Source organism: Camelus ferus, chromosome 14 (assembly GCF_009834535.1).
Source record: "Camelus ferus isolate YT-003-E chromosome 14, BCGSAC_Cfer_1.0, whole genome shotgun sequence".
NCBI lineage: Eukaryota > Metazoa > Chordata > Mammalia > Artiodactyla > Camelidae > Camelus > Camelus ferus.
The window spans coordinates 66,341,879-66,413,967 of NC_045709.1; the positions used below are offsets into that span (position 1 = coordinate 66,341,879).

A 72,089-nucleotide genomic window follows, 5' to 3' on the forward strand; every position below is an offset into this window, starting at 1 on the left:
CCTCTGTGAACTTTAGCACAGATAAAATATATCTCAGTAAACATATGTTGATGCTACTTACTTCCTCTTTCCATTGATTAGTTTATTTTCAAAACATGTAAATAAAAACTGTGATCACAGTGGGAAAAATTGTGAAGATAATAATTCTTTCCCCTCAAAAGTTCTAAACAAGAAAAAAACAATAATAAAAGTAATGTGCATTGTGCACTGGCTACATCAGGCACGGCATGCTGACTGATTTATATATACTGTCTCATTTAATAAACACAGTAAGTGTATGAGGTAGGCAGTGTTAGGATTCCCATTTCACAGATGGAGACCTGATGCTTATTGTGATTAAGATAACCATGTGACAGTAGTCAAAGAGGAGAGGATATGTTATCTTGAAATGTGATCTGTTTTGAAACTGAATTTTAACAACATGCTTGTTCTGCTGTCTTTCAGGCATCAGCATTAAAGATAATACTGCAGCTGCGAGAAAAACGTTGCAACTGCGATGTTCTAGTGTAACAGAAAAGAACAATCCTGACTCCATGTTAGATCTGTTCCTTTGGCTTTAAGTCTGTGCCCTGCTTTCTAGGCTTAGTCTTGCTGGTTCTGCACCTTTGTATAAGAATGTTGCCTTTAGCCTGAAATACACAGGACAGCCTATTATCAAGGCTCTGACCTTTAAGGGTATAACACTTTCCCATTCATTAGAGGTTAAAAATTGCAGAATAGAAAATAACATTTGTTTTGCTAGAGGTTTTATAAGGGGCACCATGACCTGACCCACTGGACAGCTACAAGAACAAAGAATTCCTACTCCAACAAGTTTGCAGCAACCAACCACACCTCCTCCCCTTTTTAGTATAAAAGGAGCCTGAATTCTGACTTGAGTAAGATGGTTCTCCAAGATATTAGTCTGCTATCTTCTCGGTTTGCTGGATTTCCGAATAAAGTCACTATTCCTTACCCCAACACCTCATCTCCCGATTTACTGGCCTGTGGTGTGGCAAGCAGAATGAGTCTGGACTTGGTAACACCAGTGTAGGAACAGATGAGTTGATTAGAATTGCTGATGATGGGTTAAAGGAGCAGATTTGTGTCACAATTTTTTTGCTCACTACATTAGCCATTCAGTATATAGAATGTCTGCCTCCCGCAGTATTTACACATCTTTCATGTTAAGGTGCTCAAGATGAGAAAAATAATACCATTGACAAGGATAGGAAAAAGTTAATTTCACTGTGGCTCTCTTCTTTGTAGTGCAAGTTCCTTGATTTAAGATCTGAGGCACTTCAAAAGCATTGTGAATTTGAAGAAGTAATACATCAGCTAAAATCTGGAGGCTTAAGGCTTGCGCTCCATCACCCCATCAGGCTTTATGTGATATGTAACAGAAAATGTCTTTTCATTAGTGGAGTTGATAAAGTTAAAACTTTTCTTGATTAATATTCTCTTGCGAAAATCAGTTACTGCCATGGATTTACACCACAGATTTGCCATAGCAGTTCTAATTTCTTTTGTACTAAAGATTCAGCTGATCCAGATTTTATTTAATAAGAGTAATTGTTGTTGAAGGACTGAGTTGGTTAATATTCCTGAGGTATCTCTACTTGCAGATCTAAAAACGAGTTAGAAATCTCTGCTACTTGACAATGACCTTCAGTGATATTATGGGGATTTTTACAAGACTCATTCAGGGAGATGGTGCAGGGAACAGACTGTTGCATTGTTTAAGGCAATGCAGTGTGTAGCAAAGGTACATGCCAGATAACTGAATTAAATCCTGAAAAAGAACAGGAAAGTTTCTGCTATTCCACATAATTTTTTGTATTGGCACTGTGTAATAGTATGTTAGTGAATGTATTTAATTTCATACATAAATCAAATTTACCTATTTTTACATTCTCATATAAAGTATTTTTTGGAAGTAACTTTCTCATCCCTGTAAGGTAGGTTAACCCTATCAAGGTGTCATTCGTTGCAACGGGACAGCTAATTCACAGGTGCTCCAAGACACTGGATTCATTTCCCATGACTGAGCACTGGCTTTTCCTTTTCTCTTCATCGTCCTGTCCCATCTCTCGTCTTCTCTCTCACTCTCTAATTGTGATCATTTCTTTCCATAGCTGGATCTGAAGAAAAATGTGTTGTTCCGAAAGACAGATTTATAAAATGAAGAATGATAAATTGTTCAAAGGGAGGTTTATTTTAAGAGGAGTTCTTTATAACAGTTTGAAGAATATCTAAAACTTGTGATCAATTATCTTAAGTCCGTAGATACGTAACAATCAGGCCAGAAAAACGTGTGCATTAGGCATGAGATGGTGACCCTTTCCTGGCTAATTCAATCCAAATTAGATTTGTTCTCATTTTATGGAATCAAATATTACTATTGTGTTTTCCAAGGAGGGTCAAATACACTCTTTTTGGGAGGAGAAAGTCTTGCATGCTTCCCAATTTTTCATTTTAATTGACAGTTGAGATTCGTTAAAGGAAGAAACTTTTCTTTGGCACGTGGTATTTGAGGGGAAGTTCTTGAAGAGGTGTTTTCTGTATTATTTCAAAAGCTAGCATCACTCCTGTGTTTGTAGAGGCTGCCTTCTCCTTCCTATCAGAGCACCCAGGTTGTAAGTTCCTAATAGGCATATCGTCTTTTCCCACTGAACTTCTTGAAGCATTTTCCCTCAAAAGCAGAAGATGTACATTAACTATCTAACAGTTATCTTACCAAGCCAAGAAGCTCCTCATGTTGATAATCAATTCATTTTTGAGTCAACCTCTTTTGAGCCCCCGAAACCTGATGAAAGCAATGGACTCTTTCTTGAGTTCAAGCATATAGAATATTTACATTTTTGAATACTATTTCAGTGAGTTCATGAACTCTTTGGAGGCTTTCTTTGGACTTCAATGAAGATTTTCCATTTTAAGACTTTATTCGGTCTAGAATGTCCTAGGATCCCTATTTTGGAATATTATGGAGAGAGAATGAAGAGGAATTGAGAGGGAGGGTATCCATTATTTGTTGAATGATGCCTTGTCAAATGATGATAGCTACCATTTACTGAACCATTACTAATGCCAGCTACCATTGCCTGGCATGTATGTGCCAGACATACTTGCTTTACACACATTTTCTTTTTCATTCCACTCAACAATTCATGCAAGTTGCCAGCATTGCTCACGTTTAAAAGTTGTGAAAATGGAGTTTCAAAGACAAAAAGATACTTTTTGCAGGCATGCAGTGAGAATGTCTTCAGCTGCAAGAAAGGCAGCATCTAACTGAAGCATGCAGAGGAACAGAGTACCCTTTATCTCTCGTGGCAAGAAGTCTGTGCACAGGGAAATTCTGGCTTTGCACAGATGCTGCACAACACTGAGGCTCTGGACCAGCAGGCCAGCTATGCTTTTGACTTTTCTCTCATGCTGAAAAAAATGGCAGCCTTGGGTCCAAGCAAGCGACTGATCAAGCCAGAAAAAAGGGAGGCTTTCCTAAGGGAAGATGGTCATTTCCAGAATTTTTCCATCATATTTTCCATCTATCTCATTGAGTAACACTGGATCATCTGTTCATCCCCAAACTAGGAGGAATATACTGGAAGAGTTAACACATGTCTTACCTTCAGTGGTTCTAAACCAAGAGCAATTCTATCCTTCAGGGAATATTTGGTAATGTCTGGGGACATTTTCGCTTTTCACAACTTTGGGGGCGAAGGTGATATTGGTAAGTATTGGATAAGATTTCACAATATTATGTGTTATATTTTTGTATTTTCTCTTCCAGTGTCTCACTTGAGTAATCAGTCTTCCTTCTAACAGTTTCCCTTTTTAGTTAGTACTGAATATCTGCTTGAAAATTTCTTTGGCATCTTGTAGAAAATGTGAAGCCATGTTACAACTTGGGGCTTGCTGCCTAAGTAGAAATTTTCCTGCCGTATTGAAAATATTGTGTTATTAAAAGTACATACATGAGGTTCACTATATTCAGACTAAGTTTAATTAATTTCTATTAAACAAGGGAAAATATGCAGAATATATATTTTCTACCATGTACAAAGCTCACAAAAAATAGGATACAGGTTTTATTTGATAACTCTTTCATTTTAAGTATATTATTTGTAAAACTTTGTCTATGGGTTCAGGGATTAGTTTTCCTGAGACAACTGTGGTAAGCCTCACTAAAGTGAAAATAGAAAAAAAATGAATGATCAGGAGCACAGAAGATTTTTTAGCAGAATGAAACTACTATGTATGGTACTATAATGGTATATACATGTTGTTATAAATCTGTACAAACCCACAGAACATGCAACATTGAGACTAATGTAACCTCTGAACTTCCAGTGATAAACACGTATCAGTGTAAGTTCATCAGTTGTTACAAATGTGCTGCTGGGGAGGGGGTGTTGATCACGGGGGAAGCTATGCATGTGTGAGACAGAGGGTGTTTCAGAAATCTCTACCCTTCTGCTACTCAATTTTGCTCTAAAAATGGAAGTCTATTAAAAAATGAAGGATCAATAATAGGTCAGCTAGTAGAATATATAAATGGGGATGTGTGCATAGAGACTTCTTCCATGTTATTTAATCATGAGTTTCAGAAAGGATGGCCCATTGTCTTAAGGTGTGACTGAGAATCAGCTACAGATAATGAAAACTAGTACATAGTAGAAGATGCGTGACCTACTGATCTCATTATGTCACTAGAAAGAAACAATTGCTGGTCAGAAAAAAATGTGTGTGTGTTTATTTAAATTGTACATTATTCAGATATTCCTGGTTCCCTTGGATTTGATCAATTATGCTAAGTTCTTTGTTAATAACATTAAAATGTTACACTTTTTATTTCTGTTTTTCCGATTCTCAGACACTTTAGTTGACTCTCACTGCTTTTGGCCATGAGGAAATGAGACCGTAAAACATGGGGAAAAGCTGAAACGTTTGAGTCTCTGCGGTTGTGGGTAGATGTGCCTGTTGGAAAAGTAAATGAATGGATGCTTTAATTGATCGTATTGATGGATTGATTTAAGTGACATTTTAATTTAGGGATTTAAAAAGACTCGTCTCTCTCCTTTCTGGGCCATCATAAAAATCAAGCAAAGGAAAGATAAGGAAAAAAAAATCCAAAACTAAAAGGCAATGCTGGGAAACAAACCCAAATCTTCTGACAGCATCAGCCTTCCATGCCAAACTGTTGCTTCCTCTTGTAAATCACGTCTTCCTGTGTTTTTTTTTTTGTGTCAGAATGTGTCAGGATAACGGAGTGTTTTCTGAGCGCCCCTTTGCAGCAGGTGGATCTGTGAGGATTCATTTACAGTTTACAGCGATCTGAGAAGGCAGGCACAATTAGTCACCCCGTAACACCGATGCGATCACAGAAGCAGGAAAAGGAACTTGCCTAAGGTTTTAGTTGGCAATTAACCGAGGGAGCTAGGATTTGAAAGAGGGCAAGTTCTTCAGTTAGACCTTTTCTTAATCAGTGTGGTATGAAAATGAAATGTTTGCAAAGTTATCTTGGGCTTTCTCCTCGTTCTTATCCCCCCCCTACCCCGCAGCTGGTCAATCAACAAATCCTGCTAATTTGAGTTTTGAAAAGTTTCACTTCTCCTTCCTTTAATCCCTTGCTAGAGTTTCAATGTGTCTCTTTCTTTCCATCTGCTGCTTTCTCAGATCCATCATGCTCACTGATACAGATCCTGAAGTATAGCTCAGATCCCGTCACAATTACCCATGGTGCTGAGTAGTTCTCAGTAGCTTTCAGTAGCTCTCCCCCAACCTCCAGATCCTAACCTGGGCTTTGCCTGCCCCCAACCATCTGCTGCAAATGAACTTTCCAGCCCTATGTTCTGTGATTCTTCCTCTGATTCCCGAGATACACTCCTCTGATTTCTTGAAGATGCTCTTTCCGTTCTGACTCTGCTTATGTTTTTTGTTTGTTTGTTTTTCACCATCATATACCTTTTTCTTTCCAAACACAAGTGTTTGAAATACAAAAGGTACTCAACAAATATTTGCTTGCTGAGGAAATAAAAATTGAGCTTATATGCCTTGTCCTTCACAAAGTGTCTCCTGAAACTGTCTCTCTGACCCCACTTAACATATTTTCTCCCCTCTGTTAATTCCCCTTCGTTAATTCTATGGACTCACCATTTTCAAAATGTTATTTCCTTTAGAAGGCAAAGAGGAATAAAATAAGATTGTTAGTAATCACTAGAGCATCCCCAAATTATACTTGACTATTTTTAGTAGCTGTGGTATAAAGATAAAGTTGCTGGACTTGTACTCAGATAGCTTTAAAAAATTTGAGCCCTGGTTGGGTCACTAACTCTGAGAGTTTCCCAAAGCTTCAATTTTTTATTATTGATAAAATATATCCAATAATATTTTTACCTGGAGGCTATCGTGATGACTGAAAGAGATGGTTAAATAAAACATTTTATAAGTTGTAAAGGGCTGCATGCTTTCAAAGCACTGTTGGTATTCTCCAATTCAAAATGTTTCTAACATTCTTGAAGGCCTGCTCCAGGCCAGGTACTTCCCACATTTGATCTCATTTTATCCTCCCAAGAGCTTCATATTACTATGCCTGTATTACAAATATGTACTGTAAAATCAACTGACTAACTCACAAGCACAAGGAAATTAAAGCACTTACATTAAAATCAGTCTCCTTATTTTACATCCTGCATTCTTTCTACCACCCATAGTGATGCTTTCACTTAGAAAACATTTTTATTGAGAGAGAGATCTCACAGAAAGGAGAGAGAAGGGAGGAGGAAGGAGCACAGGGGAGAAAACTAAGCAAAGACAAGCTGTCAGCAGGAGACTAGTTTCAGCCTGATCCCATTGGGTGTCGTGAACCACAGATTACACCACAGAATTGACCCTACCTTGGGAGCAGGGTGGCCTTCCTGGGTCGATCAGTCACTGGCTGCAGCTTGCCCCAGGGAGGTAGCAGTGCATTAACTCCCAGGCTCAGTGGCTTCCTTTCTAAAGAGGGCACATTTTCAGAGAATAGTCAGCTTTAAGCAGTTTGCAGCTGATGCATATGGCAGCTAGGTGTTGGGTGCACCATGCCACTGATGCAGTTCTGGGCAGCACACTGACCGAACTCACTGCAACATTCAAAGTACTTACCACTGTGTCTGGCTTATTGTGAGCTGCCAATGGAAGTTAGCTTTCATTGCATTATTTTGGTTGTAAGTCTCACATTGTTTCATATGTTCAGGTTTGGCTTTCTAACCAGAATGTAAGTTCCTTAAGGTCAAGGACCGATTCTAATTCTACCTACGGTGCCATTCACCTGCAGCTATAAATCGATGCATTGTGACGGCCGCCTAGCAGCTCTGATTTATGTCCAGCGCTGAGGGTTCAACCTTAGCCTACTTTCTTTTTTTCTACTCAAATGCTTGCTTTTTTATTTTAAAAAAGTGTAACAATAAATTAGAAATTCATTACTAAATTTGATTTGGGGGGGAAATCTCCCATTTTGGAGTTATGTGCAAAAGACTATATTTATATATTTTATCTGTACCAGACACATTTTCTGCTAACTTTGTGCTCAGTACAATTCCTCAAAATTTGTTGTGTTATTTGTGAGCTGAGTTTGTCAATATTTAAAGTGGAAGTTATTAGACAAGGCAGGCATACTCTTATTTTGGCCAGTGCAGACTTGTTCTGGAATAATTACTTTTTAATATCTAAAGCAATTCAGCTGATCAGAATATCGATTCTGTTCTCATTTTTGATCATTGTGCCATTGATTTAACATTATCACTGCCTTACCAAGTAGGGTAGAATACGAGGTGTCTTGTGCATTCATCTTTGTTAAAAGATAAATGCATGAGACAGGCTTTAAAAGCTTTTTAAAGTGCAAGATGCTGGAACCACATTTTCAATCTGCATTCTCTCCTGCTGTTTTATGGAATTTATTGAAAATGTGCCTCTTAGAGGTCAGATCATTTCTTTCTTCAAGTGGGAAAAAAGATATAAGTAATATATTAAAAGACCTCTAGGATAATATCAAGAAATTAGAACAACCTCATTCTGTATTCAGACACCCCTCCTCTTGAACATTATGACTCATCAGAAATAAGAATCACAATTCATCTGTTTCCAGCTAACTTCAGACTTTTGCATTCTTAAGTCTTATTGGAACCAGCACACAGAATACTTATTTTTTTTTTCCTTTTTTCTTTGAGTTTTTTTTCCCTTTGGTCAGTCTCCTCCCATTAGATAATTTTGACAGCCGCATTCTGAATTTAAAAGGCCTGAGAAACTCTCACGGTCTTATCTAATTTGAAATCTATCAATTGATTATAATGTTTCTCAATTCTTCAGTTTTCCTGAATACTTTAATACGTTATCCTTTGTTAGTAAAACATTCTTCGTATGGACAATATTATAAATGGATCATTTCTATGGTGCTTTGCAATTAGTGTAATGTACAAATAGTTGGTGTCTAAAAAAATTTTTTTGGTATTAAAAAAAAATGACAGTGTTTTATAGATAAGAAAGTATCTAGCCTAAATTATTTATTCTTCTAGTTTTCTAATCTACAGATATGCCACATAGGCCTTTTCTTTTTATGACTAAGATAATGTATACATATCTAATAATTTATTCAGGGCTGAGTGCTGTTCATTATTTGCGCTTCTAATCTGCAGAGAACTTCTTAATCATTTCTGGTCACAGTTTGATGAAAATATTTCCACCTTTTTTGATTGCCTATCTTACAGTTTGAAGTACTTCAGTAAGTCCTCCCTAAACATGAACAGTTTGCTTTCAACTATGCAGGGAGATTCCCCTTTCATTTACTCTAATTAATTGTTAATAGATTGTTCTCTCTTAGTTATTAAAAAGTAATGGTAATGATTCAAGAGCCACTTGGGAAAGGATCCTGTTTTTAAGTATTACAGATGAGCAGCGCATGAAAAAGTCCGTAGACCGAATAAGAGCAGCAGAAGTCCTCCATGGGCAGTGGGGCCCAATGGGAGTTTTTAAGCCAGGAGGGCTTTATAAAGCAGTACTTGAGGGCGATCCACCTGGTTGATGGGGAGAAAATCGTAGACAGAAGAGTTTCGCGGAGAATAGACTCAGGCAGGGTAGGTACCAGGATGGTAAAGTGAAGCTCTTTCTGTTTCACTTTGGGCATAAGGTCCTAAGACTGAAAACAATGATGCCAAGTGTCTATATGACTTGCTTATGGCACTCGTCAAGCGATTACCCACCAGCTGCCTTGTGAGGCTCGTCGCCTCTCCCCTGGATGGACGAAGCAGGGCTGGGCACTGGTCAGGAGGGCAGTGGAGCTGGATCCTTTGGAGGCATTGTTGGAACTCTGGAGCATTTCCTCTTTCCTCTGAGATGTTTCCATTCACCATAAACCCAGCACGAGGAGCTTCCAGGGGACACTTTGAAGAGCCTGATATTTGTCATCTGGGGCTTAAGGGATACAAGGGAATGTTTTTTACATATCTGAGAAATCATAAGTTGCGCAGTGGTGGCTATCAACATAAGGTAGCAGAGATCTGAGGCGGGGGAGGAGGAGAAGGGAAATGGAGCTGTTACTGTGGGGAGGGGAAAGAGACCTCGGTTCTTTTTCTTGCCCAAGAAAAAGAATTTAAATGGGAGACTGAAAGCACGATATAAACAGAAAATTCACCCCCACCCAGTAGGTTTACGGATTTGAAGTCCTATCAGGCTGGTGGTGGGAGAGGTACCAGATTATAGAATTTTAATAGACCATAAGTTAGTAAAGTATAGGGGACCTCTGAGACTTGAAAGCGGGCCAAATCAAGAGAGGAAAATGGAGGTACACCTTTGTTTTTCTCCTGTTTTATATCCTGGCTTAGAGGTGTTTTTTGTGATTGATTGATGGCTCACACCCCTTGAGTGCTGAGGCATGCCATCTGTTTTGTGCATGCTCTTACCCGTGAAACACACAGAAAAAACCACGGGAGGGGTTCAAACTGCAACGCCAGCTACATTAGAAGGAACAATGGGTCATGTTCAGTTGGATCCTTCTCTCCACTGCTCACATGCAGTGTTCGATTCTAACTGGCTTCTCTGTTGACACTCATTTAGAGAAAGTAAAACTCTGAAACCCCTTATCCTGACCGCAGGCATACTGTTATCTTCTGGATTGTTCCCTCCCCCTACCTTTCTCCCTGCCCTGTGCTCGTTTGTATCTAATGCCTAACAAAGCTACAGAGAGAAAGAGACAGAGACAGAGAGACAGAGATTGATGCTGATATCATTTGGAAGGGAGCTCAAAGTAGTGGTGTGGGGAAAGGATGTTGGTGTTTCCCCAGAACCAAGTGGATCCGTGGGAGGGTATTGGCCTGAGGCCTTGAGAGTGCCTGAGATCAGGGTAGGAAGGAGGCAGTGGCCCAGCAGAGCAATGATGCTGCCTGAGGCCCAAAGACTGAAGGAGAGAGTTCTGGATGACCGCCCAGGGGAGCCATTCACATCAAAGTTACTGCAGAAGTACTGAAAGGCCCACGAAGAGAAAGTGTTAGGTTTGAACGTCCTCTTTCAAGCCAGAGGAACCAAACATAGGCCACCACAATCCCAGCCCCTCGATCCTTCTTCCCTGGGGCCTCACCCTAGGAGGGGCAACAATAACAACTTCTAGGCTGGGGGAGGAGCTGGCCGATTACAGAACAGTGAAGTCCACCAACCTTCTCCCCCACCCAGCAGGTTTACGGATTTGAAGTCCTATCAGGCTGGTGGTGGGAGAGATTCCAGATTATAGAAGAGCTTGGACTTCTGATTATCACATTGACATGAGTTAGTGAAGTGTTCTTGTAAATCAAGGTACCTGAAAATCTATTCACCCTGACTGAAATGTATTGAGGGGCAAGGACAGAACTGATCTACAGAGTAAGTATGAAGAGACAGTGAGAAAAAGGAATCAAGTGACTTTGTGAGCTTGCCTGGAGTTCAGTTCCTTCAATAAAATGACTATATAGACATGAAAGACTTAAATTCAGAACCAGGATTAAGATAGTGGAATAGAGGGGAAGATATAGCTCAGTTGAAGAGTGCAGTGCTTAGCACGCACGAGGTCCTGGGTTCAAGCCCTGGTACCTCCACTAAAAAATAATAATAATAATAAATGAATGAATAAATAAGCCTAATTACCTTCCCCCAAAAAAACAAAAGAAAGAAAAAAGGAGACAGGAAAGGCTTGCTGATTTCTAAAGATGATAAAGAGACTCACCAATCAGAGTGAAGGGCTTGGCTTGTCTGTTATAAGCAATAAAGGAGAATGATGTTGGTTAAAGTGAAACGCAAAATTATGAGGCCTTAACAACCATGCCAAGATAGTGGGAATGAAAAAATGAAAACAGACAACACAAAAATTATGAGTAACAATAGATGACATGTGATCAATTCTTGATAAGGTACAGGAAATCATCTCATTTATTTTTTACAACAACTCTGTGTTGTAGGAACCATTGTCCCCATCTCAAAGAGAGGGAAACTGAGACACTGAAAGAACCTGCCTACAGCTGCACAGGTAAGTGACATCATCATCATCATCATCATCATCATCATTATTATTATTATTATTATTACTACTACTACTACTACTATTATAACCTAGACTTTTTTGCTAACTACTACCTGGTTCTATACTTGTTTTAAAAAAGGAATCAGCAGAATTTGGTTAAACTGCACATGTCAAGAGGGAGGCAGAGAGACAAGTCCACAACAACTCAGGTGTTCAGAGCTGGTCTGGAAAAATAAACATTGGTGTTATTGCCATGAGATAGAAAGTAAAGAGGGGAAGTAAGCATAGGTATGAGAATGAAAAGCTTGCTTTTAAACATAATTTCTTCAAAGGTGTTGAGGGGCAGGTATCCAGAAAGAGGAAGAAAGGTAAACCTGTAGCTAAATGTGGATGGACCTGGAGATGATCATACTAAGTAAAATAAGTCAGACAGAGAAAGACAGATATCATATATATCACTTGTATGTTGGATCTTTAAAAATAGCATAAATGAACTTATGTACAAAACAGAAATAGACTCACAGGCATAGAAAACAAACTTATGGTTACCAGGGGTAAAGGATGGGGGAGGGATAAATTAGGAGTTTGGGATTAACAGATACAAACTACTACATATATAATAGATAAACAACAAGGTCTCATTGTATTGCACAGGGAGCTACATTCAGTATTTTGTAATAACTTATAATGCTAAAGAATATGAAAAGTATATATAAATATAATTGAACCACTATGCTGTACAACAAAAGCTAACACAACATTGTAAATCAACTATACTTCAATTAAAAAAAAAAGAAGAAAAAAAAAAAAAAAAAGGTGGACCTAACTTGCACAGTGGCAGAGATGGAGACTCACAAGGGCGAGACATCCTTGTGAAAGTGGCATCCTCATTTCTTCCACGGAGCCCGCTCTGGCCTTGGGCTGCATTCCCCTCACCCATCTTTTAGATGATCCCAAAGCCGTGCACAGCTCTCTCCATGTCTCCATGTACTTGGTACTCTGTTTTAGAGCAGACGTCTCTGTTATGTGCTCTTTCCTAAGAGGCCCTGAGTTCTTTGAGGGTAGGGCATGTATCTTATTCACCTTTTTTAATCACCAGGTCCTAGCAGAGTGCCCACTACCTAGTAGGCAGTCAATGAATACGTGTTGGATAAATGAGGGAGTAGACAAACAAGTGAATGTGAAACAGTGAGGGAGGTGATTTCATTGGGGAAGAGACTGAAGAGAAAAGAGCAGCCTGAAGACAGAATTTTAGGAGCTAACACCCGAGATGAAGTAATAAAGAATACAGAAGCAGAAAACAGATCAAGTGAAGGAAAAGAGGAAGAGTTCCGGAAAAGGAATACAAGAAGAGCTTCCGGAAGATTATTCACTACACCATATGCTTCAGAGAAGTCAAGGAAAATGTGGGTCCCAAAGACCACGGGACTTTTGTTTTTTAATTTTTTTATTTAACATTTTTCATAGTTTATTTGGATATTATCTTATAAAAGAACACATTGCAGAGGCGTTGGAACCCCTCCGTGCACCTCTTCCTGGTCCCGTCGTCCCTTCTTTTTTCCCTAGAGTTGACCACTATCCTGATTTTGATGTCTGTCATTCCCGTGCATAGTTTCATATTTCGGCCTCCTGTGGATTCATCCATAAACAACGTGAGCGGTCGGAGTGCATTTTTCATGCTGTCTACGTGGTTTCCTGTTGCACATTTCATCTTGCAAATTGCTTTGCTGGCTCCGCACGGTGCTCGGAGATTCATCCGTGGTGATCACGTAGCTCTGTCAGTCGATCTCGCTGCTCTGGAGTGTGCTGGTGAATGAAGTCTCCCCCCGATTTAGTTATCAGCTCTCCTGTAGATGAACATTGGTGTTTCAGAGTTTTTGCTGCAACATGCATGGCAGGAATGGGCTGTCCCACTTGGGCGTGGAAGTTCCTTTCGGTTGCGTAAGCAGACGTGTCCTCCTGGCTGAAGGGTCGCATGCACTGGGTTGCAGTAGAGACTGGTGGTGTTCTCAGGAGTGGAAAAGACCACAGAACGTAATGAAGAGTTGGTTGTTTGGGACTTTTAGGAGCGTAGCTACCATGGAATGGTGGCCACAGGAGTCAAGGAGCTCTTAGAGAGACGGACATAAAAACAGCAACAGTGGAGTTAAAAAATAAATACAATTGGTGAAAGAGATATAGAGAATAGCAGAAAATCAGTCATATGAAGGAGTATTTACTAATTTCCATGTTAATTGATTGAAAAGGGAGAAATCAGCATGTTTAAAGATAGAAGGAAAGAGCCACTGTAACAGGGTGCAGGGAAGATGCTTCTGAGAAAACAGTGTTCGTATCAGTGGGGATTATTCTTCGTAGAGGTGTTTTGGTCCCCACATAACACCTTTGAGAGGGTTATCTGTCGTAAAACTGGGCAGAACTAAGGCTTGTGAGAGCAGTGTTCTGTGAGGTGAGCTCCATAGCGGGTATTTGTCATGTTCTGTCACTTAGCATCTTTCAATCACACTCTATGTTTTATTAATTCCCTACATCAGAAGACAGTCCTCGTCTTTTCTGCCTCCGTGGCAGCCTGGATGAAGGCTTATGATCTAGATTCAATGACTCAGATTCACCTGAGCTCAGACACACCTAAGCATCAAGAAGTGCTGTGTGTTCTCAGATTAGAATTTTCTCTGGATATATGCCCAGAAGTGGGATTGCTGAGTCACAGAGTAAGTCTATTTTCAGTTTGTTGAGGAATCTCCGTACTGTTTTCCATGGTGGCTGCACCAAACTGCACTCCCACCAGCAGTGTGGGAGGGTTCCCTTTTCTTCACACCCTATCCAGCATTTATCATTTTTTTAATGATGGCCATCCTGACTGGTGTGAGCTGATACCTCAGTGAAGTTTTTGATTTGCATTTCTCTGATAATTAGTGATATTGAACATCGTTTCATGTGAATCTGAAAAAAATGATACAAATGAACTTATTTACAAAAGAGAAAGAGATTCACAGACATAAAAAACAAATTTATGGTTGCCAAAGGGATAAGGCGGGGAGGGATAAATTAGGAGTTTGAAATTAGCAGGTACTAATTACTATATATAAATTAGATAAATAACAAGGTCCTACTGTATAGCACAGGGAACTACATTCAATATCTTGTAATAACCTACAATGATAAAGAATATGAATATATATATATATAACTGAATCGCTCTGCTGTACCCCAGAAACTAACACAACATTGTAAATTAACTATACTTCAATAAAAGAAGGAGAAGTGGGGGGAGGAGGAGGAGGAGAAGAAGGAGAGGAAGAAGGAGAGGGAGGAGAAGGAGAAGAAAGAGGAAGAGCTGCATATGATCTGCACTGCTGCCGTCCTTAAACGAGCGAAGGTGGAAGAGATGTCTGGTTTCTGCTGTAGCAGGGGGATGGTTGTCGGGCTCATGCTCTGGATTCAGGAGCTATGGAGCAAGATATACTCCCTTTGTCAAAAGGCAGTGGAAACATACCTGCCTGCAATTCTGCAGTGCGGCTTCCATATTGGTTCCAGCCAATTCTTGGCCTCTTGAGAGCTCATCTACCCCATCCTCTATGGCCCTTCATTCCTTTTCTGGTTAACTAGAGTGCAACCAATGTGTGCATGATGCTCCTCATCTTAAGCTCCAGAATCTTGAAATATCCGGGCAATATTCACCCAGACCAGACAATTAGTTATTAGTAGTCAATAATTCTTTCCCAAACCTCTATTCCAACTACTGATGATGGGAATTGAGGAATTTAAAACATTAGGGGGGATTTAGGGCCAAGAGGATAGTATGTGTAATTTTTATTTTATGAAAAAAATATTTTACTTAATAAGGAATTGAAATATATATTAATAGCTATTGTATAATTTTTGTTGCTTACTATTCCTCATTTGCTAGAAGCATTTCAAGATCTTCCTCCTCCATATGGATGAGATGCTTATAATTTATTTCTCTTTCTTATACAGTCTAAAATCCTGTTTGTTTTTGTTACTGGCTCCACATCAAAATGTCTCCAGTATTCTTTTTTTTTTTTTTTTTTTCTTATATGGAAGCATTAACTTCTGTTTCCTGGGCCTTGCCTCTTAGGACCAGCCTCCGGGAATCCCCGTTTCTAGCAATAAGGTGTAGTTTGGATGCTTGAGCTACAAAGGGCTTTGGATAATACTTATTTACCATACTTGCATATTCCAAATCGAGATTTTACAAGTCCTTCTCCATTGTGCAGCGCTGTCCTATTTCAGCATCGCTTAGAGGGCCTCTCCAGCCAGGTGCTGTCATTCCTTATACACATGGCAATGACTGCATCATCTTTAACAAGGGTGGGTGTACACATCTAGGCTCAATTTTTTCTCACATTTTATTTTTTTTCTTTCAGAGTTTTATTGCAATAACCTCTTATTTTCCTCTACCATCCACTTTATCTCATAGTTCTTCTTACATCCTCCAGTTAGTTCTCTCTTAAAAATAATTCCCAAGAGGAACAGAAGAGTGACTTTTGATGGACTATGGCATATGTATTTTCCTTTTAAAGCAGAGCTTTCATTATATTTTTCTATATGTCCATCTCTCTAGAGAGCTATGAACCTTTAATATAACATAAAATAGTATAACATAACATAGCCTAAGAATGCCATAAAAATTCCCCAAGGTATCTTTCACTGGCTAATTTTATCCAGCATATCTGGATTTTTTTTTTTTTTGGTTGAAATCTTGAAGATTCTTAATACACAAAACAAAAAACTAACTTCCTTACATCTCTCCTCTCTTTCCCTCCCATTATTAGATATTCTGATGGAGAAGGAAACAGCTGGGAATACCTATTTGGTAAAAAGCATCAATACTATAAACTAAAAGCTTGCGTTTCTAGCCAGTTGCCTTTCTTTTCTGCCCTTGTACCTTCTACCCTTGTGCAGTAAGAATGATGGCATTATTCTTCCCTTTCAATTGCAAGGGTATCTATTAACTGGGGTCTGAGCAGAAAATAGATCACCCATGGGGAGCAATATAGTTTTTGTACTTCTTGTGTATGTATCTATTCAAAGTACTTCCAAGTTTCAATGGTTAAGAAAGTTATTTTTCTGAATATTTCTATGCCCAATATGTGCAGATTTATGTTTGTAATATTATTTTTATAATTTTCTATTTTTATTACTATATTCAGTATAGTATTCAAACAGACCTCCCAAACTGTATAAGGAAAATCAAAACTTGGTGATGACTTACTATGGTTTAAATGCTGAGTTAGATGTCTTACATGCAGAGTTTTATTCACTATTTCTAATATTCCTATGATGTGGCTATTATTTACCTCATTTTACAAATGAAGTAACGCCTTCAGAGTCAAAATTATTGTCTTGTGTGACATTTCTGAATATCTGAAATATTTGAAAACTACACTGAGTTGGGTTTTTTCATTAAATTATTTTTTTGAACACAGTCTCATTTAAACATGAAAGCCAGCAAAAAGATAACCACTGAACCCTCTTTATGTTTTCCAGAATTAGTAATTAGCTGAAATTTAATATGTGGTAACATAATCATGAAAAATAAGAACCTTTATGGGTGATGGTTTAATTTGAACTCAGTCATTAATTATTCCAAGGTAAAAGATCACTGATTAATTAATTTTAAGTTTTCTTTTTTTTTCCTCTAGTTTTTGTCTTGCACTGCAGAGTGTTGCAATGATGCTACTCAAATTTCAATCCTTTTTCTGTGCTAAGGCTGTCTAAGGTTTTCAATGGACTCACATGCATTCCTTATCCTATTAGGAAGAGAAGAGCAGATGGGGGACGGTATTACAGGAAAGGGCATGTGAAGAATGAAGCTGTGAATGGCATTCTGCCTTTGCTTTAGATAGTGTTGGTGGCATCAGAAAGAGCAAGAATAGTGGTGACTAATTTTACCTCCTAGTTCATAGTTTCATCACATACCTTTTTGTTTGGTACTCTGCGACATCAGTGAATTATATTTCTGTACGTTTCCCAAGGTAATTACAGAGTAAATGCAAGTTAGATTATGAGAGCTACTATAATCTTGTCAGTATGTTTGGCTAAAGTCTTTTTATTTAATGCTTTTTGTGTGTGTGTACATGAAGCCTTTTCAAAGAACTGCATCTTTTAAATATTGTTATTCTTCATTGTTATTCTTCATTGACCTAATAATGTGGAAAAACATGAAAAATTAGACTATTTAGAAAGTTAAAAATTTTTTGAGATAAAAAAGTTACCACAAGACTTCATTGAGTAGTTCCTTTTATAATTTCAAAAAGATTTATGACATCTTTCCTTGTTTACAATGTAAAATTGTAGGAAATTGTCCACATGCAGATACCTAAGTGCATTTGAGGAACTCACAACAAAACTGACTGACAATTGTTACTCAAATGGTTTCAAAGAGCATCAAACATATTTTAAGCTGAGCATCTCAGGCAATAACATAGACTATAAAGTTCCTCAGCTCAAAAAAGAACCTACACTTATTAATATCATATATAGCAGCAAACACTGTAATAGGTCCTGAGTGGGGAGAGGAACTCGGCACCTTTTCAAGAGGAGTCTAAGATATACTAAGGACACAACAGATACAGAGGAAATCAGTTTAGGCCAATTTAGTGGGTGATGAAATAGAGTAATGAATTTCAAATAGAGATCCTCACAGCCCTCTCCAAGTTGCAGCATATTACTGCTTTGCTCTTTCTCCCCTACTTGGCTTCCATCTATGCGATGAGTTATCTGATGTCATCTGTTTTATGTATTGGGTTTACTTTATGTAGTGCATCAGCTGAGTAGAACTTTGAATCTGAAATGTCATGACTAAACCTCTGATTAGAGAATGAAGCATTAGGGAAGGTTTTGAGTTTGCAAAAGAGAATCTCAAAATTCTTGTTTGTTTTCCTTCTTTTTTTTAAATTGAAATATAGTCAGTTATAATGTGTCAATTTCTGGTGTACAGCATAATGTTCTAGTCATGTGTGTACATATATATATACACACACACACACATATATTCATTTTCATTAAAGCTTATTATAAGATATTGAATATAGTTCCCTTTGCTATACAGAAGAAATTTGGTTTTTTATCTATCTATCTATCATGGTTAACATTTGCAAATCTCAAACTCTCAAATTCATTCCTTCCCATCCCTTAGCTGTAGCCATAAGATTATTTACTATGTCTGTGAGTCTTTCTGTTTTGTTAGCTGAGTTTATTAGTGGCCTCTTTTTTCTTACTTTCTTTCTCTTTCTTTCTTTTCTTTTCTTTTTTTTTTTTTTTTCAGATTCCACATATGAGTGATATACTATGGTATTTTTCTTTCTCTTTCTGGCTTACTTCACTAAGAATGATGATCTCCTGTTCTGTGATGAACCCCTTTGGCTTATCTATCCTTACCTACTGATTTTGTATTTATATGAGACGAATCTCAGGAATTGGATTGTTGGAATGAAGGACATGTACATTTTGAGTTTTAGGAGATGTTGTAAGATTACTTTCCAAACTTGCTGCCACAGTGTATGAGAGTACCTTTTTCATTCTGATTCTTTTTGGCATTAAAAGTACTATCTTTTTAACTTAATTCATATTTTCCTGACATCTAAAAGACTGAGTATGTTTTCATGTTTATAAACCACTTGGATTTGCTCTTCTGTGAATTGTCTACTTGTATCTTTTTCATTTGTATCTTTTAGGTGGTTAAGCTCTTTATAACCATTTTACAAAATTTCTTTATGCTTTCCAGATATTTCGTCTTTTATCTGCCATTTGCATTGCATTTTTTCTAAATTGGTATATGTCTAGCAAACTAAGTATATCTTACATAAAACATTTTTATAATATCTGTATTCTATTTCTTGGTTTGGAAAGATCTTTTCAGTCTCTAAGTTATAAATAGAGTCTTCTAAACTTTTCTTTTAAGAATTTTTATTGGGTCTATATATGTTGGATATTTAAATAGTCTCCATTTTGTTTGCTTTTGTAAATAGTGATGTGTTGTAAAGTAAATTACATGATAATTAATCCCAGACCACTAACATGGCTAGTTATTGAGCCAACTAACCAACCAACCAACCAACCAACCAACCAACAAAACTTCAATCATAACAACTTCTCACATTAACATATTTAAACATTTTTAAGAGTCTATCCTGATCAAGTCAATGCTAGAAGACTCTCTAGTCATTTTTGCATAAATAAAATACTTAGATTTCTTGAAAGATTTATCTCAAGTGGGAATGTGTTACTGAACTTGAAGAAAGATAAGCAATAGAGTAATACTTACAAGATAGGGACAAGAGATATACCTTCTTTTTTGTGCTCCTATAGCACTCCTGTAATTTATCTTATCACATTGTGTCAGAATAATTGTTTTATGACTTCCTGCCTGTAAAGAGCTAGGTTAGAGCTGTATACTCTTTACATGCTTAGTGCACAGAATATCTGAAGTACAGTAAGAACATAGTGGATACTTGTTGACTAAATTAATAAATAAGTTAAAATTTATTCAGTGATAAGATTTGATACCAATAATAGTAGACTAACTTGTATCTGACTAAGGCTCTTAAAGACAACAATTATAAACTCTGAATAAATTAAGGACAGCAAGTGTTTTCAGGCACTGAGAGTTAAACAGGCAAAAATTGGAGGGGAGTTTAAACTTAAGGGAATTACATGGGTAAAATTTGAAATTATATACATTTTCATCTAATAGAGGCTAGAAATGAAGCAAAAGCTGCAATCTTCATGGCTTTTACAAGGAGTCTGAGGTTTCCAGGGCAGCTGAAAAGTAAGGAAGAAAATGCTAGAAAAGAGAGACCCATAGAAAGGATAGCTCCAAAATGTGTCTATAACGCCCACCTAAATTCACTCAAACCCTAAACTTTCTGGCAAAAAGCAACAATTAGAATGCTTGAAAGAAATGGCCAAAGATTTCAACTGCTGCCGCTTGAAGTTTGAGTACATTCAGTTTAACTGACCAGCAGAAAAGGAACAACACTTTTATACTATCACGAAGTTCGGTATACAGTCAAACATCACTAGACATGGGAAGAACTGAGAAAATGTCACTTATAGTCAAGAAAAAAAGCAGTGAATAGAAACCAATCATAAATGATCCAGATGTTGAAATTAGCAGGAAAGAATTTTAAAATAGCCATTATGAATATAAATTCAAGGACTTAGAAGAAAATATACTCATAATGTTAGAATATATGGGAAAATTAAGCAGAGAAATAAAATTTATAAAAGAGAATCCAGTGGAAAAACTAGAGTTTAGAAGTACCAAACTGATAATGAAAAATTCACAGGATGACCTTGCATGTATATTGGAGACAGCAGAATAGAAGATCAGTGAACTTGAAAATGGATCAAAATACAATGTCAAACCTGACAAACAGAGTAATTGTTAGAAAATCCAGGCAAAATAGCAGTAGTGGTATAGAAGTGAGCAAACCTTCAACCACATTGACCTCAATTATATTTATAATACCTGATATCCCAAATATCTATAATGTACATATTTATTCAGTATAAAAGGAACTATTACCAAGGTAGACCATATTTTGGGCTCTAAAAATAGTCTCAGTATCTTTCAAAAGATTGAAATCTTACACATGTATGACCAAAACCAAAATATATATCAATTATAAGGTATTTGGAACTATTTTAATGTTACAGAGTAAACAACATACTTATAAATAACACATGAATCAAAAAAAAAAGAAAATTAAAAAATGTTTCAAACTGAATGATAAAGAAAATGCAATATTATCACAATATGCGAGGAGTTACTAAAGCAGTATTTATAAGGAAATCGATGGCATTTAATTAAGTTTAAAATGCATTATCTAAATTTTCAACTTAATCTAGAAAGAGAAGAGCAAATTAAGCTTTAAATAAGCAGAAAGAATAACAATGATGAGAGGAAAAAAACAGTGAAATCAATGCTAGTGGGAGTTTAAAACAGTACAAACCATATGGGAAATAATTTGGTAGTTTATTATAAAGAGAAACATATACATACCTTAGGACTCAGTAAATAAATTTCTAGGTATAGTCAGTTCTGCTCTAATGCTTATTTTTTAAAATGCAAATTTGATTCAATGCAATTGATATATTAGGGAACAATTTAAACATAAGACACATACTTTATCTATAATTTTTCCATGAGAAACACTGAGTGCAGAAAACACTAAGTTCAGCTGAAATGAGCCACATAGAAATATGTAAATACACATATGCACACATCTCCAACATCTGCCAGTTACTTCACAATTCATCCATGTGTTATGAGCCACACCCATCCACGTTTGGTATCATAGCTTTTCTTTTTATTTCAGATAATCCACAAAATAACTTTGCAACCCTTTGAATGCCCTTTTTTACAAGCCAACTTCATCTTTGTCATGATAAAGTTTACTTATTACGTAAGTACTTATTACAGTTTTTTGTCTTTTTAGTCATTAAATGTGTATAAAACAGTATAACTGTTTTCATAAGGTTTGCTTTTTGTTATGTTTTATTGACAAAAGTACTGAGTGTTGTGTTCCTAATCTCATTTTCCACCTACACTTTGTCTTTTTTCACTGCCCAATTTTTCATAGCATGGTAATTCTTAAGAATACATATGTGACATTATAGCAGAAAGGACTGTATTTATCTAATATAAATGACAATAAGGCCACAAAGAGATTGTTCAAGAATGTTCACAGAAACTTTATGCATAATATTAAAAAATTAAATATCTAAAATGTTTATCAACAGGACAATGGATAAAAGAGACTGTGGTATATTTATACAGAGAGAAATACTGCCCAGGAATAAAATTAAACTACTAATTAAGTACAATGACATGCATGAATCTTGTAGATGTTATGATGAGCTAAAAATGCTAGACACAAAGTAGTACCTAATGTATGATTCTATGTATGTGAATTTTCATAGCAGACTAAACTGACTTACACTGCCTACTGGGAGGCAAGAATTGTATAGGAAGGGTGCTAAGGAACTTCTTGGAGTAATGGACATACATGTTCTATACCTTGTGAGGGTAAGGCATTTACATGGGAATGTGTATTTGTCAAAACTCACTAAGTTATAGATTTAAGATGTGCATTTTTCTGAATGTATGTTACTCCCCCACCTCCCAAAAAAGGGACTATAATAAATTTTGGACTCTAGTTAGCAGGTTAGGTTTTTGCAGGGATATGGATTAACAACACTGAAACTGCTCTCTGTGTCTCCTAGGCTTGAGAAAATGAGTAATTATTTTGAGAATGATGAGGGTCAATTTTCTCTATGAGAAGGGAGTTGAGAAAATGAAAAAGTGAAGAAAAGAATGAAAGCTGTGTTTTGGATCGGATTTGTATTTATTAGTATGAACTACATATACTATATACACATATACATAATACAGATATATATCATACACAGATATACAGTTATAGAGATATACATAGATTGAGAAGTAATTATAGAAATATATGTATATGTATGACTTAGCATATATATCCTCACTGTCTGCTGGGGTAGCCTAGAAATAAGGACATACCAGTAACTAAGCTCACCTAATGACCAGATTTTAGTTTCTAAAGTACCGTTTACCAATAAAAGTCCCAGGGCTTCTTGATCAAAAAGCTAATTCCAGGGCTGGAATGGGGAATATACAAGCTAATTCTGGAACATTATCTTGCACAAGAAAGAAAGACAGGGAGTTCGAGATTTGCAGAGACTAACTATTACGTATAAAATAGATAAATAACAAGTTTCTTCTGTATAGCACAGAGAACTATATTCAACATTTTGAAACTTGTGGTGAAAAGGAATATGAAAAAGAATATATGTATGTTCATGTGTGACTGAATATTGTGCTGTACACCAGAAATTGACACAACATTGTCAACTAACTATACTACGAAAAAAAAAAAAAAAAGGAAGGAAGGAAAGAAGGAAGGAAAGAAGGAAGGAAGGAAGGAAGGAAGGAAGAAAGAAAGAAAGAAGAAAGAAAGAAAAAGAAAGGCAAGAAAGAAGAAGACAGAAAGAAAGAAAGAAAGAAAGAAAGAAAGAAAGAAAGGAAGAAGGAAGGAAGGAAGGAAGGAAGGAAGGAAGAAAGAAAGAAAGAAAGAAAGAAAGGAAGGAAGACAGTAACATATCAGAGGGACACTGGAGTTAACCCCAAAGGCTCTCACTAACCAGAGGAAATTAAGCACGAAAATCACTAATGATAGCAATGAGAGTATCAGTGGAAGTATCAACAATGATAATGAGTTAAATAATTAAATGAGAAATACATTAATAAAGTGATAGAATCAGTAATGATAATAATAATGAAAATAAGAATGCAAGAGCTCCTATTGACATAGTAAATAAATGAGAAAAATGAATGAAAGAATGAACAAGTGTGAAAGGAAAGCTATTTTTTATCTTGGGAAGCCCAACTAATAAGTATGAAAAATACAGAGTTTGAAAATCAATGAATGCTATGGTAAGTGGGTAAAAATTTGAGAAGAAAACAGGATATTTCCTTTGTATCAAAGCATGGCCCACACTAAAATTAGTTACTGATTATGAAAGGAAAACTAGTAATGTTTCAGTAGAAAAATTTTATGGACACTGCCTCAACCAGACAATCAAAATTAATATCACTAATATTGGAAAAAGCAAACATCAGGTGTTCCTAATATGGTGCACCATGGTATTTCTTTTAGGAATGCGTGAACTGAAGAATCTAGACTTGAGGAGACATCAGACAAAAACAAATTGAGAGACATTCTGTAAAATTGCTGGCCTGTGTTCGTTCTTTCTTTCTTTCTTTCTTTCTTTCTTTCTTTCTTTCTTTCTCTCTCTCTCCTTTCTTTCTTTCTCTCTCTCTCTCTTCTTTCTTTCTTTCTCTCTCTCTCTTTCTTTCTTTTTTACTTTTATTTTTGTGTCTGTTTTTATTTTTTTATTTTTTTAAACTTTTTAAATTGAATAATAGTCATTTTACAATGTTGTGTCAAATTCCAGTGTAGAGCATAATTTTTCAGTTATACACGAATATACATATATTCATTGTCATATTTTTTTTCACTGTGAGCTACCACAAGATCTTGTATATATTTCCCTGTGTTATACAGTATAATCCTATTTATCTGTTCTACATTTTGAAATCCCAGTCTGTCCCTTCCTAACCACCACCCCCTTGGCAACCACAAGTTTGTATTTTATGTCTATGAGTCTGTTTCTGTTTTGTATTTATTTATTTATTTATTTATTTATTTATTTATTTATTTATTTATTTATTTAGATTCCACATATGAGCAATCTCATATGGTATTTTTCTTTCTCTTTCCGGCTTACTTCACTTAGAATGACATTCCCCAGAAACATCCCTGTTGCTACAAAATGGCGTTATGTTGTCAGTTTTTATGGCTGAATAGTTGGACTGTGTTCTTTAAAAGTACCAAAGTCAAGAAAGATAGAAGCCAAGAAATTCCTTTAATTTAAAACCCAAAAGAATATGGCAACTAAACACGATGCATGATCTGAATTGGGTCATTGACAAATTTGAATACAGACTTTAGTTTAGGTGACAGTATTTCCTCAGTTTGATAGTGGTACTATGGTTATGGAAGAGAGTGTCTTGTTTTTGGAAAATTCATGCTGAAGTTTTTGGGAATAGAGGAGATGGATACTTCCAGTGAACTCCCGAATGGTACAGGAAAATAAAAGTGTGTGTGTGTGTGTATGTGTGTGTGTGTGTGTGTGTGTGTGTGTGTGTGTGTGTGTTATGTTGTTTATGTCTCTGTATAAAGAACATGACAGAGCAAGAAGTGGAGTAAATTGTAGAGTTGTCGAACCTGAGTAAAAGCTACATGGGACTTGCATTATTCAACATAATTTCTGGAAGTGTGAATTATATCAAAGTAAAAAGTTATAAAAATAAAGCCAGGGACCATAGACAAAAATAAATGTATTAATTTCTTTTAGAAAGCCAGTGACCTGTCGCCAGAAGCCATTGAGTTTCAAATAGTAATTATTGGCTGGAAAAGTTGAACATGATATCAAGTGGCAAGTAAAAGCGGATTAATGATGTGAGGTGAAAGTGTTTCTCTGAATGGCCGTGAAAAATCAGTGATGGGGCTATATGAAAGAGCTCTTTTATTTTCCAGCTGTGGATTCTCTTTCCTGAATAAAACCATTTGTTTTTCAATAGGTTTTTATTAATTTTTTTTATTCAAAACACAATCTCACTCTTCATTAAACTGAATAAAAGAGAATATACCTAAAATTCAGCTTATAAGGGTGGTCTGATCCTAGCAGAGGATTTTGATTCAGTGGCTGCATTTTGACTGCAGTCTGGTTTGATTTGGACTCATAGACTCTCTGGGTTGAAAGTGACCTTAGAGGTTATCTTGTTACGTTCCCTTTTTGGTGCTTAAATTTCCTGTTCACCTTCCTTGCCAAGCAGAATATGTTAATATTTCTCTAAATATATTATTTTAAAAAGTAAGAGTATGTTAGATTAGTGAGAATTCTGTTTTTATTAGACACAAACCACACCCTTTCCCAAGAAGTAATAAAATATGTTCCTTTAAAAAAGTCTGTCCCACTTCCCGAAGAAAATGAAAATATATCAGTAGGGTGATACTTAGGTGAATCATTTATAAGATCCTGTAACACTGCATTATGACTATCACAATTTTTCTTTGAATAGTCTAGCTTGGACAGAATTTCTCGTTGTTTAATATAAAGAGAAAACTTGGACTTAATTATTTCTTGGTTTAGTTTGTGTTGCATTTACATTTAACGTCATACTTTTACAACATTTGTTATGGAGACTGAGATGCTTGGATCTGTTATTCCTGGGATATTTTAAATCCATAATATTTACTTGTTTGTCAAATTTAGAGTCTAAATTGTTTGAAAATATTCATCAGGAATTAAGAATGTACTAAATGGCAGTGAAGAACTGGGCATCAGAGTCCTACTGAAGTCTATTACAACATCAGTGTTTATATCACTATTCTTCCTTATGTCTTCCTTTTTTTTGTCTTAAGCATGCAAATCCAAATTCTTATTTTTATATTTTGAAATATTAAAAGTAGCTAATGAGTTCCACACCCTTTTCTTCCTTTAACTGCATTCATATTCCTTCTCTTGATATGTTAATGAAGAAGACCTGCCCCTCGTGTTAACTTACAATTCATGCTTTAGGTATTTCTGTCAAGTACATGAGCTTCTTTTTGGTATATGGGGACTTTGAATTCTCCCTCCTTTTTTTTTAAGATGTTCTCTTTTAAGTTTTCCCAGTGTCTTCCTTTTCCTAAGAAAGGAACCAAAAATCATTCATTTTAAAATATAATTAACAATTACTTAAAGTGCTGTATACCTTAGGGCGTTATACATTTTAATGAGATCAAAAGTTTAAACTAAAAGCAGATATTCTTTCAGCCATGAGTTAAGAGGTGGAGTAAATACTTTCGGTGTCTCCCCTTTCTTTCTGAATTTATAGATTACCCCGTTCTCTGCTTTTGTAAAACAAGAACAACAAAACTAACCAGGAAAAATTGTACGATCAAGCTAATTAACATAATTGTTAAATTACTAAATTACTAAAATAGTTGCCTCTTGGAGATGTCTAACTTAGGACTTTGTCAGATAATCCTTCCAAAAATGTATTTTGATTTTTAAACACAGAATACATGAAAATACTTTTATTGAAAGATCAAACATTTTGGAAATATATGGAATAAAACAGCTAAGTTTTATTCAAATCTTCCTACTCTTCTCTCCTCCCTAGATAATTTGATATTCAAATTTGAGTACATTTCCAATGTATTTACTTGCATGAATTCTTTTACATATGTAATTATTTTTAAAATATGAATTGGAACACGCTTTCCATATAGCTCTGCAACTTGCCTTTTCATATAAAAATATGTCTTGGAGATCTGTCCCTGCTATTAAAATTGCAGAGTATTCCATATTAAGGATGTGCATAGATCTTTTTAATAACTTGTCTGAGACAGGTGTTAAAATCCAACAACCAAAGACCACCGGAAAGACAACTGTAGTCCAAAAATAAGTAGGTTTACTGAGCTTGCTGCAGTGCACCTCAGAGCATCTGCAGGTCTTTTTTTTTTTTCTTTTTGAAATAAAAGGCTAGGCTTTTGGGTTTTTTTCTGATGCTTATATTTTGAAAACTAGAAGAACTTGCTATTTTTCAAATTTTGAAAGTCAATTCTTTTAACTTAATTAACTTTTTGTATCTTTTGAAATGATTGTATATTGTCCTGCTTTCAGAATATAGAATAGATATATACATACACACATATATATTCATACAAACATATGTATGTTGCCTTTTATGTTATTAATTCTCCTAAGTCTTTTTTTGCCCACTTGATTATTGTGTTTTATTTTTACTTTATTTTTTTTCTCCTATAGGTAACTTGCTTATTTAATATATTAAATCCAGTAACATTGTTGGACTGTGTCATCGTGATGCTTGTTGGGCATACATATTTCCAAGAGATGCTGTTTTCTTGGTGTGAACATTATATTTTTCCTTTATTTCGGGAAATATTTTTTCTCTTCAGTTTTAGAAATTTTTTTGTTCCAATTTTTCTGTTATTCTAATTTGCAGTTCACAGATTATCTGTGAATCTGTTTATTCTTTTGTGAGTGTTTTTGCTTTTTAATTTACCTGAGTTGATTATAAATAGTAAAGGCTAGGGCTCTTTATTTTTGATAAGCATGTTGATAATTTATTTTTCAAGTTTCATTATGCTTTCTAAAACTGTTCTTAAAATAGTGAATGATGGCATTGATAAGCCCAATTTTAACAGGATTACTTCTTATTTCTTTTAGGTTATAATATTTTCCTTATACATTTCTAAAGATAAATTATAGACAGCCTGATCTATCTGATCCTGCTTACTTTTCTTTCATTTTAATATCAGAAATTGATGTGCCTTTATTTTTCTTTGTTTATTTTTCTCCATCAGGCAGCTAATGTCAAAAATTTTATCAATGGATTTCCTAGGATAACCTTCCATATTTTCTGGGTTACTATATTGATCTAGTATATTATACTTTTAAATATACTTACATTTAATTTATTAATATTTTTATTTTGGTTTGTATTTGTGTGATTAGTCAACTGTTTTTTTTGGGGAGGGGGATATATTTAGCAGCTTTTAGAACTGGATTTATGTTAGTCCCTTGTGACAGGCTTGGGATGTGCCTGTCTTTTCTATTCTGAATGTATTCATAAATAGAGGAATTAGCTGTTCCTTTTAAGCTCAGTAAAACCCATTTGTAACCCTATGTGGGCCGGTTTCTTTATAAAGCAAAGACCTTTCTACTTTCTTAAGTGGTTATACAGCTATTCATCTTTTCATTCTTTTTGGAAGTTAGATGTTAGTAATTTTTCCCTCTTTTGTTTTGAACTCCAGAAGTCTTCCCAGTGTGTGGCTCCGTATTGATGATCTCAGATCAACTTTTTCTGAGACACAATGTAATGTTCCAGTCTGTATATTCAGGTCATCTTTTATTTTTGGAAATTTTCAGAATAACATTTTAAAAACTATGTTATAATGTTACAAAGTCCCATTTGTTCCATGTTCAGCTATCACTGTCTTCTGAGTCCTTGTTTGGACTTTTTATTACCTCTCTTTTCCCGAGTTCTCACTGTGATCCCAACTGTGTGGGTGCACATTCACGGGTTAATAAGTTGTAGGGCGGCAATGCAGAAAACTGCTGCTCTTTGTCTTGCTGAAAAGGCAAGACACACCTTACTCATCTAAGGTATAGGTTGTTAGTTGTTGAACTGCTGCTGCTTCTTGGAAAACCATTACTTCTTGCCCTTGCTGAAAACAGCAGGGCATTGTTCGCCTATCTAGTTAGATCTTGATCTTTATGCCTGCCTGGCTTCCATTATCGATTGTATATTCCCTAAACACAACATTGTAAACTTCTCCCTAAACATATATATTAAGACTTATGTTTCCATTTTTCACAGAACTGCTAACCTGCATACCTGCATGTCCACCATGCCCCTTACACATTCATGTGATGTGTTTTACCTTAATCCTTTGTTTGACTATTCTCAATAAATAGAAGAGTTCTGTAGGGTCTCAAGGAGTTGGAGTTGGTCTCCATTCCCTCTCACTCTTTTGACTTGATAAAGTCTCAAGTAGTTCATTCTTCCATGGTGGATCTTTGCCGGATAAAGCCTACAAAACTGTGTCTTTTTTTAAACAATGGGAGCTTATTGCCTTAAAGTTCTAGAAGATAGATGTCTGAAATCAAGATGTCATCAGGAGCATGTTCTCTCTCAGACTGTGGTAGAATCCTCCCCTGACTCCTAGTTTTGTTGGTGGTAGGAAACCATTGGCATTCCTTGGCTTGTGGCTGCCTCAGTCCGGTTTCTGCCTCTTTCTTCACATGGAGTTCTTCCTGTGTGTCTTCATATCATCTTACCTCTGTGAATGCCCATCTGTGTGTCCAAATTTCCCCTTTTTCTAAGGACATCAGATATATTACATTAGGGCCCAACTTTACCTCATTTTAAACTTGACTACCTTTTACAGCCCCTATTTCCTAATGAGGTCACAGTGTGAGGTGCTGGGGATTAGGAGTTCAACAGATCTTTTTAGGGGGAACACAATTCAACCCATCAGCATGGCATAGTTGACCTTTAAAAAGTAACATTACCCAGATGGGCCTAATCTAATCCCAGAAGCCCTTAAAAGCAGAGAATTTTCTCTGTCTGGTGGCAAAAGAGAAAGTCAGAGAGATTCAAAGCATGGGTAGAATTTGATGCTATGTCGCTAGCTTGAAGATGAGGAAGGCCATGAGTCAAGGGATGTGGGCAGCCCCTAGGGCCTGAGGGTGGACTCTGGTTGGCAGCCAGCAAGGAAAGGGACCTCAGAATGACAGCTGCAAGAAAACAGTCTCTGCAACAACTTGGTTGATTTTGAAAGTGAAGTCTTTCCCTGAGATTTCAGATGAGATACTAGCCCAGTCAACACCTTGGTTTCAGCCCTACACAGAGAACCTAGCTGGGTTTACCTGGACTTCTGATTGCAAGATAATAAATGGATATTGTTTTAAGTCACAAAGTTTGTGGTAATTTTTTATACAGCAATAGAAAATTAATTTAGTAAGCTACAGGGTATTCTAAGCTCCTCTTTGGAGTTGATGTTAAAAGAGCCACACTAGGAAGCAGAACCATTTTTTTCTTTACTTTTAAAATTTCATTTGACTGTGGTTAAGAAAACTTAATATGAGCTTATCCCTATGAACAAAATTTTAAATGTACAATACATTATTGTTGACTATAAGTACAATATTTTATAGCAGATTTACTTAACTGAAACTTATGTTTTTTGATTAGTAGTTCCCCATTTTACCCTCTTCCCAGCCCCTGAGAACCCCTCATTTCATTCTTTGACTCTATGATTTTGACTACTTTAGGCATCACATATGAGTGGAATCAGGCAGTATTGGTCTTTCTGTGACTGGCTTATTTCACTTAGCATAATGTCCTCAAGGTTTATCCATGTGATCTCATATTGCAAAATTTCCTTTTTAAAAGCTGAATAGTATTCCATTGTAGTATGTACCACATTTTTACCATCTATTCCTCTGTAGTTGGACATTTAGGTTGTTTTCACATGTTGGTTATTGTAAATAGTAGTCATGACCATGAAAGTGCTGGTAGGCCTTTGAGATCATGATTTCAGTTCTTTTGGATAAATATACAGAAGTGAGATCACTAGATCATATGATAGTTCTATTTTTAAATTTTTTGAGAAATGTTTTTACTGTTTTCCATTGAAGTTGCATTGTTGTTTTACATTCCCACGTATGAGGTGCAAGAGTTCCAATTTCTTTACATCCTCGCCAACTAATGTTGACTTCTTTTCTTTTCCTTTTTCTTTCTTTTTTTTTGATAAAAGCCATTCTAACAGATGTGAAGTGATATCTCATTGTGGTGTGACTTGCATATAGATACCAAGTTTTCCTGAAACCATTTGTTGAAGAGACTATGTTTTCTCAATTGTGCTTTCTTCACACCTGTGTTGAAGATCAGTTGACTATATATGTGTGAGTTGGTTTCTTGGCTCTCTATTCTGTTGCATTAGTCTCTATGTCCGTTTCTATGCAGGCACCAGACTGCTTTGATTATGGTAGATTTGTACTACACAATTTGAAATCAGGAAGTGTGATGCCCTTAGCTTTGTTCCTTTTTCTTAGGATGGATTTGGCTATTTGTGGTCTTTTGTAGTTCTATATATATATTGTTTTTTTTTTCTATTTCTGTAAAAAAGATCCATTAAGATTTGATAGGAATTGAATTGAATCTGTAGATTACTTCAGATCTTATGAACATTTTAGCAATGGTATTCAAATCTTTCAGTAAAAACACATGGATTGTTTTTTTATTTACGTCTTTTAAGATTTCTTTCATCAATGTTTTGTATTTTTCAGCATACAAGTCTTTCTTAAGTTTGTTCCTAAGTATTTTATTCTTTTGGATGTTATTGTAAATGAGATTGTTTTCCTAATTTCACTTTCAGATAACTCATTGCTGATAGAAATACAACTGATTTTTGTATGTTAATTTTATATCCTGCATCTATACTAAATTTATTATTAGTTCTAACAGTTTTTTTTTCTTTTCATGGAGTCTTTAGTGTTTTCTATATATAAGGTCACATCATCTGCCCAAAGGGACAATTTTATTTCTTATTTCCCAGTTTGGATGCATGTATTTCCTTTTCTTGCTTAATTCCTCTGACAGGGACTTTCAGTACTGTGTTAAAGAGAAGTGGTAATAGCAGGCACCCTTACCTTGGTCCAGATCATAGAGGGAAAGCTTTTAATTTTTCCCCACTGACTACAGTGCAAATTGTTGACTTTTCACAAAATGCTAACTTCATAAAATGCATTTGGAAATGTTCCCTCCTATTTAATTTTTTGGGAAGTTTTGAGAAAGATTGGCATTAATTCTTCTATGAATATTTGGTAGAATCCACCAGTGAAGTTAATTGGTCCTGGACTTGTCATCATTGTTGGGGTAGGAGGGATTGATTCCTCATTCCATCTCCATAATAACTATAGGTCGGTTTGGACTTCATGTTTCTTTATGATTTAGTGTTGGTTGATTATATGTTTCTCAGAACTTAGCCATTTCTTCTGGGCTTATTGGAGAATAATTGTGTACAGTAGTCTCTTATGATCCTTTATATTTCTGTGGCATCAGTTGTAATGTCATCTCTTTCATTTCTGATTTTATTTGAGTCTTCCTTTTTTGAAAAATTACTGTAGTTAAAGATTTGGAGATTTTGTTTATATTTTCAAAAAAACCCAGAATTTTATTTAATTTTCTATTTTTATTTTTAATTTTGTTTTGCTTATTTCTGCTCTAACGTTTGTTATTTCCTTCCTTATATTAACTTTGGGCTTACTGTGTTTCTGTTTATTAGCTCCTTGAGATAAAGTTGGCTTCCTTATTTTTTAAATCAACATTTGTTTAGTTCACATTGTGACAGCCAAGAAGAAAAAGGGGAAACTCAGCCTTTGTTTTGTTATTGGAAAATAGGAAATTGAAATTTTAAATTAAATACAAAATGTGAAAACTATTCTATGGATAGAATTTACTTAGTAACCCTCTAAACACTGGTTATGTTGATTATGCGCAGTTGTTTCCTCTCCTAAATCACATTCTGATGAAGTACTTTCTACTTAAATTTCTGTAATATTATAAAACTGAAGGCCATGACTACTTCAGAATAAATACAGACTGACAAATTGTGAATAATAATGCACCAATTTATGCTTTCACTGAAAGTATATAAAAGTTTAATAATTTCCATTCCCTCATTTACATAGGTATTATTATATATTTAAATATTTGCTAATTTCAAATAAAATGTTACCATTTTTGCACCTTTTTTTAGTTACAAAAAATGATAAATTTTTCATATTTTAGTAGACTATTTTTTTCTTTTGACTTTTCAAATCTTTTGCCTTTTTCCCTTTTTTATATGTTTTTCTATAACTTTTTAAGATCTTTTCTATTAAGAATATTAATGCTTTACAATCGATATTTTTTTAAGCATTTTTTCATAGAGTTTGCCATTTGTATCTTAATTTTATTTTTATTTATTCATTTTTAAAAACTTGGTTATCTCTTTAATTTTTTTGCTGATTTTATTCCACAATGTCATCACTGATGAAACCTGAATGGGCTCTTAGATATTTTTTTTTCATAAACATATTTATAATGTTCTTAAAAACTGCTTTATCTCTTTAATCCAACTGAATTTATGCATCGTCAATGTTTAGGCATCTATAATATTTAACTTAATTACAATTCTGCTTTGTGCTCATAGTAGCTTGGAAACAGAAAATTCTTCCATCTTAATGTTTATCTATCACACATCCTACCAATTATGGTTATGTTTCATCCTTTCACTAGATTGTAAATAAAAAACATGAATACAAAAAATTCAAAAGTAAATAATTAAAATTTTCATCAGGTAATAAGAGTTTTTTCACTAAAATACTAGTTTCAGTATACGAACTTTGATACTGATTTTTTAAATGGATTTACCTTAAACATTGACACATAAGTTCAAAAGCAAAGCATTCTAATATATTTTCAACCTTGTTGGCCCCATGCTGGTTTTCCATACTGCACTTTATTTCCTTCTTTATTGTCTATTCTAGTCCAGCAGTTTTAGTAGATACATGTGGATCATCGGGCTCGTTGCCTCTGTTGACATTAATAGTGCCTGTAGATGTGATGTGATTGCTAAAACGTTTCTATAAACTAGTAAAAAATCTTCTGCAGGATTCTTTATAACACAGACCTAGCTTTAAAATATTCACCCAGCAAAAATGACTTCAAAAATATTACATTCTTCTTCAGTGCAATCAGGAGGAGGAAATTCACAGTTAAAGCTCAAACTTGCAAAACCCAAACACAATAGGACACTGAGCAGATAGCATTAAGATGGCACCCCACCGAGACGAGGTGCAGGAGGCTCTGAGCCCTGACTATAAACTCGTGTTGACTTTGCTCAGAATCTACATTTTTATTTCATGAGTCTTCTGATGTGAATTTGATTTCTCATTTTACCCTATTTAAATTAATAAGAAACCTTGCTGGGCTATGCCTGAAGCCTCTTGTCTATCTGTGTTCAATAGAGCTAAACCTGTGATTCTTTTAATTTATTTTATTTTTAATTTATAATGCTTGAGGACATTTCTGTTTATTAGTCTCTGTTCAGGGGTTTTTAGGCTTTTTATGAGAATCTCCCTGAAGAATCACTCTTTTAAGAAGGTGATGAGTTTTTCCCCCTCAGTCACAGGATTTCCTGGAGGCCCTGAGTTATTCCACAAGATGCTTAGTTTACATGCAATTTTTCCATATTTGAATTTGTTGACCTCAGCCTACTCCTCTGCAGGGAGATTCCTTGACTGGTCTACTTGACCAGCTCCACTGTTATCTTAACATACTCCTTGGCTTGTGTGTTAACCATTCAATAGCTTGGTTACTTAGCCTGGTCTTTCCCTCCCTTTTAAGTCTGACATGTGACTGAAGCTTTTCTCATCAACCTGGTTTTTTTCTTTCATCAAACCTTGTCTGTTGCCACAGTCCACTTTTTCTTCCTTTGCCTAAGAAATTCTAGTGAAAAATCTAGGGCCCTCTGACTTAGCCATGGTTCTGGTGGATTGCAGAACTCAGCATTTTCATCCATTTTGCCTGTCTCATACTTTAAGCAATGGCTCCAAATCTAGCAGTAGACCATCATGCTTCTAAATTCTTCAAGAGCCATGATGGTTTTTCAAAATTATTTAACAGTCTGATGAAAATTTTAATCTCAAATTTCAATTCAGTACTTGCTGATACAAAGTTCTAATGATTTTCTCTTTGTTTAGAAAAGTAGGAGACAGACTTATTACTTAATGTAATGTAGTATAGAAAAAAAAAAACAGAAAATGAATACAATTTGGTGAGCGGAGAAAAATATTAAAAAGATCTCTTGTTACATTTTGAACATGTTTGTATCCGCTGCTCTCCAGAATCCATAATGGCATTTAGTTCAATTCTACAATTCAGACTTAAATGGATTCTCACATACTGTCTTCCTGCTGATCTTTTTTTTTTCTTCCTAGTTTTCCAGATATTTAGTTATTAGTCTTCTTTACTTTTCAAAGGAAGTTACATATCCTTTGGCAACACCCATGTCCCTTTGACAATTGCTTGCCTTAAAAAAAAATCACTCTTATGGTTACATGTATGGTACATTTAAGACTCAGGGCCAAGGGAATCCTGAAAATTTAGAAAAATTAGAGAAGTAAATAGTCTGTTGAGGACTTTAATAGGTGAAGGCAGGTAAAGAGAACAGGGATTGGCTGGTAACCGATTGAAAAGATAAAGAAATGAACAAGGCAAAATGTATTCGATATGAAAGTAGTCAGTCATCTGATGAGCAGTCAGACCTGTACAAACCCTAGAGCATTTCTTCCAGCAACAATGAGGAGGCCATGTGTCTGCTGTGGCTCCTTTCCAGACTCTGGTTAGCAGTGAGAGACCAGAGATAGTCAGCCAACCTAAAAACCATTATTTAGTGTGTTTTTGATATAACATATTTTTGCTTGTATTTGCTTCTCTTGCATACTTTGTTTCACAAAATGCTTTTTTTTATTAGGGTCATATGGTTTCCTTTAGAGGCATGACACTTTTGTTATGGAAAGCTATCACTGAAATGTAAGTGCATATTTTTCCTTTATAAATGTATGTAAGTCTGCATTCACCCTGGAATACTTCAAGGAATACTATCTGTATTAACTGTAGATTCCTCCATGCTATCTGGGTTGAAGATATATGTTAAAGAGGAGAGATAAAACACTTAGATATTCATTTAGATATAGGAGTTGGAGTCGACTCTGAAAGTTGAGGCACAGATAGAGGTAAAGGCTTTTTTTCTTTTTTTTGCACTTACCTTTTCTCTAAAATAGAGGTAAACAAGCAGACTCTACTGCAATAAGCTAATATGACTGCTTACAGCCTTAGTTCCTCCCAGAAATGATGCTCAGCATAGTTGCTGGTTCCTGCTTCCGTTTGGCCAAAGACTGACCATTTCTTAACCTAGGAGGGCTTCTTTCCCAATCCTAGTACCAGCGGCAGTTATCTTAAGATTTTCAGCAATGACTGAAATACTGATGTGCATTAGGGACAAACGGAGAGAATATTATTGGCAGACACAGGAAGAAAAGCATCTCTGTTGTTTGAGATCATCAGAGGGGTGTGTGTGTGTGTGTGTGTGTGTGTGTGTGTGTGTGTGTGTTGGTGCTTGTATGTATAATCGTGTCTAATATGAGGAAGAACAAAAAAAAGACAAATGCTTTTTATAATCAATCAATAGGTGTGTCACCTGAGAACCAAAAAGAACTTTGGCATATCATAGTAGATCTGGAGACTATGTTGCCCTGGAGGCAGACTCACTGTTTGTGAGCACTAAGTTAGACAAAGGCAGAAAGTCTAAACCTGGACAAAGTCAACATTCACAAAACTAAACTTTGTGATACTGGGAAACGATTTATGCCGGGAAGGAACTATTATTGTTGACTATTATCAACAAATCCTGACAAAGCAGACCACGCTGCTATAGATTATAAGATAGATCTTGCCAAAGGGAATTAACTTGCCCAAACTCCATAAATAACCATGTTTTCAGAGGACACACCTATTTTTAGCAACTTGACAAACCAAGAAACTAATTTATGAACTAGAAAAAAATGTCAAGATCTGTGGACAATGAAATTGCCTAAAGAATGGTTTCTATTTAAAACCACTCAGATATGTGAGTTTTACTTCTTTGTGTGACTTCTGGATGATTCTTCAAAGCCTGATCCTGCCTTTCCAAGTTCACAAAGGCATCTTCACCTGGCGGGAGGTTTGCTAATGTCGCTAACATGACATACACCGATGCCACTCATCATGTTCATCCCACAGTTCAGCTCCTCCTCCTGATTTCCTGCTGATGGTGCCCGATATTCATTTTTAGTCCCAGAAGCTCAAGCCTCTGAGCGCTCTTTGATTTATCTTTCTCCTTTCCCCCTTCACCAATGATTCATCAGGGGCTGTCAATTCCTTCTCCTTACTGTCTCACACAGCCCTTTCTTCCTGTACATTACCCCAGCCCTAGTTAACAGTCTTATTACTGCTTACCCAAACTACTGCTATAACTCTTGTCCCTGACTCCAGTCCTGCTTCTAATCTACTCACTCTGCATGTGGCTGCCAAATTAATCTTCCTACAGTACAGCTTTGATTATGTCACCCCTGCTCAGTAACCTTCAGATCTCTCTTCTTTGCCTCCCAAATAAAGTTTGAACTTTTTAGCCTTTGACTTTAGGATCTAGGCTGATTTTTATGGGTGTAGCATTCATGCTTTTCTCTTGGTGAAACTCTAGCCAGATAGAACAGTTCAACATTCTGCAGCCATGCCTGGAAGGTTCCTTCCACCAAAGGCTTTTTATAATTATTGTTTTTTTTTTCCTATCTGGAATGCTTACAATACTATCTATTAAAACCCTCTTCAGCTTTTCAGTAGGAGCTCTGGCTGTTATGGAAGAATCATGGATACACAGGCTGGAGTGTTCTCACAAGCACATACGAGGGCTCACAGGGAATGGTGTGGAGCTGGAGGGAGAAAAATAAGGCAAGAAGATGAAATAGTAGGGGCTGAAAGCCAGTGACAAGGAAGTCTGAGAGTTCTGTGTATGAATCCGATCTTCCAGGTCATTGTGAAATGATGCTCGTCAAGGTAGGATGAGAAAACATACTTTAGTTAATAGTTCATTAGTTTAATTTCTAAATATTTATGCATTTGATGTTGAAGCCTCCATTTATATTCTGGCTCTGGGCCTGACAAATATTAGAAGCAGGCCTACATTTTATCCATGAAATCCAAGGCTTGAGCACATTGTCTGTCATCTGGTAGATCTTTATTAATATTTGTTGACTGTAAGAAGCAGTCTGCTGCTCTTTCTTTGAAATTCCAGAGCATTTTTCTTATAACTTTCCCATGGTAGAAATCACAGTCCTCTTTAATTTCTTGCATTTTGTTTATGTGTTGGCATGTGTGTGTGTGATCTCTGTGAAGGAAGTATGTGTAAGGCTGTACATCCTGCATTGCTTGCATAGGGATGGAGGTTAAACAATTATTTATTAGGTGAAAAATAGAAAACTGGAGTTTGTTTTAGAAGAGATATAAAGGCTTGTGGGGTTTGAGAGCTATATTTTAGCTTAGAGACTGGGAAACTGACTCCAGAAAAGGTAAATGGCTTCCGCAGGGCTCACAACCAAGAATTAGCAGTAACTGTGGGGCTGGAATTCAGGCATCGTGATGCTCTGTGCAGTGAGGGCTGTGTTAGCTCATTGGATTAAACATTAATCGGGACGTGTCATTAAGGAAGATACAGCATTAACACGGCAAGCCTCCGTAGCAGTGTTTCCTTTTCATGAGTGCTGCAGCCAACTTGTGAAGTAGAGTAAACTCAGATAAAGATGCTAAGCTTATAAACACTGAAACTTCCTCGGAGAGCTTAGTTTGGTCATGTCCATAATTGCCACACATTGAAAATTCAGTCAAGTGTACCCAGTGATGACATGCAGTCCATTCAAAAGATAGCAGAATTATGTTGCAAGAGTTATCCTACAAGGATTTAATACTAACATTGGGTAGAACCCTCCCCCACTGAAATTTTGTTTGTACTGGAAGTGACTGTGATCAAATGCTGTCGGCTTAGATCTAATTTCTATAGCAATAAAGTGCTTGGAAAAGGAAGTCTACAACCCTAAAATCTGCTTCATCATGTAAAACACAAGAGCCCTAAAATCTGTTTCAACATGTGAAACATAAGGTTCTTGGAGAGATAACATTCATGTATCCATGTATTGGAATGTACCCATCTAATGGATGGGAGTGGGGAAACGTAGTGTTTGAAATTGTAGTGGCTTCTGAGAAAGATCACGAAGCTGGTCCTGTAGCACTTGATAAGTCACTTATTTAATAAAATCAACAGACTTGCATTACATTGTTTCCAGCTGTTTTCCAAGAGAAAATAAGATTAAGGTGCTTGGCATTGGACACACATTACTTGTGCTGAGGAAATAGCCAGGGAAGGAAACTTGGTGGTGAGAGGACATGATATGGCATTATTTCAAAGAAGGATAGTTCTTTCTAGCAAGGTGATACTGTGTTAGCACTTAGCCTAGGTGTTGAATATATAAACTGAATGTTACTGTTTTACTTTTAACACCTTAGTTCAGATACCTTTCTCCTTGATAATACTCAAACTTACAGTAATAAGGAGATGGAGTTAAGAGTGCTTCTGAAACATACAAATGAGACTAGAAAGCTAGGTGTCTCCATACCTCACCTGATTGAACACTTTGTCATTCTGTTCTAGAATGAGATTGTGAGTTCTGCTTCTCTTGTAAAGGAGAATGAACTTTGGCCATCTGTTATTAATTTTGATTGGATGATGCCAAAGTACATTAGGCAACAATTTAAAAAAACAGAGAAGGTAGATTATGTAGGGAATTGTTCGCATTTGTGATTTCAATCATTTGAACTCACAGGCTTTGTAATAAAGTGTCCCTAGGTTGTGTTTTAATGTGAAGATTTTTGAACTGAATATGGCTTGAAACAAGGCTGATATGGTGCCATGCTAGGACGGAAATGACAACAGAATGGATACATTTCCAGGGCGTGTTTACAGCATACCTTGCAGAGACTGCGGCCAAGGCAAATGGAGCAGCGCTCTTCAGGGAGGTGTGGAAGCATCGCCACGGATCCCCTCTCCTCCCTGGGGTAGCAACCCTGTTTCCATCCATGAGCTGCTATCCTGAGGTCCCTTAGCTCAGCTTGCTATCTCAGGTAACAGTGGCACACCTGCTGGGAAGTGGTTACACGAACCTCAGGAGGCTCCAGTGCAAATCAAAGAAACTACTAATTGTGTCTCTTGCCATGTAACTTAGACACCTGCTTCCTTTTCACTTGGCCAATCTCCACCTATGCCTCAAGACTAATGGCTTCAGTGTGATCTCATCTTTTTCAGCTACCTTCCCGGTACTGCAATTAAATGATACCCTGGTATGACTTCTTCAACAGAGAGAAGAATTCAGCATCAGTTTTGGACCTCATTGCTCAGCATTTAGATATCTGGGTACCATAGACTGCTGTGTAAGGGAGAACTCAAGGAAGTTCAAGTTCAGATGAAATAGCATTGCTCATCTTAACGTCTCAAAGTTCTGTTTTGTTGCGTTTCACTTATTTAAAATTAGATATTGTTATTCAGTAATGGATAGTGTACTTCTACACATAATTATTTCACATCAAGTATGACAAAACATAGAGAAATAAGTGATAAGTGTCAACCTGGATACATATTTGTAGCTGTGACTATGAGCCTTGTCTCTGGTTCTAGACTGCCTGGGTTTGAATATTTTCTCTTCTACTGATTTATTGAGTGACTTAAGCAAGTTGCTTAACATCCTTATTTGTAAAATGGCAATGATAATAATCCTTATCTTATGAGATTGCTATAGGCTTAAATGAGTTAATGTATTTAAAATATTTAGAAAGAAATAAAGGCACATAAAGAACATTGAGTAACTATTTTTAAAAATATTATCATTGTGTTCAGCTTCCTCTAATTACTCTTCCTGGTAGCCTTTTATATAAATTACATTTTGTGTTATATTTTGTTTTGATTATGTAAGATTGTAAATAGTTCCATGTGTAACATGCTTTTCTAAACAATCTTTTAAATAGCTAAATAATTTCCAACTGAATATAGGTGTTATAATGTATTTAACCATTTCTGCTTGCTGATAAACAGGGTTGTTTCCTGTACTTTGTTGCAATGGATAATGAGTCAATATGTCTTTGTACATAAAATAATTTTCATACTTAAATTAATTTGTAAAAGTAGGATTTTTTGTGTTAAATGATATGTATATGTTAAAGATTTTTAAGCTGTTTGATTTTCTAAAAGATATTGGCATTTCAGTTGCCACTAGTTATAAATAATCATTCAAACTGAAATGAGCCTTAGATCATGCAGTGGAATATGGTTTAATTGCTTTATTTTATTCGTAAATAGAGGAAGTTTATCTGGTAACTATCTGCCTGTGTTGAACGTATTATGTTCCACAAAGGAAGGTCTGAGCAAGATCACGGGAAGTGACATGTCCACGTTGAAGCTGCTGCTCATTACCCACTTTAACTACATCACTTTTGCCAGCATGAGGTTCAAAAACTTGAAGTTCCTTATGACCTAATTTTCTTAAAATCTTATCTTAGTTTAATGATTTTCCTGCTATTGATTTAAAGATTTGTCATTGCTCGTTTTGCAAGTATTTCATGATTCTTCTTAAGTTAAAAATCCTTGTAGTAATTCCTGTTTATACTTCTTTATTCATTCAAAACAAATATTTCTTGAGCTTCATTGGTTGCTATGTTCTTAGGACACAGAAATGAATAAGAAATGATCCTTGTCCTCAAAGAACTCTCCATCTAATGAGAGAGAGACACACACATTAGTGGAAAATGGAGGAGATCAGTAGAAGGCTGTTGACAGTGGGTGATCAAAACCTGAGATATAAGAGACTGTCTGGTTAAGGAGAGTGAGATGGAAGACATTCAACAAGAGACAGAGTGTGACAATTTTGTGTTGGTAGAGAAAAAGTTGTTTCTATTTTCCTCTAATGTATTCTACTTAGAGCTAAAAAACCATTTCCTAATTCTGCCAAAATTATGTTAGTGCACATTACAGATTATACTTTGAGGCTTAGTGGGGATTGTGTGATGGCACGTACTTTTATTCTTAATTCCTCCCATCGACATGTTTGATTTCCTAAAGTGAAATCAGGGCAAGCAGGAGATTATTAGTATTGTCTTTTGGAATTGAGGCTTCCTCTGCATTCGAATCTCCCACACTTCAACAAACCTTCTGTAAATCACCCCTCCTCTTCCCACCTCTCCACACTCCATGTGCATTTAAAAGATATACACCCTTAAATGCAAGTACACAGCCTTTATCCCTGGTTTCAAAGTTGACTCTAAGTCTCTCTATCATTTCCTACCATCACAATCTCCGAAGAACCCCATGTCACTCTTACCCTTCAGTCAGATCTAAGGTTGTCAATTTTGGCAGATAAAAATATGGAAAACTACACAAAAATTGAATTTCAGATTAAAAATTGAGTTGAATGATTTTTAAGTGTAAGTGTGTATCTTGCAATATTTGGGACCTAATTTATAATGAAATGTTATTTGTGACTTGTCTGAAATGCAAATTTAATTAGGCTTCCTGTTTTTAATCTGGCAAGTGTAATCCAATCCTTAGAGTGGAACTCACTTAGACTGCTTGTATCGTGTTTCTTTAGTCTTGATTCTACCTTCAGCACAGGAGGGGTACTTCCAAGTGGGAACCGGCACTGGATCCATCTAAAGTAACGTGGAGAGGAGATAGCCTAGTGAGAAAATACAAAAGAAATTATCCTTTGAAAAGAAAGAGCTTCCTTACTTCATTTCTCCAACAGAAGCTCCATTCTTCTACAAACTGTGTTTCTGAATAATATGAGAAGTGGCTCAAACTGGAGACTAGTCCTATTATTAAAGATACATTTTCTAAAATGCTTTCTCCTGTTATAACTGCAAAGTAAAAGCAAAACAGTCCTAGAAGTGAAATGAAAGGAAAGGTACTTCCTCCCTAGATTGTCTCGTTGCTAAGAAAGTGGAATAATAATAATAATAAAAAAATAACAGCCTTGACTATTCCCCAAAGTAAGGCTTCTCTGCTGAACTGTAACATCTGGGACTCACCTGACTTAAGATGTAGGCAGGCAGCAGGTGTAAGGCCCCTGGAATATTCATTTTGACCTCTTGCGGGGTGTAATTGTTGAGAGAAGTGAGAATCACAGTTATAAAGAGTCTTTGCCAGGGACAAGTTCCGGAGTGGCCTGAATCACAGAGGCAGAACCACATACCAAAGCCAAGGGAACAAAGTAAGACAGAAATCAAAGTGCAGCATTATGTACCTGGGTGGTGGGTGGAGCTACGTGGCAGGAGAGTCTTTACTTGTATGTGACCTAACTTAGGGTACAAATGGCCTTTATGTTTCTGAAGGTGTTTAAGTACAAAAAGAAGAAAGTCTGTGTTCACCTATCACCCTGAGCAAAGATTTAGCAGATGAAACCACAGGTGTTTCACTCAAAAGAACACAAGGGGAAGACTGGAGTCAGTTAAATGTTTCATTTGTTCCTTGTAAAAACTCTCTAGTCAAGGACACTCCTAGACCTTTATAGATTTTATACAACATTCAGGGTTTGAAAGACATTTTTCCAGTGCTTCTGTCTATTATTAGGTATTTAAACTTAACTCAATTAAGCCTAATCATTTTAAGTACACTACATATTGTACAATCCTGGGTGTCGGTCCTTTGCAAATACTTGAACATTTGTTTCAACAGTTTATTGGTAGTCTTTTATTTATTGCGGGTAAATGGTTGTACGCTTTACATTCTCACTTCTTATGCAAAGAAAACTCTCCACTATGCAAAGACTCAGAAAATTTTACAGCACAATAACTTGTGGATTTCAAGAAGGAAATAAAATTAAAAGCTCAAAATAGAGAATCATAATATAAAGAAGCTTGTAGTATGTATCACTGGCAATTAAATATTTTGTCAAATCTAAATAGTTGTTATAAATATGCTGATTTCATAAAAATGTGTTTGATTCTTTTTTTAAATGAATGATGTTTTTCTATTTTCTTTTTTTAAACATTTTTTATTGAGTTATAATCATTTTACAATGTTGTGTCAAATTCCAGTGTAGAGCACAATTTTTCAGTTATACATGAACATATATATATTCATTGTCACATTCCTTTCTTTGTGAGCTACCATAAGATCTTGTGTATATTTCCCTGTGCTATACAGTATAATCTTGTTTATCTATTCTACAATTTTGAAATCCCAGACTATCTCTTCCCACCCCGCACCCCCTTGGCAATCACAAGTCTGTATTCTATGTCTATGAGTCTATTTCTGTTCCAGTATTTATGCTTTGTTTTGTTTTGTTGTTTTTGCTTTTTTTTAGATTCCACATATGAGCGATCTCATATGGTATTTTTCTCTTCTCTTTCTGGCTTACTTCACTTGGAATGACATTCTCCAGGAACATCCATGTTGCTGCAAATGGCGTTATGTTGTCGGTTTTTATGGCTGAGTAGTACTCTGCCACCTTCTCTCTTCCCCTCCATTTTCTTATCTTTTTTTTTTTTTTTTCGCTTGTTTTTATTCTGTGGTGGGGTAGGTAATTAGGTTTATTTATTTTAATGGAGGTACTGGGAATTGAATCCAGGACATAGTGCATGCTAAGCAGGCACTCTACCACTGAGCTATACCCTACCCCCCATATAAATATTTTTAAAACAATATGTTGTAACTATATTAGAGTGGTGTAGCTAGGATATGTGAAAGGGGTGAGAAGAAAGGGGATGGAATCAAAAAGGACACCTCGAATCTGGTATTGCCAATCAAAGTTACATAGGTGGAAGTGTATTTTTGAAAAAGTTAAATTGTTTATCCCTATAGGCCTGAAACTTTACGTTGATAAAGAAAATATACCTTGCAGCAAGAGAAAGAATAGACAGAACAACTGAAAAAAAATGTCTAAAGTCTCAGGGGACATATGCTGAATATACTCTTACAGTGGATCAGAAATAATCTCTGTTCTCTTCTCAATGTTGAAATTGAGGAGACTAGATTCTCTAAAACTCAAAAGTAGTACTACAACTTTATATAAACTACTTAGAAATGAAAAATACACTGAAATAACTAGATGGTAAAAGTGGAGAACTCCACTAGAGTTAATGACCTTTGACACACCTTTGTGAATGTTGTTTCCATTTAAGAGATGCTCAAAATTATATGGAGTTAGCAATAGTCAAATACAAGATAAATGTGCAAAAATCAATTGCTATCCAAACCAGAGTTAACCATTAGGAGATATAATGGGGAGCATTGTTTATACTCCATAGCAACAAAAAGCTTATATATTATTTAAAAATAACCCTAACCAGAAAATGAGCAAGATTTATAGGGAGAAGTTTATAAAACTTTACTGAGAGAGATAAAATATTTAAGGTAAACAGAGAGCTGTATCATGTTTCTGAATGTGAAGCCTGAATAATGTAAGGAAAACTTTTCTTTCCAAATTAATGTGTGGGCTTGTAATGGGACAAAATGCTTCTAGAAAATACTTGATCTCTATATAGTCCTCACTGCTTGTATTATTTTGATTCTACATTTGCCTCCGCTATCAAGTGGGATTATTCAAGATTTTTCTGTGATCAGTTCTTGAGCAATATTACTGAATCATTAAGTAACAATTGCTCAGTTGTGCCTTCGAATATCACATGCCAGTTTAAAATGTGTGTATTGGGAGGGGAAGGGGGATGTGGATCAAAAAGTCATGACATTCTCTATTGTACAGAAATGAGGAAAGATGGTATTTCCATTAAGGGATGATTTACCCAGACAATTATTTCTTTTATTGCTTGTCTTTATTACCCTATCTAGATTGCTTACAGTTTGCCCCAAATTAAGCATTTCAGACTTTAAAGAGCCTATGAAAGAAAACCTGAAGTTCCTTCACCAGGGCAAGTGGGTGAAAAGATTGATGGGTGTATCTTTATTGGTTGGGGAATACTGATTGTGAGCCTTCCCTCTGTACTAGACCTTCACCAGAGTGGACAGTGGTGCAGCTCAAGTGGAGGTCAAGCAGGTGGGTAGTGATCTGAAGAGCTTATCTAAACTTCCACTATTTTTTGTAGGAATTCCACATAAGAGAACCCTGTCTCTAAAGCAGAGAGGGGTGGCTATAAGAACAGTCCTATAACCTCATTTTTCCTCCTTGACTACTGGATCCAGGGTAGCCTTATGTTTTAATAGAGTGCCTGCCCATGTGTTGATTAAAGATAAAGAAAGGATATGGCTTCTGCCCAGCCATTGTTAGTTAAGCTCTCTGAACATCTGGATTGAAAAGTTGTGGGGGGCACCCAGACGATTATAACCTAAGCACCTTTGCTTGGGATGCACGAACGTAATAAGCTTCACCTTGTTCTCTGACACAGCATCCTGTTAGTTTACTTCGTATCTCTTATTACCACATGGTTACTTATTATTCCAGTTCTTTATTTGTTTTTTTCTGTTTTCCCCCAGTGGATTCTCACCTTTTTGAGGGAGGAATTGGACCTTGTTCTCCTTTATAGTCCCAGCTTCTGGCAAGAAGGCTGAGCCACAGTAGGCAACTCAAGAACATTTATTAAATCAATGAATGAATACATGAATAATAAAGAGATGGTCTATGTAAGAGATTATATGCAGAAACTTGGCCATCAGGGGGAAAAAGTAATTTTTTTCCAATTTTTTATTGAAGTATAGTCAGTTTACAATGTTGCATCAATTTCTGGTGTACAGCATAATGTTTCAGTCATACATATACATACATATATTCCTTATCATATTCTTTTTCATTATAGGATGCTGCAAGATGTTGAATATAATTCCCTGTGCTATACAGTATAAACTTGTTGTTTATCTATTTTATATATAGTAGTTAGTATCTGCAAATCTCAAACTCCCAGTTTCTGTTTTGTAACTAAGTTCTTCTTCTTTTTTTTTTTTTTTTTTTAAGATTCCACATATAAGTGATACCATATGGTATTTATCTTTTTCTTCCTGGCTTACTTCACTTAAAATGACAATCTCCAGGTCCATCTATGTTGCTGCAAGTGACATTATTTTATTCTTTTTTATAGTATTCCATTATATAAATATACCATAACTTCTTTATCTGGTCATCTGTCAGTAGGCATTTAGGTTGCTTCCATGTTTTGGCTACTGTAAATAGTGCTGCTATGAACACTGGGGTGCATATATCTTTTTGAATTAGAGTTCCCTCCTGATATATGCCCAGGAGTGGGATTGCTGGATCATATGGTAAGTCTATTTTTAGTTAAAAGAAAAAGTAATGTTAATCACATAATCTCTCTAGACAATATAGATTTATAATCTGAGTCCTTGCTACAAAGACACACAAAAGAACTGGATAGATGGCCACCAGATTTTGAAAATATGTTGTGTCATCTGATTTAAACATATTCTACCTGGAATGTACTTGAGGGAGCCCTAATGGTGCTGCAAACTCTGCTTTCCTCAGGATCTGTGAAGTGAGGAGGAGCGAGGGGGCTGCTGAGCTGCCTGTCCTGAGAGACTTGCCAGATGTATCGTGACATCTTGAATGAGGCCATTCACAGCTGCTTGAATCTTAAATGAAAGGTCACAAAGACAGAGGCCCTCCTTTGCAGCAATGAATGGTCACTGAGCTGACTTTTACTTGGATAACTCTATACATCAAGGAAGCCCTAGGCAAGGGTGAACACGACAGTGTGTGGACTAGGGGCTCCACTTGACATTCGTGCCTTCGAGGAATCCACTTGCTCCCCCCACCCCCCGAGTGTGGGTGGGACCCGTGACTTGCTTCCAACCAATAAAATGTGGCAAAAGTGATAAATGTCACTCCCACAATTATGTAACATTATATGACTGTTCTCATTAATTCTCTTTCTGGCATTGAAGAAGCAAGTGTCTTGTGAACTGTTTCTGGCAAGGACCACATGACAAGGAGGGACAGATAATCTCTTGCAGCTGAAGGTGGCCTCTGGTCCACAGTCAACAAGAAACCCAAGAGCTCTGTTCCACATCAGGATGGAAATGGATTCTGCCAACAGGCCTGAAGGACCTTCAAAGCAAATCTCTCCCAGTGGGCCCTCCAGATAAGAAAGCAGCCTGGACTGACACCTTGACAGCAACCTTATGAGACCAGAGCAGAGGACCCAGCCAAGCTACATCTGGTCTCTGACCAATAGCGACTATTATATAATAAATGTTTTATATTTATTTTGTTTTAGCCACTAAGATTCTGATAAATTGTTATACAGCCTAGAAAGCTAATATACAAACAGATTAATGAATTTAATATTGAAAGATGGTCATCGAAGCTCCTAAGATTGAGTAAAGCAGCTATGCCTATATGCACAAATTACAGCAATTATTAAATTAATTGTGATACAATTAAGTGTCGATTCAAATGCATACACTCAATGAAGATTTATTTAATGGCATTAGGAAAGGCTCACTCTATTGATGAGTTAAAACAAAGCTCTATCAAACCAAAAATAGCTATAAGAATATTCACCAAGACATTAATTATTGCATCTGGACCACAGACTTTAAGAAGATGTTTCTTTTCTGTCATATCTTTTTCTAAAGTTTCCACAATCAGAAAACCTTTTATATAGACAGAAAAATATCTCATTCTTAAATTCACTGTAGTCATGAATTAAGACCTTCTGCATTTGGGCCACTATGGAGGACAGTATGGAGGTTCCTTGAAAAACTGAAAATAGACTTACCATCCAGCAATCCTACTCCTGGGCATATATCTGGAGAAAAATAAAATTCAAAAAGACATATGCACCCCAGTGTTCATAGCAGCACTATTTACAATAGCCAAGACATGGAAACAACCAAAATGTCCATCAACAGATAACTGGATAAAGAAAATATGGTACATATAGGACAATGGAATACTACTCAGCTGTGAAAAAGAATAAAATAATACCATTTGCAGCAATGTGGATGGACCTGAAGATCATCATTGTAAGTAAAGTAGGGCAGAAAGAGAAAGAAAAATGCCATATGACATCATTTATATGAGGAATCTAAAAAATAATAACAATAATTATAAGGACACAAATTGAATTACTTATTATTTATAACTTAGATGATTGATTTTTTGAATATGTGTAAGCACATTTGACTGTCCTTTATGATTGGATTACCACATTCTGCTGATTTTCATTTTGTAGCTGGCTTTATTGCTTTGATAACTATGTAAGTTTAAAAAACTAAAGCTCTAATCTGTTCTTAGAAATAATGATCAGTACATATATGTAAACTAAAAAAAGTGCAGTATACTGTAATATATGTATTTACATGCAATATAATGTATACAAGCAGTTGAACTTTAATAATTCTACCTAATAAAACTGAAAAAGGAAAGGAAAAGACCTTCTGCATTTGGTTAGTGATGAAACCACATTGCAATCCCCTCTTTGGAGAGGTAGAGTTCCATTGGTGTGCTGGCTGACCTCAGAACCCGATGACCTGGTTGGGAAATCCGTCTTGGCCACTCAGGAGTACCATGAACTTGGTCAGTTACTAACTGCTCTGTTTCTTATTTTTCCCAACCAAGCTGAAAAATCAGAATACTATCATAATAGACTTACTTTATAAGATTGCTTAAAAGATTTAAAAAATTAATAGGTAAGAGCTTATAAGAGTGTCTGACAATAATCTATCAATATCCTCATTCTCTTTAAAAAGAACTTTGATAACTAAAAAGTACAGATAAGGATTTCAGTCCCCTTCTAACCAAATTCTCTTACTTTTCAGTATATAGCTTAGAACTGGTGAATTCCAGGTGTGCATATGTATATATGTACGTATCTGTATCTTCACATGTTAGTCAAATGATGTAGGATATCTATCCTGAGAGCACTAGAGAGAGTCATTCTCCACCTTTTGACATTAATTTGACATTTATTTTCCATCTTGTTTTTGTTCTTAATATAGTAGAATAATAAATATTTGAAACTGAGGGGACCTTGGACCGTGTCTGGTCCATTGTCTGGTTTTCCATTTCTGTTTTACAAGTCTGACTAGTGACATAACTTACAGGAATATTAACACTGAAACCTTACATATGATCTCAAGATCCAGGGCTTAATTATCTTCTCATTGTCTGTCTCTCTCCATTTCTCTCTCTCTCCCTGCTTCTTTCTTTCTCTCCACTCCCCGGCCCCCCTCAGCACACATACACAGAAGTGACTATTTATGCACGTGTTTATTTTCCATTTCTTTAGTTACAAGCTCACTTATTAACAGTGTCAAAGCATTTCCTTTCTTGGCTTCTTCCTGAAGGAAATGTTTATTATGAATTTTTAAAATCCACAACCAAAATAGGAATTTCATAAAAGAAGTGCTGACAGAAATTTATTTATTCTCTTGAGAATGCAACACTGTGCATAATAAACATTTAGTAAATTGTTAAACAGCATATGATGAAATGTTAACATAAATAAAAGAGAGTGCTTAAATGAATTTTCATTCCTTTTGTTTTCCCCTTGCTGAGCTACAGAACCATTTCAATAAATAAAAAGGAAATAGTGGGAGAAGGAAGAGCAAAATTCACCAAAAAGCCTAAGTCCATCCCCCGACTCCAGTGCTGTCTCCTACTTCATGTCTCTTTGTTTGTAAGAACTTGTTTTCTCAGTGAACAGCAATTAGAACCACCACTATAACAACAATACAACAGGCAGCAACAACAAAAGGTGGTTCCCAAAAAAGAAAACAGGTTTTAACAGGCACTTAGCACAACTGGGGACAGTTTACTACTTCAGAAACCTCTTCATTCAGAGTTATAATACTCCATCAGACACAAAGGAGCCTTGTTTTTATGAGCAGAGTAGAGTCATTAAACATAATTCCCAAGAAGGCTTATTGGAAAAAGAACAACTGGGCATCACTTGGCATATTGACACATTCATTGTCAAATATAATTTCAGTATTATTTTAAACAGAGCATGGGTAGCCTTTACAATTAATTAAATGCTCAAAATATTTGAAAACTCTCCTTTGGAATTATGTAATATTTTTTTAAATGCAACTGGCAAAATTCTGCTGAGATTTCAAAACACATTTCAGAATGTGTTCACAGAGGTGCATTTGTAGAATTTTCAGAATAATAAGCAGCTGTCTTGCCAAAGTTGTCTGATTTGTAAGTCTACTATTACTGCTACTGAGGATCCAGCAGCTAAATTTTCAAGTGTCTCATTTTCCTCCCGTATGTGGTTTAAGAATTCAGTCATGAGGGGTCTTAGAGCTCGTTTTCTGAAAACACAGGGACAGTACTCCTTCTGGAAGATCTTCAAGTCAGGGCCTCACCGCGTGTGTTTCCTTCATCTGTTGCTGGTGAGGATTTTACACTTGTGACATTCTGAGATTTGGCACTTTTTTCCCTAAGTAGAAGTTATAGTTTCTGAAACTGTTTCTATTAGCTAATGTTTAAAACAGTTGAGGAAGTTTGATCAATTCTGGGGTGTAGATGTGATTAAAGAGACAGTATATTATGTCTTTTGGAAACTCCCACATATGCGAAGTGGCTTTTCTTAATGTTACATCAATAAGACTCAGGCACACCTGCTTCCCCAGTCTGCTAGCTGAACATTTCTCCCCACACTTCAGGTCCCTTTTTGTAGCCTGATACCAATAGCATTTTCTCTGGAGGGAAATATGGCTTTTTCTCCCTCTCAAATTCTGTATGAAGGATTTCTTTTTTTCCTTACACAGTTTCTGTGCAGGATTTTTCCTACTATGCATCTTCCTTGTCCGTCGCTCTGAGCTGGCATAGATTCCGCTGCACAGACGGGGTAGACCTTGCATTACAGGGGTGGTAACATGAGCAGAGAGGGCAGTTTACAGCCCTTGCCACATGCTAACTATAGGGAATTTAATGAGATACACTTCCCATTTAGGTTTTCATTTTTTAGCATATAAGCATTATATGTATGGTATAAATATATAATGGGGAATAAAATAAATACTATATGTAAGGTGCCTGGCACATATTTAATACTCTTACATATTATCACTCTATCTCCCCTCTCTTTCTTTTTCTTCCCTACAGAATACTAAAATTATCTTCACTGTATATTCTAGAAAATGACTTTTAGAGCTAAAGCACTGTTTTGTGTATAAGTTCTTCAAATTTATTTAGATAATATATATGTGTTTATATGTTGCTTTCAAACAGTAAAATAAGTTCTATTCTTTTTTAAACATATGTTTTCTGTCTCAGTTTTTCTCTGACACCCAGTAACTACCTGGTAATCCATGGAAGTTACTACTAACAATTTTGAGGAGGTTTTCTGACGTCACATAACTTAGTGTCTTTAGACTATTAATCTTACATCATGACCTATTGAAGGGTCCTCTGCCCCCTCAAGAAACATGAAATTTCTTCTCAAACTTGTTCTTTCACTCTCACATGAATGAAAGAAGTAATAGGGGGAATATAGGACAAAATATAATTTTCAAATGAGGCCTAGGAGGGAGAGTCATGCTTCAAACGAGGGAAGTAAAGGATGGAGGAGCCTCTCAGGATTAGACAGCCCCGTTGCCTCAGAGTAATTCACAACCAGCCATTCCAAAGTGGAAGCTGTCAGTGAGCAGAAGATGTATAAGGTATGGTAAGTGGGAGCAAGACTGCTACTCCATCACTTACAATTTAGTAAGCTAATAACATTCTTATAGTCTTTTTTGAAATATTAAAAATATGTATAAAGTGGAGCTGAGTGTCATTTCACCTATAATGTAGCTCTACAAATTCAGGTTGATATGTATCTAGGGATTTTATTTACTGATGTGTTGACATACGAGATTTTGGTTGTTGCTGAATGAAAACTTAAACCTATGACTCCGAAATTCAGACAGATTTGGCACAGTTTCTTTTTATGTGGATGGTGATTGTTTCATAAACCTTTATTGTCTGTTTTTACATATTCTTATTTTGCTTAGGTACTTCGAAGTGAAATCTGAAGTTAGCCTTTCTACTCAAGAAAGACTATTAAGAAATACTAGATACACTGAGCAGAGATCTTTGTACACAGAGTATAATGACTGAATACCTAATTAGGGAGAGTCTGGGGAAAAAAAAAAAGAATTGGGTGCAGGAATGTGCTGACTAGAGTAAAATATAAACTCTACAAGTTTAGGGACATTTTCCCTCTAGGACCCCAGAGATGAGAACATTTCTAGGCACATGGTGATGATCAAAGAACTTTTGTTAAATAAATATAATATGCATGTTTGATGTAGTCTTCTACATAGTATAAAAGATATATTTGTTTGAATTTAATGGGAAGGGGTTTAGAATCATGCAATATTACTATTTCATTTTAAAATGAAGCTCAGAAACTTTAGATGATTTTCTCATGGTCACACAGTAAAGCTTAGCTTAATTATCTAGTACCCAAAAGTAGCTGGGATTGGTGGAGAAGACTTCTCAAAAATCTTTTTTCAAGGGAGACTGAACAGCCTCTTTGGGGAGAAAGCATATAAGGAAAGAGGACCCCAGATATGATGCACCTGCCCTAGTAAAGTTCTGAAACTTGAGGGGCACACTATTCTGAGTCCAGCATGACAGCTCTGATTTGAATCTGTTCCCAATCTAGCCTCACAGATTCATGGAAGAGGTCCAGAAGAACAAACCAAAGGAGTGACTCACACAAGGTCTATACAAACCTTTGGGACATAGTGGAATGACTATGAGTTACTGTTAACAGTACAGAGTATAACAGTATTACACAGAATTATTTCATTAAGATCATTGCTATCATAGCTGTGGGGAAATTGAATTACTTAAATTGCTAAACACTACAGAGTATAAATACATAGCACAGCCAGTACAATTCATGATTCATTTCCAACAGTTAAAAAATGTAGATTAAGAGTCTGATAAATAAGACATATGGCCAAATATATTCAGTGATTTATTGATATGAAAGGCACAATGTTCCTGCAGAACATCTAATGTATTTATTCTTCATTTTGGAGAAAGATGGATTAGATATGGATTGTTATAGAGGAAAATTATACAGTAAATGTATAAAAAACATGTACAAGCACACACAAAAATATTGAATCTCAGTAAATACACTTAATTTATACTTGTTTGAGTCATTCCTTCAGTTTTTTTTTTTTTTGGCAAGGCCATAAATTTGATTTTATAACACAATTTGACTTGGTTAAAGTATAGGATTATTATTTATCATTTAATAAAAATAAAATTCCAGGAAAGAGTCAAAATGCATAACAATATTTTGTTGATATTTACTGGTAAGCAAGGACTGAATAAGAATTGTGTTTTTCCTAACTTCCTTAATTCCAGTGTGGGACAAGAGGAAAGAGGGTAGGGCACAACCATTAAAAAAATGACACAGTAATTAAGAATATGACATAAACTGGTTAGAACCAACTAGGCCCAAGATGATGGAAGATTCACACTCCAGTAGACCTTGAGCCCTATGATATGCTCATTATAATGCATTAGCATGCTAAATGACTCACCCACAGGTGCCATGACTGTTCTCAGGCTGACCATAAAAGGCCAAACAGTGGGCAAGTGTCCAATTCCTGGAGATCCCTGCCTCCTTCCTGGAAATAGTTAGAATAACCCTCCCACTTGTTAGCATATGAAATTACCCAGCCCATAAAAACTAACAACCTAGTACCCTGAGGCTTCCTCTCTTGCCTTCTGAGACAGACCTCACTCTATGGAGTGCATATCTCTCTAAATAAACTTGCTTTCACTTTACTATGGCTTGCTCTTGAAGTCTTTCCTGTGGGAGACAAGAATCTCTTCTCCAACAACATATAAATTTAAAAAATGATTTTAAAAGCAAGTAAAATTTTGGTGATATTGGAAACCAAGTTTAGAAGATATCAAATTAAAATAGGACCAAAAGCCCTATCCACTATGAAATAAAGTTTGTCTGTTACTGCCTCTAAATTATATCACTTTTTAAGTGCTGTCACTGGTTCATTTTCTTCTAGAAAAAAAATTGTCTCAAAATGTTTATGTGTTGAGACTTTTGAAATATCATTTTGTTCTCTCTCTGTGTCTCATAAATGATGGCTAAAAGGATTAGTTATAGATAGTATTGAATGTTGTTCCCCCATGGATTAAGCACAGCAAGCAGGAAGAGAGAGAAAAAGGTGTAATGAAAGTCTTGTGGACCCTGCTAATACACTAAATTCTTATAATTTGGGAGGTGGATCCTAGAGCAGCCACTTGGGGGCTCCCAGAAACAGTTTTATCTTGATTGGAGAACTACTAACATTGCTTGAATAAATCTTCACTACACACCTATAGCAAAATGTAGCTTTAAAAGTTGAGTTGTAAAGGTGGGAAGATATAATTCAGTGGTAGAGCCCATGCTTAGCATGCGTAAGTTCTTGAGTTCAGTCCCCAGTCCCTTCATTAAAAAATTAATAAGTAAACCTAATTACCTCCCCCATCCCCCCAAAAAAGTTGAGTTGTAGAAATATGGGACCTATTCTCACACACACACACACACACACACACACACACACACAGAAGCCCTCTGCTCTGGGTCATCTTGGCCCTCACATGGCTATGGAGTAATAGGTATCACTGTGAAGGATGCTGTGTGCCTAAGACTCTCTTCCCCATCACTTCCTTTCTACAGCGGACATAGTTGTGCTACCAGTGAGTATGAGCTTTGTGAGCATGGAGGCCAGGACCATATTATGTTGAAGTCTCATTGCTGTATCACCTTGAACATTACCACAGCTGTGGTACCTTTAATTACTAAATCCTCCTCTTATAAATTTGAGTTACTCCTTTATCTTTATTAACCTTTTCCCTAAAGCTGGGATCCTCGTCATTAACACATTCTAGTTTAAATGCCAAAATAGGCTCAGCATTTAGGTTAAAAAGTGTGTCCATGTGATTCTAGGTAAGTATATGTTAAAATATTCAAATATTAGAATTTGACCATTATGAAGTTGCTAACCAAATTCCTTGCTGCTTGTACACGGATCTGGCATCATGTGGATGAGTCACATCTTAGATTGTCAATCAACAGTCCACCCGTAGGTGGATTTGACAAAAGATGCATCTAAGGGAAGATTCTTACCTGGCAGCAGAGAAATTGCCCAGAACCAATACAGAAACCCCACTGTTATTTGAAACTGCACTGCCAGAAATGGATTGGGTTGTCACTGGTATTTCCCCTCAGGGGCAGAGCCTCATAACTAAATCTATATTTTAAAGAGCCAATATTAGAAAGCCAGGAAACACTAAATTCTGTCTCTTAATTATGTTTTAATGCTAGTAAAGCCATGTTGTGCTCTGGGGGCTGGCAATATCAATTTCAGTCTAGAGAAAAAGGTAAGACAGGAGCTAGCAAAAGCAGTTGAAGTACAAATATAAAAGTCAGGGATCTATTTTTAAATGTGCAAATGACAGCAAATATTAAATTAAAGGGACATTCTACACCAGCAAAATCTTTCATTGACTGAAAGTCTTAGAGCGCGATGAAAAATCATAAGCCTGTGAGTGAAAATCAAAGAAACTCTACCATGAAATAAACTCGCTAGAATAATGCTAGGCAAATTGTCAGCAAACAAGATGTTAAGACACTGGCCAGCGAGTGGGGAGTCCCATATGAAATGGGAACTATTGATTTGGTTTGTATGGAGAGTTATTGGAGGGGATTCTTTTAAGCTGTTTGGACCTGCATCTTTCTAAGGATACTAACTTCACATCCTTTCCTTGTCTCTGTCCAGTTTTACTGTCCATGCAGGGGTCCATGTTTAACGTAATGGGTAGAAAGAGTCACAGTAGGTTGGAAAAGCGCACGATCCATTTCCACAGTGTAGCCTGGGGTAAAGCATAGCTACCCTGTGAGATACCACAGAGGAGATTCAGAAGCAGAATGACTTTCTTTCGAGAGGAGAAAACAGGCAGGATCTTCTTCACACTGTTTTTGAGCCATTCATTGGGAGTGTATTTATAAGATTCGAGGAACATGAATGAACAATTTGGGTAACAGAGAGAGCAGCATCTCCCTGGAATGACTGACTAGGGCATTTTCATAACACTAGGGCATAAAACATCAACACAGGGTAAAGGTTATGGACTTTATTTACATCAATAGTCTATTTTCATCTCAGCTACTTTCAACAGCAGTTGTACACATGGTTTACTTTTCCCCCACTGCATTGTACTTTTGTCGTCCTGTTGCTCTCAGCTTTTTCACTTTGTTAATTTATTTTCAAAGTTCATACTTAAAAAATTTAAACCAAAGAATAAAATAAAGGCAAAAAGAAAAAGCCATAAACATCATCAGTAGGATGTCAACATGACACCAAACAACATAATATATCATCAAGATGAGCAGATAATCTGGTAACTACAATTTTTATTTGTTTGGCATTTTCACAGAAGAGAAGAATGCAGACCCTTTTCCACTGTATTACCACCTTCTTCAGACACACAAACATTACTTTGAATTCATTTCATTTTGCCACAGTGGGAACGGAACTCCTGGCATAGAAATAATTCCACTTCCCAAAGCTCTTATAATGGAAGAGAAAAGCATGAGTTTGATACAACTGAGCTAAGTCCAATGTTCTGTTTTTTTTTTTTTTAAGGCACCTTGTGTTGTCAAGGACCATTTAACATGAGCCCAGAGCAAATCTGCGTTTTCTTGCTGAGTGCTCCAGATCACAAGGTTTATGCTATTTTTTTAAATTGAAGTGTAGTTGATTTAAAATGTTAGTTTCAAGTGCACAGCAAAGTGATTAAGTTATACATATACATATATACACACATATATATATACACACACACACATATATATATATATATATATATATGTAATATATATATTACCCCAAAGGAAGAGGGAAAAATTCTCAGTTCTTGTCTTGCCCAAAAGAGAGGAATTTAAACGGGAGACGAAAGTGTTGTGTAGCTAAAGACTTTATTAGCAAAGTGAAAGTACACCTCCAAGAGTGGAAAGCTGGCTGATTCAAGAAAGGATACCAGCATCAGTCTTTCTTGTCCCTTCTGTCTTACACCGTTGCTTAGAGGTGGTCTCTTGAGCAACTGACAGCTCTTGTCCTTGGAGTGCTTAGTCATGCTCATTTGCTTTTGCTTATGTCCTTACCCATGATGCACACAGAAAAGCCCACGGGGAGGCTGGTGCTAAACTGCAGTTCCAATTATATTACAATTGCATCGGTTCATGTCCAGTTAGGTCCTTGTCAATACCTCGCCATTGCTGTCATCCAGTTCCAACTGGTTTCTTGCTGGCACTCTTTTAGAGGAAGTAAATCCCCTTAATATGAAGGTGGGCATACTGCCATCTTCTGGACCATTTTCCTTCTCCTCCACTTGTCTGCCCAGTGCCCCTACTTGTGTAACTGCCTAACACATATATTTTCAGATTCTTTCCCATTATAACTTATTATAAGAAATTGAATATAGTTTCTTGTGCTATACAGTAAGACCTTGTTGTTTATCTATTTTATGTACAGTAATGTGTGTCTGTTAATCCCAAACTCCTAATTTATCCATCCCCCACAAGGTTACATAGGCCACTGAATAGGCCCTATGTCTGCTGGGTCACTGCTCAATCCCAGGGCAAGGTGGTCGTGTCTACTGCTTCCCCAGATGGTCCTGGGTCTTGGCCTTGGGTTCCTCCCCTTTAACACAATTCACTGCTTATGTAGGTTTCATTTGTTCCTCTCTGGGAATGGAGCCTAGAGAAACTGGCCCAAATTTGCTGACCCTCTGGCTACTGTTTCTACTGTGAGTAATAAAATCTTTACTCTCTGAGATCCAGGAGTCCTGGTCTTCCTGTCACGTCCATAAAACTGTAGCAAACTAAGTTGTCAGCTTGCAAGTGAAGTAAAGTCTAGACCCTTTCCAGCTCTTGAAATGTTAGAGATTTAAAGGTGAAAATGGGAAATGTGTTAATAGAGGAAAGGTCTGGCTGAGATTCATAAATATTGAAATCGTGTATGTAGGTGGAAATGGAAGTTCGGGCATAATGAGAGAGTAGAGTTACGAAGCATGTACTGAAGTTTGGGCACTGAGTACACCAACAAATATAGGTTTGATAGAAAAGTATGAGCTTGGAAAAAGACAAGAAAAAAGAGACCAGAGAGGTAGGAGGTTAAATGAGAGAACATGGTTTCATAGAAGTCAAGAGAAGGGAATTGTTCAAGAAAAGGTAAGTATTCGACACCTTTGAGAGATAAGTAACATGAGAGTAAGTCCGTTGTATTTAATAAGATGAGGAAGAAAGACAGAAGGTAGGGGTTAAATAAAAGCTTATTAAAATGTTGGGGAAGGATCTAATGGGCACGTCATGTTTGAAGACAACAAGGGAATAGATCATCTATTCTCTAGAAGCCAGGACAGGATGCCCTGGGTCGGGATGTGATCGCATGGATGCACTGAAAGCGCAGTTTTGGGAATCCCTCTCATGGAAGGAGGAACCACTTGTTCACTATTACGAGAGTAAAGAAAATCAGGATGGCTGTGATATGATAGGATTTAACATTTGTTAGCTGGAAGATTAACTTTTTTTTCTACAAATTTCTCATTGAAGTATAGTTGATTTACAAAGCTGTGTTAGGAAGATTAAAGTTTAATAGCTTCATTTTCTCTAGGAATAGAGTCAAAACATAAATTGACATGTACTTGGCCTTAAGGTTTAAACCCAGTGAGGGAAGTCTTAAAAATATGTTTTGATATTACATGAGTGAATAAATCAGAGAATTAGAGGAGCAGGATTTGACAGTACTGAGGGTCCTTTTCAAGGTCATGGCTTTGTAATACAATTTCATGGGTGATTTTGTTCAGCAGCACTTGGCTTTGAAGGTAGAACTTAGCATACAGCTGGGTTTAGTGAGGGCGGTGGTTCCCAACCATGGGTTGTGCATTAGCATCATGTTGGTAATTTTTGCAAATCCCAACTCTCAGGCTGATTAAATAAGAATCTTCACAGATGAGGCTCAGACATATCTTTACAGCTTCCTAGGTGACTCAGGTGGGAAACCAAAGGTGAGAACTACTGATGAAAAGAACAAACGAGGCCAAGAAGTTTAAAGGAAAGAGGCACAAGGTTCTTTGCATGCTAACAGATGAGCCACATTTGACTCTCTGGCTATTCTGAGTAGAAGCCCCAAGCGAACCCTCCACGTGTCCTCTGTAGACAAGAAGCAGTCAGTCGGTGATTAGAATCCAGGCTAGTAAAACCAAACAAAGAATTCCACTGAACTTTTTGTCAAAGACAGAAAAACAAACAAACGCCTTCAAAATAAATCTTTACTACACCCCACAATAATTTATAGTTTTAATTTGTAAGGTATTCTATTGCCACACTCACTGCCAGGGGCAGGGAGGTGGGAGAAGGGGAAGCTGTTGGTCACGAGGGACAAAGCCTCCATTACGTAGGATGAATAAGTCCTAGAGATCTAATGAGCAGCATGGCACCTGTAGTTAATGATACTGTGTGGTATAATGGGAATTTGCCAGGAGAGTGGGTTTCAGGTGCTCTCACCACAAATCGAAACTAAATGAAACAAAAAGTAGCTATATGAGGAGATGGATAATCTGAAATATTCACAATTTTTATTTAAAAAAAATTTAAAAACCCTGAATACTCCTGAATTTAAACTGGACTCAACTTTTTTTTTCAGGTATCATACAAACTGAATGAATAACCCTTTCACGTCTGAGCCTATATAACACTTGAAAATACTGCGTCTTGACAAATTTTGATCTGAGAACATTCACAATGATGTGGAATACATTTCCCTTGGCTAACTTGCTTTGAGCCCCCTGCAATGATCAGATTCTGTCTACTCAGGGCTAGACACTGGTGTTACAGCACAGATACCACTGACATGAATATTATTATGTCAATCTAAATGTGCTTGAATGTTTTTTGGATAATTTCATCATTAAATAAATTTTTCATTAACCCACCATTTTAAAGAAAAGAGTATCATTAAACTTTGATTATATTTTTAATTGGGTTAATTTCAATTACTTTTTGCATTCAACCTTATTGTTGCAAACTTTTAAAAAGATGTTGTTCTAATTTTCTGCTTGAGTAAGTATAATGTGGTAAACAAATAATCCAATAACTTTCTGACAATCTGATGCCCCTAAAGTGACTGAAGATTATAACTATCAATTTTAATTATAAAATATTATAAAGCTAGATCATTGGGGGGCTTTATACGAACCACAGACTGCATCTAAAATTTCTTTTTGTTTTGTTTTTAGTTAAACTATGAGTCATGATACTTGTTTATTTTCTTATCATTCAAGAAGAGGCAATACAATTCCACTCCCAGGTATGTACTCAAGAGAAATAAAAATATATCCACACTTAAACTTGTACATAGATGTTTGTAGCAATGATCTAATAGTCAAAAAGTGAAAACAACTTAAATGTCCATCAATTGGTCAATGGATAAACAATTTGTGGTGGTCATACAATGGAATATTATTTGGCAATTAAAAAAATGAAGTTACAATACAACACGCCTTAAAAACATGCTGGGAAAAAAAAACCTAGTAACAAAAGACCAAGTATTGTATAATTCCATTTTTATGAAATGTCCAAAATATTAAATAGAGATTGCAATAGATTTAGAGAAGGCAGATTGGGGAATTGGGAGAAAATGGGGAGTGACTGCTATTGGTTAGGGGATTTCTTTTTGGGATGAAAATGTTCTCATACTGGATAGTAGTGATCGCATGGTTGAATATACAAAGAAACAATGAATTGCACAAATTAAAGGAAGGACGTTATATGTAAATTGCATCTCAATAAAGTTGTTATTTAAAAATAGAGGCAGGAAGTTTTAAAAATTCTTGAGAATTTTTGTTAATTTAAGTTTAATTCTTTTTACTTTTTAGAGGGGAGGTAATTAGGTTTTATTTTATTTATTCTTTTAATGGAGGTGCTGGGGATTGAACCCATAAACTTGTGCATGCTAAGCATGCATTCTACCACTGAGCTATACCCTCTCCCACAAAGTTTAATTCTATGTAGATGTATTTTCTTCTTTTTCTCTTTTTACTTATTATAGCTAGAATGGATTCTAGGTCCCCTCCTCCATGATGAATTTTTAAAACATTCTTTGATGTACTGCTCCTAAATTTGCTTCTGACTCATCTGGTCCTCTGTACTTCAGCTCTTCTCTATCAATAACCTCCGTCTGGTGAATCACTTTTCTAAAATTTGTTTCTGTCTTGCTTTTAAAAATAGTCTTCTGGAGCTGTTGTAAATGGTTTAATGATAACATTTTTGAACATTTTATTTCACAACCACGGGTTTGCTATTGTAAGTACTATATTTCTCAAGTTTCTCTATAAATAAGTATTTCTCTCATCTTTTACATTTAAAATATATTTTGAGGAATTAGTATCTTTACCATAGGATAAGCATAAAACCCTGAAAGAACCTATCCCAATAGAAATAACCAGGTAAGGTGATTAAATGCAAATGCCTCATTAAAAAGCAAATCCTTCATTTAAAGTTGTTCAGGAGAATGGAACTCAAAATAATTCAATCTGGTCAAATTTAATATGCTGAAAAATCGTATTCAAAAATATTTAATGGCTTAGAGAAATGTTAGATCAATCTGCTCCTACCTTTAAATTTAAGTAAACTAGTGACTTTGTTTACACAAGCTGTTCTCATTAACAGAAAATCCTTCCGTATCTTAATCTATTTTCATCATTTTCTAGAAAAATATGGTTCAAATTTTATCTCATTCAGGATAGCTTTACAGATAAACCTGTCTTCATGATATCCTGATAGTATACCATTTAAAAACTGAAACAGAGTTTATGTATTATACATTTGAACATAATATCCTTTTTGTGATGATTCTCAAGTTATTCAACATTATATGCTTTGTCTTATATTTAGATTTTAAGCATTTCAATAGCACATCTATGTGTTTCATTTGTTATATATTTTAAAGAGTATATAGATATAAAATGACCATTATATATACACTGGATTACTTACAAAGCAGAAAGCAGATATATATATATATATATATATGATATATATATACATAAAATTTATATATATATATATAAATTATGTTAAAATAACTCATGTTTATTATACTATATTTTGTCTCCTACCTCTCTTGTCACTTCCTCAGTATTTGCTTTGTAACTATTGCCCATCTAATAGTAACAAAGGAAACACTGAGGAAGTATGGATGGAGATAAGACACAAAATAGTATGTGCCTGCAAAAAAAGGACTTTTTTGGATAATCATAATTTACTTTGTCAAAACTGAGGGAAGGTCAGAGACAAGCAGCACCAAAAAAACAAATTTTTTAACTTTGGCAGTATCAAAGTCTAATATCACTAGTGAGTGCAGTTTTGCTGTGGTAGAAATGACAGAAGCCATGGTCGAGTTGCTCAGGGAGAACACAGCCAGTAGGAAACCTGTAGTGCTGAGCTTCAGAGACAAATGCTGAGGGGAAGAGTGTGCTGTTTGTGCAGCATCTCAAACTTACGTATGATCTCTTTCCTTTGAAAATCAGAGTGAAGTAAGCGGAGAGAACAGGATGCCTGGCGAGCGTATTGGATGGATTCTACCATCACCCGCTCAGTACTGTATCTGCCCTGCTTTCTTTCATGGACTAATTCACTCCTTCGCTGAGGACTTACTGTGCCCCTCACCTTCCTAAGTGTCAAAGATACTACAGTATCTCCCTCCCTCTGTGTCTCTTCAGCTTTGGTGAAGTTGGTAAGTATCAGTTCTTGAAAGCAAGGTAGCTGTCCATGGGTAAAAAAGCAGTTTTCGTAGGAGGAAGTGACTAAGATTTAGTGAAAGGCAGCGTATATTTTTACAACAGGAAGAAAATGTACAGTTGGATGGGATCAAGCGTCGTAGGCTACATCTGGCTTATTTTCCCAGGGAATTTTAGAGTATAATCCTCATCACATTTCACAGTGAACGTCTTTAAATCCTGTTCGCACTTTTTATTTAAAGGGCTCTTTCATCCAACTGAGTGATTTGTCCTAAAACCCCATCGTGCCCTGTGTTAACACATTATTCTCCACATGGGTTTTGTTCACTGCATTTCAGCACAATGACCCTTTTTATCTCTCCCATGTCCTGCCCTCTGTGCCCCTGCTGTCCTGGGGCAAACTTGGTTTTAAAGTGTCCTCCTAAAGCAGACCACTGAGAGTACAGTCACTCTACCCTTTTTTTGCAGTTTAGTATTTTATAATTTAAAAGTTAAAAAAGTACTTTTTAAAAGTATAGTTGATTTACAATCTTGTGTTAATTTCTGATATACAGCATAGTGATTCAGTTATACATATATATATATATATTCCTTTTCAGATTCTTTTTCATTAAAGGTTACTACAAGATATTAAATATAGTTCCCTGTGCTACACAGTATGAACTTGTTTATTTTATATATAGTAGTTAGTATCTGCAAATCTCAATCTCCCAATTTATCCCTCTCCACCACTCCCTCCCTCCCCTCTTGGTAACCGTAAGTTTGTTTTCTGTTGTGTAAGTAAGTTCATTTGTGTCCTTTTTTTTTTTTTAAGATTCCATGAATAAGTGATATCATATGGTATTTTTCTTTCTCTTTCTGGCTTACTTCACTTAGTATGATGATCTCCAGGTCCATCCACTTGCTGCAAATGGCATTATTTTATTCAAAAAAGTACTTTTTAAATGAAAGTTACATCCTTGACAGGATGTCTCTTTTTCACTCTCATGGAAAGAGATTTGCCACATGTCCATCTCCTACGTCAAACTCAGCGATGCGTTTACTTTGCCTGATTGACTGCTTCCTGCAGGTTTCCGTTACTCAACCTGGATGTTTACAGTTGCTCCTTTCCCAGTAAACTATTCCAGTGAAATCTTTTCAAATTCCTCTTTCATGCTCCCTTCTACTCTTATTATAGTCTCCTGCTTAAGCCAGGGGAGCCACAGTTACAAATGAAAGACTACAGACAGATTTTTTTTTCCATTAACAAAAACCTCCAGTTAAAGAACACTTCAGTGGCAAACAAGGGATTATTTCCATAACGTATCTTTTAAAGGACATTGGCCCAATATTTCTTGGTATGCTGAAGGTTTTTTTCTCCCTGTATGTAATTTAGTTCCCCTATTTGATGATTTGTTACCCTCTATCTTAAAAAAAAGTGCTGCAAATCTAAATTAAAAAGAGATTCTAATTACCTCTCTCAGGGGGAAAAAGAATCATCCAGTCATTTAAAAATATTTGAGCTATATTTTGATGTGTTATGCAAATAGACATATAGATCATTTTAATGAAAAAAATAGCAGGATGCTTTAAAATACGTTTTCCTTAAGAGAGTTCTAGCACAGCTTCAGACAGATCTGTTTCCACTTTAGTTTTAAAGGCAGAAATGACAGTGCTCTCTGAATAAAAATCAAAAATAAATTTCCAAATCCGGGTGCCTACTTGCTGCTGACTCTTGTTCCATGGGACTTGAGCTTATACTTTGGGCAAACTAATAGCCTGCTGATTTCAACCTCAGTGAGTGACAGGAGACCCGTGGTGACAAAAGATCTAAAAATATATCAGGCTTTGGCCATTAAAAGCCTTATCAGCAAGTAACAAAAATCAACAGAGCTTTAGGATTGCCAATGCAGGGATTTAAAAAGGCTCCTAGCAAGGGAATATTACTAACCATCCTGATAATCTGTTGACATACAACGTGGGCCGCCTCTGTCACCACTTTCTGGCTGAGAGCTTTAGGTGATGAAAGGCAAAGTGGTTGGGGGTGGGGCGTCAGCGTTAATCCTGACAGTCTGCAGCCTGTGCTGGGGCTGTGGTGGGGAGACGTGGGCTCTACACCTGTCTCAAAGTTTAGCCAACACTCTGAGTTCAGCAGGTGTTTAGATCTGCATGCTTCTGTTAGTTTAGGTTTTGTTTTTTTTTTTTTTCCTTGAGGTGAGAGTGGAGGTTGGAGGTAATTAGGTTTATTTAATTATTTTTTTAAATGGAGGCACTGGGGAGTGAACCCGGGGCCTCCTGCATGCTGACTGTGCACTCTACCACTTGAGCTATTCCCTCCCTGCTAGACATGCATGCTTTTGAAAGAAGCCTGTATATATTTCTATATTCTCTATAGCATCTTGATAGCTAATCGTTGATTTTCATACTGTGAATTCTGTCTAGAGCACAAAGCATTTTCCACGAATACAGTAAGTAAATTTGTTCTTTGTCTTGGCCCCCAAATGCCTCTTGGCACGCACACACACACACACACAAACCCTGTAAGGAAACAGAAGTGTGTTAAAATATTAAGTCATTATTTGTGAATTCTAATTGTTCCCACTGAAGGAATGAATATAAGAGTGTGTGCCAAGGACATATTTCGGTAGAACTAGTAGTTGTGCGATATTTCCTGTTTGCCTTCCCAGGTCTGTCTCCTGATGGACTCTTTAAAGTGACACATCAGAGATCTGTTAATGGGTTGATAAATGACCAAGGGTGGAAATTGTCTTCCAGCATAGTCTGTCCACGGAGGGAGGTAAGACTCAGAGATGGTTTTCTTTTCCTTCTGCTGAGGCAGGCACATTTCTAATGTCTTCCTAGATATAAAGTGGAGATGAGAAGCAACCTCTTTAGCTAAAGAAATAGAAAAAATAATTTGCCATCTGATACCTAGAATAAGATACGTAGTCGGGAGGCTGAAGGAAAGAGAGAGAGAACCAGGGAATGTGGGCAAGACCGATAAGAGAGCCGAATGGAGCTGATGATGCTGGGAATATGAAACAGACCCAAAAAGGGACAATTAAACCTCCATCCGTGTGGCTACTCCCAGCCTCAAGTAGTCAGCGTATCTCATCTGCAGCAGAGGGCTAGTGGGTGAGCCTGTTAAAGAAAGATTTTGATACCCCTCTAGGCGAGTCCGTGGCCAGCATTTTCTAAAGGTAGCTTCACAAATCGCAGCAAGGAAATCCTTACCACACAAGTTGATTTTTCCCTTTTTGTTTAAGGTATTCATAACGACTCCACTAATAATTTCTGTCAGGAATCTGGTCAGGACTCATCGATCTGATGTATAGGAATAGCTGAGTGGGGAGAAATCAATGGAAGCAAATTAAGAAGTAAAACACAAACAAGAGAAAAACTTCACAGAGTGGGTAAGATACAGATGACGTTTTCCTGATGACTCCAAATGAACTGGTGCCAGAAATAATATGATATTCCTTCTCCATCCCCACATTAGTGTCTCTTTCCACTTACTGGCCACCACCCTGTGCTTCACACACTTTTTTTTCTTTTTTTCCAAAATGGAAAGATCAAAGACAATCTTAAGGGGAAAAAGCCATTGCACAAGGGCAGACTTTGGCTTGAATAGGTGAACAGGGTGAAGGTGCAACGCAGGGGAGAGAACCTCCCTCTGTGTTGGTCGAGAGAGGACAGGGAGATAGAAGAGCTTTGTAAATTTTCAGCAATGGAGATGAGCAGAGATCCCCCTTCTCCCTCCGCAGCACCATCTCTCCCCTTTCTATATCTGCCCCAAAGTTGGAAATTCACGAATTCCAATTCCTCTGTTTCAGAATATCTAAAAGTTGTTCTCACTTTAAGACAGGAAGGGTACAGGGCACAGCCATTCAAGGAACAACACAACAATTACTACCAGAATGGTGAAAGATTCAACCCCTGGTAGGCCTTGAGGCTCAAGATGGTGGGAGATTTGACTTCTAGTAGACCTTGAGCTTCATTATATGCTCACTGTAATATATTAACATGGTGAATAACATGCCCACAGGCACCATGGCAGTCCCAAGGCTAGCCACAAAAGGTCAAAGAGAGGGAAACTGCCAACTTCCTGGGAATCCCAGCCCCTTCCCCAGGCTAGTTAGACTGGTCCTTCCACTTATTAGCATATGAAGCCACTGACCCCATAAAAACTGGCAACACAGGGCCTCGTGGCTGTCCCCCCCTCCCACTTCAGAGACAGCCCTGTACTCTGTCTATGGAGTGTGTACCTACTTTTACTCTAATCTGAGCATCTAACCCCCACACCTCGTGGCCTTTCTCTTGCCTTTCAATGTGTCTCTCTAAATAAATCTACCTTTACTCAACTGTGGCTCACTCTTGAACTCTTTCCTGTGCGAAGCCAAGGACCCACACTTGGTGAAGCATGTCCTAGGGGCTCAGCCAAATCCTGGGACATGGCCCTCCTCACACCCCACATTTATTTTTCCTGCATCAACCTGGGTTTTGGTAGATCAGGAATTGCCCCTTTCTGTGTTACGGGTTAGTTGCTATTCAGTACTTCCAAAATTCAACTGAAATCATTCTTTGACAAGCTTTTCTCTTGACTTTTCCTCCTTAGTTGTGGCATATCTTCTGCCACGCTAGCACGGACCTATCTCATTCTGTGTTCTAGAGCAGGAACTATTGAAAATCAGAGAAATAATTATCTGCAACCACTCAATTTGCAGGGTTCTAACAGAGAGAGGTGCTTTTAGAACAGTGATGATGCAACACAGGGTAAAACTACTAAACATTATGTTACAATTTAATTTCTCTTCATAACATTTGTTTGCTTGCTCCCCATACTACCCAGTTACTAGTACAGTGTAGAGAAAAATTCTTTACATGACCATAGACTATCTTCAAACTATGTCATACGATGTGGTGGGGGTAGCAAATGTGATGGTTTTCAAGCTCTAATATCCTGTATGATTCTACAGCTGGTCTTAAAAAAATGTGTGCATTGTTCAAAGGGAAAAGAGGAAGAGTGTGCTTGGAAAATCACTATTTCAATGAGTGTAGATTATTACCTTTGGGAGAAAAAAATAACCTTTTCTACTGGTACTAAAATCAAGATGAATACATCCTTCAGAATTTTTTGCTTTATGTTAAGAATGTAACATAACCAGATTCCTAAGATGAAAGCTGTCTTTGGGGGAAAAAAAAGGAAAGAGAGAATGAAAAGAAAGTAGAAAAAAAGCAGACTTCAGCATTTACTATATCTGGAAAATAACATATACAGTATATTCAACTCTGTTAAATGTCTATAAATGTAAAAATAACTTTCCCTCAGAGTATTGGATGCAATGCAAAAAAAAAAAAAAAAAAAAAAAAACTCCACAAAAACGCACAACACCAAAAAACTTCAGTTTGACTCTGAATAGTAAGTGTATCCAACCATCTTTAAAGACTTTGTATTCATCAAATACCATTCTAAGCACAGACATAAAAGGCAAATATTCCTAAGATCTTTCAGTGGTGGCACAGGAGTTTTGTGGGTCACTCTCTCAAGCTGTGACACATCACCAAGGTCAGTGATTCAATAGAAAACATTCATAAGCAGTCGATTACGGAGTGCTTGACTCTAAGCCTGTGTCTACAAAAAAAAAGCAAACACATGTTTGGAAAGTAATAAACCAGTACATACCAGGGCAAGCATTAGATTCTTAATGAGAGCTTCATATCAGCCTAGCAAAATTTCAGCCTATTTATTGGAGGAATTAAGTCACACTGGTATTTCAAAAACTGATAATGCAGCCCTTCTCTATGTGAGAATTCCAGAAGGTTGGTGAGTAATGAATAATATTACCAAATGAGACAAAAGGCCAATCTGAGGCTGGATGAGGGTGATTTTTCAGATTATTCATTCCACAAATAAATTTGGCTTTCAAAGATATAGTTGGGATTTAACGCAGACATGAGGGGAAAAGAATACAGGTGGGGAAGGAATACAATGCCTAATTGTTGCAGTACATCTGAAAAGAATTATTTTCAGTAAACAGGGTATGAGGTCCCCACCCATTCATTTTATGCACAGGATATCCACAGATTACATGAAAAAAAAATCAAATCTATTTGTATATAAAAAAATGTGCTTCAGATAGATAAATCTGAAGGATAAAGAGAACGGTTATCTCTTTCATGCCAGGAAATTCATATTGTGTGTATTTAAAAGACAAACATATCTATGAATTTTATTATTTTTTAATTTAAAAAATTTATTTGTTAATTTATTTAAATAGAGGTACTGGGGATTGAACTCAGGACTTGGTGCATGCTAAGCACGTGCTCTACCACTAAGCTATACCCACCAGACCATGACTTTTATATTCAGGCTTTTGTTCTTTTTCTGGTTGCTCTAGAGACCAGGAGAGTGATGATCAGGTTTTGTGATGGTGTTTTGAGTTCAGAGAGTCCAGTCGTGAAAATGGTTGGGCACAGACACCATGAGAATGCTGGATCCTAGCATTCTAAAGCCAAATCCTGATTTCTCCCCTAAACACCATTGGTGAGAATGGCTTAACACTACATCAAAGCTTAACTAGAAATAGTCAAGGATTTTCAGTTTTTTAAAGAATTGACTACTTTGTGTTTTCCATGTAAGTCTGAATCTGGTTGCTGGAGTAAAGCCGGAGTTTGGACACTATCATACTGTAAGGGCAGTGAAGACGTATCTGAGGCTTGGCGGGGCATGTGTGCAAAGGTGGTGGTGGTGGTGGTGGTTTCCATCTGTCTCAGTTTTCCTCTTGGCTGGGAGTGGTTTTGGACCATCATCACTGAGTTTCAGCTTGAAGAAGAACTGGATGGTGAGCTCCATTTTTAAGAGGATCACATTATGTCATACAGTCGTATACCTACTTGATGCTAGATTCCCGCCTTGGTCCTGACGGGGGAATGTGTATTCGTGGGAAAGGATGGAATACAGAAATCTTGTAATTTTTTTGTTTCTTTCTTCATTCTCAAAATTTCCAACCTATTGTTCCTAGGAATATAAAGACATTTTTTCCATTTTTTTCTTCTTTCGTTTCTTTTTATAAACACATTTTGAGCAGCTTGAAATGTGATGACAAATTTGAAATGCGATGTTGGAAACTCAGAAATTAATGTCTTGTCTAGTGTCAGAAACTAGATCTCAGAATCCAGATCTTTGTCTAGTCTCCTCTTTTTGCCATGAGCAATCAGGGACCTTGATCTGTTCAAAGTCATACTGACCGAGTTACTGACAGAGTCTGGGTAAACTTTCAGTCTCCTGGCCCCTAGTTATAGCTACTTATCTTGCCAAATGATAATCTCAAGCATTGCCTAACAATTTCATTGGATATTAAAACTGCAAGATTGTTACCAATTGTAATATAGTTCTTAGGGTAATGGGATAGAATTTTTCAAAGCTTAATATTTGTGGCTCACTAAATCATGTGTCTGGCCTTTATATGTGGCTATTTCATAGTATCAAAAGCAAATTACTTATTTTGATATTTCATTCTATAATTTACCACTTTCAGGTGGATTATTTTGAGTCAACCAGCATGATCAGTTTATCAGTGTTTTCTAGTCAAGTCTTTATAACATAAAATTCATCTTTTTCAATCACTTTTATAGTCAAAACAATCGTGTTGGTTGACACAATGAAAATGTGATTATGGAAGATGTCCAGGGGGCACAACTTAAAAAAATGTATACTTTGTTTTTTGTGAGATCACAGAGATTTGGCCAGATTCATGGCTCCAAAGGCAATAGATCGGTAATTTCTTACCTTGACAGGTCACTGAACTTTACGATGACCTCAAAAGCAAGGAAAGCTTGTCTTCCTCGTAAGATAGCCTATGACCAGATGAAATATCCTGTTAGAAATTTCCATGTTGTCTGCTGCAGGGTCCTTCTTTTTAGAGGAGAAATAAAGTGACCCTTGTTGTACACACATACCTGTGACTTAAACGACACTCTGGAATGTCATATTTCATACTTTTATGTG

At 36.4% G+C, this 72,089-nt stretch overlaps 1 long non-coding RNA gene across 2 annotated transcripts; it reads left to right on the plus strand.

Moving 5' to 3' along the window:
- Nucleotides 1-8,738: 8,738 nt before the first annotated feature.
- Nucleotides 8,739-49,131, plus strand: LOC116668744. Of its 2 annotated transcripts, none has more exons than XR_004325990.1 (3): nt 8,739-11,506; nt 21,844-21,930; nt 47,807-49,131. It is a non-coding gene; the product is annotated as an uncharacterized LOC116668744 (long non-coding RNA). The 2 variants fall into 2 exon arrangements; XR_004325989.1 differs by lacking the exon at nt 47,807-49,131 and adding an exon at nt 40,633-44,290.
- Nucleotides 49,132-72,089: the final 22,958 nt, after the last annotated feature.